The sequence below is a fragment of the Rutidosis leptorrhynchoides genome, chromosome 6 (genome assembly GCF_046630445.1).
Source record: "Rutidosis leptorrhynchoides isolate AG116_Rl617_1_P2 chromosome 6, CSIRO_AGI_Rlap_v1, whole genome shotgun sequence".
Lineage (NCBI taxonomy): Eukaryota > Viridiplantae > Streptophyta > Magnoliopsida > Asterales > Asteraceae > Rutidosis > Rutidosis leptorrhynchoides.
The window spans coordinates 155,346,546-155,418,634 of NC_092338.1; the positions used below are offsets into that span (position 1 = coordinate 155,346,546).

The following is a 72,089-nucleotide window of genomic DNA, read 5'->3' on the forward strand; positions in this document are numbered from 1 at the left end:
AGAAGTGATTCTTGTATTTCAAGACTATATTGCTTGAGGACAAGCAACGCTCAAGTGTGGGAATATTTGATAATGCTAAAAACGAACATATATTTCATAGCATTATTCCTCAAGAAAGACAAGCTTTTAGTTGCAACTGTTCTATTTACAAGTGATATTCGTTTAAATAATAAAAGGTGAAGACAAAAGACAGATTCGACGAATTGAAGACGCAAACGACCAAAAAGCTCAAAAGTAAAAAATACAATCAATGAGGTTCCAATTATTGATAAGAAACGTCTCAAAATTACAAGAGTACAAGATTCAAAACGCAAAGTACAAGATATTAAATTGTACGCAAGGACGTTCGAAAATCCGGAACCGGGACCAGAGTCAACTCTCAACGCTCGACGCAACGGACTAAAAATTACAAGTCAAATATGCACATAAATATAATATAATATATAATTAATTCTTAAAATTAATATATATATTATATTATATTATAAAACCGTCGGTAGAAGAAAACAACCAAATGTGAGCCTCCCCAGCTGGCCATGCGGTCGCATGGCCTTGAAGAGCAAAGCTCATGTGATCGCATGAGCTCCTTTTTTAGTTCACAGGCCTATAAATTCGCAGTTTGGTGAACGTAAAATAAAATATATATCAATCTCTCTATCAATATGTAAACGTATATATTTATATTTATATTTTAATTTTAATTTTAATTTTAAATCCTAATAATAAGGGTATGTTAGCGAATGTTGTAAGGGTGTAAGTCGAAATTCTGTCCGTGTAACGCTACGCTATTTTTAATCATTGTAAGTTATGTTCAACCTTTTTAATTTAATGTCTCGTAGCTAAGTTATTATTATGCTTATTTAATCCGAAGTAATCATGATGTTGGGCTAAAAATATTAAAATTGGGTAATTGGGCTTTGTACCATAATTGGGGTTTGGACAAAAGAACGACACTTGTGGAAATTAGACTATGGGCTATTAATGGACTTTATATTTGTTTAATTAAATGATAGTTTGTTAATTTTAATATAAATATTTACAATTGGACGTACCTATAAATAACCATATACACTCGATCGGACACGATGGGCGGGGTATTTATATGTACGAATAATCGTTCATTTAACCGGACACGGGAATGGATTAATAGCCACTAGAATTATTAAAACAGGGGTGAAATTATGTACAAGGACACTTGGCATAATTGATAACAAAGTATTAAAACCTTGGGTTACACTCAGTCGACATCCTGGTGTAATTATTAAACAAAGTATTAAAATCTTGTTACAATTTAAGTCCCCAATTAGTTGGAATATTTAAACTTCGGGTATAAGGATAATTTGACGAGGACACTCGCACTTTATATTTATGACTGATGGACTGTTATGGACAAAAACCAGACGGACATATTAAATAATCCAGGACAAAGGACAATTAACCCATGGGCATAAAACTAAAATCAACACGTCAAACATCATGATTACGGAAGTTTAAATAAGCATAATTCTTTTATTTCATATTTAATTTCCTTTATTTTATATTTAATTGCACTTCTAATTATCGCATTTTTATTTATTGTTATTGTATTTAATTGCACTTTTAATTATCGTACTTTTTAATTATCGCAAGTTTATTTTATCGCACTTTTATTATTCGCAATTTCATTATCGTTATTTACTTTACGCTTTAAATTAAGTCTTTTATTTATTTAATATTTTACATTTTGTTTTAACTGCAACTAAAGTTTTTAAAATCGACAAACCGGTCATTAAACGGTAAAAACCCCCTTTATAATAATAATATTATATATATTTGTATTTTTATAAATTTAAACTAATATAGCGTTAAGCTTTGTGAAAAAGATTCCCCGTGGAATGAACCGGACTTACTAAAAACTACACTACTGTACGATTAGGTACACTGCCTATAAGTGTTGTAGCAAGGTTTAAGTATATCCATTCAATAAATAAATAAATATCTTGTGTAAAATTGTATCGTATTTAATAGTATTTCCTTGTAAAATTTAATAGTATTTTATACCCCTTAGCTTTAACATCAGCTACCTCTTGCGTATTGCTAGTGTTTGACAAGTATTCCTCTTGGGAATACTCTGCAATAGCTTCGGTATACCTCTTGGGCTACCTCTTGCACATTGCTAGAGCTTGAGAAGTATTCCTCTTGGGAATACTCTGCAATAGCTTCGGTATACCTCTTGCATATTGCTATAGTTTGACAAGTATTCCTCTTGGGAATACTCTGCAATAGCTTCGGTATACCTCTTGGGTTACATTTTGCATTTTGCTTTAAGTTTGACAAGTATTCCTCTTGGGAATACTCTGCAATAGCTTCGGTATACCTCTTGGGCTACTTCTTGCATATTGCTAGAGTTTGACAAGTATTCCTCTTGGGAATACTCTGCAATAGCTTCGGTATACCTCTTGGGCTACCTCTTGCATATTGCTTAAGTATGGCAAGTATTACAATATTAAGCTTGGTGTTTTCAAAAGATAGTAGGATTGCATTCAAATTTCTTGTGGTAGGAAGCGTGTAAGTTTCAACTACCCATTACAAATTTTCCTACTTTCATACTGCTAAAAGTCTAGAAATAAAACTTTCAAAGGTTTACTCTATTCCAGGTTCTGGGGATCTGTTTTCCCTCTGTGGTTTCAAGTTTGTATGAACCATTCCCAAAAGCTTCGGAGATTATGTATGGGCCTTCCCAAGTTGGACCTATCTTTCCTTCGTATTCTACTTTGACAGTACTGTTGAGCCTTAGGACATAGTCCCCGACCTTGTATACCAATGGTTTAACTCGCTTATTGTAATACTTCTCAATCGTTTTCTTGTATGCTACTTCCCGAATCAGCGCAGCTTCCCTTTTATCCTTGGGTAAAATTCCGAGTTCCAAGTACTCCTTTATTGGCTTCATCCATGTGTTTTCTTCTTCAGTGATTAAGTCATGGACTTCTTGGAGCTTCGATGGACCTTTTTTCTAACACTTCGACTAATACTTCTTTTGCCAGGTGCGCGAAAGTGATAGAAGCTAATTTGCTCAGGGCATCTACTTTCTTTTTTTGACTCCTTCTCACATGTTCGATTGTGAAGCTTCTGAAGCTTTCCACTATTTCCCTGACCTTTGACAGGTAGAGTTTTATGGTAGGTTGTCTTGCTTCAAAGATACCTAAAACCTGGTTAGCAACAAGTTGGGAATCTACAAAGGCTTGCAAATGCTCAATTTTCATTTCTTTCGCTATTCTGAGCCTGGCGAGAAGAGCTTCATATTCTGCTTCGTTGTTGGTTATGTTGAATTCGAAGCGTAGCGCATAAGCAAACTCTTGCCCCTCCGGGTTAATTAACATAAGCCCTGCCCCTGAGCCATCAGATCTAGAAGCTCCGCCGGTGAACAATTTCCATTCCTTCATTTCAACAGGCGGAGTGATAATTTGTGTGAAGGTAGAGTCACTCCTTTCATCTGTCTCTGTTGTTTCTGCCATGAAGTCTGCTAACACTTGGGCTTTAATTGAATGACGAGCTTGAAATTCGATGTCATGTTCCCCGATCTCTATGGCCCATTTGGCCATTCTACCCGACTTTTCTGGCTTCATGAGCACCTGTTTAATTTGCTTGTTAGTTAACACAATGATAGGGTGAGCTTGAAAGTACCTTCGCAGTTTCCTTGCTGAATGAACTAGGGCGAGTGTGAGCTTTTCGAGTTCTGGATAGTTGACTTCCGCACCTTGTAGAACCCGGCTTACGAAGTATATCTGGACCTGTATCCTTTCTCGCTCTGCTATTAACACCGTACTAATGCATTCCTTGGACGTTACTAGGTAGAGATAGAGTGTTTCCCCTAACTTTGGCGATGTCATTGTTGGCAGGTTAGCTATGTGTACCTTCATATCGACGAAGGCTTGTTCTGCTTCTTCGGTCCAAGATATCTTTTTCGCTCCCAAACATCCTTTTAAAACTTTGAGGAAAGGTAACTGCTTTTCAGCCCCCCTGGACAGAAAACGGCTTAATGACGCAAGCTTCCCGTTTAAACTCTGCATTTCTTTGACTGTGGTTGGGGTTTTGAGTTGTTGCAGCTTGTCTACTTTCTCCGGGTTTGCTAAGATTCCTTTCTTAGTGATATAATATCCTAGGAACCTTCCTTCTTCTACCCCGAACAAACATTTCTCGGGGTTTAGCTTCATGTTGACCGTCCGAATAGTGTCGAAGGTTTCCTGAATGTCTTTCAACAAAGTGTTCTCTTCGAAGCTTTTGATCACCATATCGTCAACATAAGCCTCCAAGTTTCTCCCCAACTGCTTACGAAAAACTTTGTCTACCAGCCTTTGGTATGTAGCTTCGGCGGTTTTTAGTCCGAAGGGCATCTTCTTATAACAGTAGATCCCCTTACTTGTGAAGAATGATGTATTTTCTTCGTCTTCTTCGGCCATTTGAATCTGATGATAACCCTTGTAGGAATCAAGAAAACAATTATATTTGTACCCGGTTAGGGACTCTACCTTCCAATCAATCTCCGGCAAAGGATAGCAATCCTTTGGGCAAGCTCTATTGATATTTGTGAAATCGACACACATTCTCCATCCTCCATCAGATTTTTTCACCAAGACGGGGTTTGCAACCCAAGTGGGGTATTTTCCTTCTCGGATTATGCCAGCTCAGAGTAGTACTTCAACCTCTCTGCAAGCAGCCTCATCTCTCTCGCTGGCGAGGTTTCTTTTCTTCTGATGTATCGGATCTAGGTGCTTGTATTCGTTGAGCTTATGCTCTGTGGAGAAGGTCGTTCCATCGATACTGAGCGTTCGAGGGATACCGGTCATATCTCCGTACTCCCAAGCGAAGATATCGAAATTGGCCTGTAGTAACTTGCGGAGTTTTTTCTTCATTTTCGTAGGTAGTGAAACTCCGATAGTTACTTCTTGCTCAGGGAACAGAGGGTTGATGGAGATTTTCTCTTCACTCAGACCTTCTGATAATGCTAAAAACGAACATATATTTCATAGCATTATTCCTCAAGAAAGACAAGCTTTTAGTTGCAATTGTTCTCTTTACAAGTGATTTTCGTTTAAATAATAAAAGGAGAAGACAAAAGACAGATTCGACGAATTGAAGACGCAAACGACCAAAAAGCTCAAAAGTATAAAATACAATCAAAGAGGTTCCAATTATTGATAAGAAACGTCTCAAAATTACAAGAGTACAAGATTCAAAACGCAAAGTACGAGATATTAAATTGTACGCAAGGACGTTCGAAAATCCGGAACCGGGACCAGAGTCAACTCTCAACGCTCGACGCAACGGACTAAAAATTACAAGTCAACTATGCACATAAATATAATATAATATTTAAATAATTCTTAAAAATTATTTATATATTATATTTATATTTAAATCCGTCGGCAAACAAAGAGCCAAGGCTGAGTGAGCTGTAAAAACGAACTCCGCGACTTGCGGAGTTTGAAGACTAAAAGAACCGCGACTCGCGGAGCTCACCTGGACGAAAATTCCGATAAAAGCCAGCGAATTCTGATCGTAAAAATATCCATAAAATCTCTCTTTCTCTATATGTAAACGTAATATATATATATATATATATATATATATATATATATATATATATATATATATATATATATATATATATATATATATATATATATATATTTTAATTTTAATTTTAATTTTAATTATAATTCTAATAATAAGGGTATGTTAGCGAATGTTGTAAGGGTGTAAGTCGAAATTCTGTCCGTGTAACGCTACGCTATTTTTAATCATTGTAAGTTATGTTCAACCTTTTTAATTTAATGTCTCGTAGCTAAGTTATTATTATGCTTATTTAATCTGAAGTAATCATGATGTTGGGCTAAAAATATTAAAATTGGGTAATTGGGCTTTGTACCATAATTGGGGTTTGGACAAAAGAACGACACTTGTGGAAATTAGACTATGGGCTATTAATGGGCTTTATATTTGTTTAACTAAATGATAGTTTGTTAATTTTAATATAAAGATTTACAATTAGAAGTACCTATAAATAACCATATACACTCGATCGGACACGATGGGCGGGGTATTTATATGTACGAATAATCGTTCATTTAACCGGACACGGGAATGGATTAATAGCCACTAGAATTATTAAAACAGGGGTGAAATTATGTACAAGGACACTTGGCATAATTGATAACAAAGTATTAAAACCTTGGGTTACACGCAGTCGACATCCTGGTGTAATTATTAAACAAAGTATTAAAACCTTGTTACAGTTTAAGTCCCCAATTAGTTGGAATATTTAACTTCAGGTATAAGGATAATTTGACGATGACACTCGCACTTTATATTTATGACTGATGGACTGTTATGGACAAAAACCAGACGGACATATTAAATAATCCAGGACAAAGGCCAATTAACCCATGGGCATAAAACTAAAATCAACACGTCAAACATCATGATTACGGAAGTTTAAATAAGCATAATTCTTTTATTTCATATTTAATTTCCTTTATTTTATATTTAATTGCACTTATAATTATCGCACTTTTATTTATTGTTATTATATTTAATTGCACTTTTAATTATCGTACTTTTTAATTATTGCAAGTTTATTTTATCGCACTTTTATTTATCGCAATTTCATTATCGTTATTTACTTTACGCTTTAAATTAAGTCTTTTATTTATTTAATATTTTTACATTTTGTTTTAACTGCAACTAAAGTTTTAAAATCGACAAACCGGTCATTAAACGGTAAAACCCCCCCTTTATAATAATAATATTACTTATATATATATTTGTATTTTTATAAAATAAAACTAATATAGCGTTAAGCTTTGTTAAAAGATTCCCTGTGGAACGAACCGGACTTACTAAAAACAACACTACTGTACGATTAGGTACACTGCCTATAAGTGTTGTAGCAAGGTTTAAGTATATCCATTCTATAAATAAATAAATATCTTGTGTAAAATTGTATCATATTTAATAGTATTTCCATGTAAAATTTAATAGTATTTTATACCCCTTAGCTTTAACATCAAGTATTTTTGGCGCCGCTGCCGGGGATCGCCGAAGCGAAACGCCACGCATAATAAAAAAAATACGTTTTTGTAAAAATACGTTTTAAATATTCGAAAACATAAAAAGAAAAAGAAAAATATAAATATTTTTAAGAGTTTGTTAAATATTTAAGTTTTATAAAGTTTCTTTATTTTTATTTTATAAAAATATAAGTTTTATTTATTTTATTTTTATTTTAAACATAAAATCAAAAAAACCGAAAAAAAAACATTTATAAATCTAGTTTTAAGAGTTTTATTTATAAAATTATAAAATATTTCTATTTTTATTTTAGGTTTTAAAATATAAGTTTTATTAAATTTATATAAATATATTTTATTTAAAACAGAAAAATAAATAAATAAAATATAAATAAAACTGACCTGTTGAATTTTGACCTGCATCTCGTCTGAGCCTGAACCCTCCGCGACTCGCGGAGTTATTGAACCGGACCAACCGCGACTCGCGGAGCCGTCTATCACGGGCCACACAGAACCCTAATATCGCATTAATTACGGAGTATATTTTAATTTTTATTGTTAACACCCTAATTAGGGTTTGTTTAGTTAATTAATATTAATTAATTTAGTTTTATTTATTTAATTTGTAATATTAAGTTTATTTAGTTTTATTAATATATAAAAATAATATTTTTATAAAAATTGTAATTTTTACAACTTTTAGTATATTTTTATATTTTGTCCCTTTTTAATTGTTTTAGCGTAATATTTGTGTTTTTCGCTAGTATTTAGTTTTAAGATATAGTTTTTGCCATAGTTATTTTTACTTCTAGATTTTTAGGCTTTGCCGTAAAATCCCTTAAGTGCCTTTTCTTTAGACTAAGATTTAGGTGCTTTAGAATTTTGCGACGCCTTTTTAAGTTTTAATACCTTTTTAAGATATTGTCATTTGGGATATAGTTTTACTTGTAAGCTTTAATATATTTAGACGCCTTTTACTATGTATCAATTATCATTCCAATTAGTAATCTCAATTTGCGATTATAATTTTAAGTTAGTAATAGTAATAAGGTTGGGTTAGTCAAGTGTTTTTAAGTTTTATAGTCACTCTTTTTCAATCTTTTTCTTTTTCGACCTTTTTCGACGCGCTCTTTTTCTTTCTTATTTCTCGCTATTCTAGTTTTAGGACATAGATTTTTATTCTACTTCTTATCTAAATTTCTTAAAATTACGAAAATTTATTTTAAGTGATTAAATTGATAGACATCAAAATTTTCTAGTTCGTAGTAATAGTTGGATTTGTACGTGGACCGGGTTATTGGAGCCAAACAGTCCTTAATTATATTGAGACCAAACGAATCCTGCCCCTCTGCTGCATCTTTTGGCTATTCGAAACGTGGGCAAAATCAGAAAAGTCTATTGATTGGATAACTTATATAATTTTTCTTTCCTTTTTAAAAACTAATAGGATATTCAGTGAATGCATCGAGCAAGACGTTCACCACCTTTTGTACGTTCACCACCTGTAACTAGATCAAGGCATCTAGCTAATATTGTCGCCGTTGATAATCCATTTTTTGAACCCGACCTCACAATTGAGAATTCGGAGAATATTCAGGGACGATTCATAGATCCTGAACCACTAAACTTTCCTCCGGAAACACCAATCATTCAAACAGAGATTGTTGAGGAACGAACCATTAAATCATAATCCTCTAGTGATTCCGATTCAACAAATTCAATTATGGAGAATCTGGAACCTTTAAGTATGGAAGACCGAATGAGAGCTAAACGCACTGGCCAAGGTCACGCAATTACTCATCCTGACATTAATGCGCCAGATTATGAAATCAAAGGACAAATTCTACACATGGTAACTAATCAATGCCAATTTAGTGGTGCGCCGAAGGAAGATCCAAATGAACATCTTCGTACCTTTAATAGGATCTGCACACTATTTAAAATAAGAGAAGTTGAGGATGAACAGATATATCTCATGTTATTTTCCTGGACTTTAAAGGGAGAAGCCAAAGATTGGTTGGAATCGTTACCTGAAGGGGCGATTGATACATGGGACGTTTTAGTTAAAAAATTTCTTAAACAATTCTTTCCGGCATCTAAAGCCGTAAGACTTCAAGGAGAAATTGTTACGTTCACACAGAAATCGAATGAAACTCTATATGAGGCGTGGACAAGATTTGGAAAATTATTAAGAGGATGTCCGCAACATGGTTTAGACACTTGTCAAATAGTACAAATATTCTACCAAGGATGCGACATCACTACAAGAAAAGACATAGATATAGCAGCTGGTGGTTCTATTATGAAGAAAACCGAAACTGATGCTTACAAAATTATCGATAACACTGCTTCCCACTCACATGAGTGGCACCAAGAAAAAGATATCGTTAGATCATCTAAAGCAGCTAGAGCCGATTCTAGCCATGGCTTAGATTCCATTTCTGCAAAGATAGATGCTGTCGAGAGACGAATGGAAAAGATGACTAAGGATATACACTCAATACGAATTAGTTGTGAGCAGTGTGGAGGACCACATTTGACAAAAGATTGTCTCAGTATTGAATTAACAATGGAACAAAGAGAGAATGTTTCATATCTAAACCAAAGGCCTGGAAATAATTATCAGAATAATTATCAACCGCCAAGACCGATTTGCAATCAAAACCAGAATTATAACCGAAATATTCCATACAACAACCAACAAGGTCCTGGTAATCAACAAGTATCAAATAATACTTACAATCAGCAAAGACCTAATTTTCAAAACAAACCACCACAAACCGATGATAAAAAGCCAAATTTAGAAGATATGATGACAAAGCTAGTTGAAACTCAAACGCAGTTTTTCACATCTCAAAAACAAACTAATGAACAAAATGCTCAAGCATTTAGAAATCAACAAGCTTCTATTCAAAACTTGGAACAAGAAGTAAGTAACCTAGCAAGGTTAATAGGTGAAAGAAAACCGGAAAGTTATCTAGTGATACAAATGCTAACCCCGGAATGAAACAGCTAAAGCCATTACCACAAGAAGTGGTACAACACTTAAACCAGCTGAAAAACCTGAAACTTCTGATGAAACTATTCCTACTCCACAAGAACCACAACCTGAACAAGATAAGGAAAAAGAACCGGTAGTTGAAAAGGTTAATGAAGATAACACAGTTAAGGATAAACCTTATGTTAAACCATACCAACCACCACTTCCTTACCCAAGTAAAATGAAAAAAGAAAAACTTGAAGCAGAGCAATCCAAATTCTTGGATATGTTTAAACAGATAAATGTAAATCTTCCTTTCATTGATGTGATTTCAAGAATGCCTAGATATGCTAAATTCTTGAAAGATCTAATCACGAATAGAAAGAAAATGGAAGAACTCTCGGCAGTTACTATGAATGCTAATTGTTCAGCAGTGCTGTTGAATAAGATACCAGAAAAACTATCTGATTCAGGAAGTTTCACAATTCCATGTTTTCTTGGTAGTCTTAGTTCAATAGAAGCATTGGCAGACTTAGGTGCTAGTATAAATTTAATGCCATATTCATTATACGCTAAACTAGACCTTGGAGAATTGAAACCAACAAGAATAAGCATACAACTAGCCGATCGATCAATAAAATATCCTAGAGGGATAATGGAGAACATGCTAGTTAAAGTTGGTACTTTAGTATTTCCAGTAGATTTTGTTGTTCTGGACATGGAAGAAGATTCTCAAGTTCCTCTCATATTAGGAAGACCATTCTTAAACACGGCTAAAGCAATGATAGACGTGTTTGGTAAGAAACTGACCCTAAGTATAGAGGACGAGAGTGTTACCTTTTCAGTTGATAGAGCATTGCAACAACCGCAATCTGCAGATGATACATGTTATTATATTCAAACTATAGAATCACATGCAGAATTGTTAGAAGAATTTCCAGAATTACAAGGAACAGGAGAATGTTATTTAAGAGAAGGAACTGAACCAATTAATGAAGCTGAAATGTTAGCTACACTAATGGCTAATGGATATGAACCAACAACAGAAGAAATTCAAATGCTAAAAGAAGAAGACAGATATCGATACAAATCATCGATAGAAGAACCTCCGACATTAGAGTTAAAGCCACTTCCAAACCATTTGGAATATGCTTATTTACATGGTGAATCTGAATTACCTGTAATAATATCGTCTTCTCTTACTGAAAATGAGAAATCACAACTCATTTCTGTGTTGAAAGCTCATAAACCAGCCATTGTATGGAAGATTCATGATATTAAAGGAATAAGTCCTTCGTATTGCACACATAAAATCCTTATGGAAGAAGGTCATAAAACGTATGTGCAACGCCAACGAAGACTAAATCCTAATACGCAAGATGTAGTTAAGAAAGAAATTATTAAACTGCTTGATGCAGGTTTAATTTATCCAATTTCTGATAGTCCATGGGTAAGCCCAGTTCAATGCGTGCCTAAGAAGGGTGGCATGACTGTCATTACAAATGAGAAAAATGAGCTTATTCCTACTAGGACTGTAACAGGATGGCGTGTTTGTATTGATTATAGAAAATTAAATGACGCCACCAAAAAAGATCACTTTCCCTTACCTTTCATTGATCAAATGTTGGAAAGATTAGCCGGAAAGAGTTACTATTGCTTTCTTGATGGATTTTTCGGATATTTTCAAATTCCAATAGCACCCGAAGATCAAGAGAAAACCACATTCACGTGCCCTTATGGTACTTTTGCTTACAAACGCATGCCATTTGGACTTTGCAACGCCCCTGCAACCTTTCAAAGGTGCATGATGGCGATTTTTCACGACATGATAGAAGAATGCATGGAAGTTTTCATGGATGACTTTTCAGTCTTCGGTGATACATTTGAATCATGTCTAGCTAATCTTGAACGAATGCTTATTAGATGCGAACAATCAAATCTAGTTCTTAATTGGGAGAAATGCCATTTCATGGTTAAAGAAGGCATCGTTCTTGGACATAAAATCTCAAAGGAAGGAATTGAAGTGGATAGAGCTAAAGTAGATGTAATTGCTAAACTTCCACATCCCACCAATGTTAGAGGAGTTAGGATTTTTCTAGGGCATGCCGGTTTTTACCGATGTTTTATAAAAGATTTTTCTAAAATTGCCACTCCTATGAATAAACTCCTAGAAAAAGATGCTCCATTCATCTTTTCAGATGAATGCATCAAATCTTTTAATATTCTTAAAGAGAAACTCACTAATGCGCCGATCATGATAACACCAAATTGGAATCTATCGTTTGAATTAATGTGCGATGCAAGTGATTTTGCAATGGGAGCCGTTTTAGGACAAAGGATTGAATAACGATTTCAACCTATATATTATGATAGTAAGACATTACAAGGATCACAAAAAAATTACACAACTACTGAAAAAGAACTCCTTGCTATTGTCTTTGCTTTTGATAAATTTTGTTCATATCTCGTTCTAGCAAAAACGGTGGTCTATACCGACCATTCTGCTCTTAGATACCTATTTTCTAAACAAGATGCTAAACCAAGATTAATCCGTTGGATCTTACTCTTACAAGAGTTCGATATTGAAATCCGAGATAAAAAGGAGCAGAAAATCTCGCCGCTGATCATCTTTCTCGACTTGAAAATCCTGAATTAGAAGTTCTAAATGAATCGGCTATACAAGACAACTTTCCTGATGAATATCTATTGAAGATAGATTATAATGAAATTCCATGGTTTGCAGACTATGCAAACTACTTAGTATGTGGATACCTTGAAAAAGGATTGTCGTACCAAAAACGAAAGAAATTCTTCAGTGATATAAAACACTATTTCTGGGAAGATCCACATCTGTTTAAAAGTTATCCCGATGGAATAATACGCCGATGTGTATTCGGAGATGAAGCTAGTAAAATTTTAAACCATTGTCACACAGGACCAACAGGAGGGCATTATGGGCCTCAAGTAACAGCAAGAAAAATTTATGATGCTGGATTCTAATGGCCTACAATTTACAAAGACGCACACCTTCTTTGCAAATCCTGTGATGCTTGTCAAAGGGCCGGAAAAATAAGTCAACGTGATGAAATGCCACAAAATGTCATTCAAGTATGTGAAGTATTTGACATTTGGGGTATTGACTTTATGGGTCCATTTCCAAAATCTCATAATAATCTATATATTCTCGTAGCCATTGATTATGTATCTAAATGGGCGGAAGCACAAGCTCTCCCAACTAACGATGCACGAGTTGTAGTCAACTTTTTAAAACGTCTTTTTGCAAGGTTTGTGATAATGCTAAAAACGAACATATATTTCATAGCATTATTCCTCAAGAAAGACAAGCTTTTAGTTGCAATTGTTCTATTTACAAGAGATATTCGTTTAAATAATAAAAGGTGAAGACAAAAGACAGATTCGACGAATTGAAGACGCAAACGACCAAAAAGCTCAAAAGTACAAAAGACAATCAAAAAGGTTCCAATTATTGATAAGAAACGTCTCGAAATTACAAGAGTACAAGATTCAAAACGCAAAGTACAAAATATAAAATTGTACGCAAGGACGTTCGAAAATCCGGAACCGGGACTAAAGTCAACTCTTAACGCTCGACGCAACGGACTAAAAATTACAAGTTAACTATGTATATAAATATAATATAATATATAATTAATTATATTAATTATATATATATATTAAAAACCGTCGGCAGAGAAAACTCCAAGGACTGAGCTGTAATTTCTATCTCCGCGACTCGCGGAGTTTGAAGGGGATTTTGCCGCGAGTCGCGGAGCCCCAAAAATCAACTCTAGCTATAAAGCCAACCGAATTCTGATCAAAAATCATCATCTTTTTTTCTTCCTCATTCATACGTAAAACTTATATATATATATAATTTATATTTTAATTTTAATTTTAATTATAATAATAAGGGTATGTTAGCGAATGTTGTAAGGGTGTAAGTCGAAATTCTGTCCGTGTAACGCTACGCTATTTTTAATCATTGTAAGTTATGTTCAACCTTTTTATATTAATGTCTCGTAGCTAAGTTATTATTATGCTTATTTAAAACGAAGTAATCATGATGTTGGGCTAATTACTAAAATTGGGTAATTGGGCTTTGTACCATAATTGGGGTTTGGACAAAAGAACGACACTTGTGGAAACTAGACTATGGGCTATTAATGGGCTTTATATTTGTTTAACTAAATGAAAGTTTGTTAATGTTAATATAAAGATTTACAATTGGGCGTCCCTATAAATTACCATATACACTCGATCGGACACGATGGGCGGGGTATTTATATGTACGAATAATCGTTCATTTAACCGGACACGGGAATGGATTAATAGCCACTAGAATAATTAAAACAGGGGTGAAATTACATTCAAGGGTAATTGGTGTAATTGTTAACAAAGTAGTAAAACCTTGGTTTACACGCAGTCGATAACCTGGTGTATTCATTAAACAAAGTATTAAAACCTTGTTACAATTCGAATCCCCAATTAGTTGGAATATTTAACTTCGGGTATAATAATAATTTGACGAGGACACTCGCACTTTATATTTATGACTGATGGACTATTATGGACAAAAACCAGACGGACATATTAAATAATCCAGGACAAAGGACAATTAACCCATGGGCATAAAACTAAAATCAACACGTCAAACATCATGATTACGGAAGTTTAAATAAGCATAATTCTTTTATTTCATATTTAATTTCCTTTATTTTATATTTAATCGCACTTTTAATTATCGTACTTTTTAATTATCGCAATTTTATTTTATCGCATTTTTATTACTCGCAATTTCATTATCGTTATTTACTTTACGCTTTAAATTAAGTTTTTTATTTATTTAATATTTTACATTAGGTTTTAACTGCGACTAAAGTCTTAAAATCGACAAACCGGTCATTAAACGGTAAAAAACCCCCCTTTATAATAATAATATTACTTATATATATATTTGTATTTTTAATAAAAGTAAACTAATATAGCGTTGAGCTTTGTTTAAAGATTTCCCTGTGGAACGAACCGGACTTACTAAAAACTACACTACTGTACGATTAGGTACACTGCCTATAAGTGTTGTAGCAAGGTTTAAGTATATCCATTCTATAAATAAATAAATATCTTGTGTAAAATTGTATCGTATTTAATAGTATTTTCCTAGTAAAATATAAACTATTTTATATACACCTCGTACGACATCAAGTATTTTTTTGGCGCCGCTGCCGGGGAACTATCTTAAACGCCGGAAGCGCAACGCTAATATAAAAAAAAAAAAAAAGATTTTTTGTTTACTTTTATTAAAAGTCGTTTTTGTAAAAATACGTTTTAAAAATTCGAAAATATAAAAAGAAAAACAAAAATATATGTATTTTTAAGATTTTGTTAAATATTTAAGTTTTATAAGTTTCTTTATTTTTATTTTAGTATATAAAAATATAAGTTTTATTTTAAAATCTTTTATTTATTTAAAAAACAGAAAATAAAAAAAAAATAAATAAATAAAGAAAAACGCGTAAAAAGATAAATCTGTCAGCTGAAACTCTGAACCCCGCGACTCGCGGGGTTTTCTTTATAAAATACCGCAACTCGCGGAGACCATCTGACACACGGACAAAAATCCTAAATCTGCATTAATTACGGGTTATTTTTAATTATTATTATTATTTAAACCTAATTATTATTATTATTATTATTATTAGTTTTAGTTTTATTTTTACTTTTTATTTAATTTATGTATTTAGTATTAATTAGTTTTATTAAATTGTAAAATTAGTAGTTTTATTAAATAAATAATATAAAAATAATATTTTTATAAAAATTGTACTTTTTACAACTTTTTGTATATTTTTTGTCCCTTTTTAATCGTTGTAGCGTAATATTTGTATTTTTTTAGCTCATATTTAATTTTAAACTTAGTTTTTGCTATAGTGATTTTTACTCCTAGATTTTTAGGCTTTGCCGTAGAATTCCTTAAGTGTTTTTTCTTTAGACTAAGATTTAGGTGCTTTAGAAATTTGCGACGCCTTTTTAAGTTTTAGTTTCTTTTTAAGTTATTTCTATTTGGGATTTAGTTTTTCCTGTAAGCTTTAATATTTTTAGACACCTTTTATTATGTACCAATTATCATTCCAATTAATAATTTCAATTTGCGATTATAATTTTAAGTTAGTTGTAGTAATAAGGTTAGGTTAGTTAAATATTTTTAAGTTTTTATAAGTTTCTTTTAATTTTCCGTCACCTTTTATTTTTCAACCATTATTTTTCCTTTTTCGATTTTTTTTTCGACGAACTCTTTTTCTCTCTTATTTCTCGCTATTCTAGTTTTAGGACATAGATTTTTATTCTACTTCTTATCTAAATTTCTTAAAATTACGAAAATTTATTTTAAGTGGTTAAATTAATAGACATCAAAATTTTCTGGTTCGTAGTAATAGTTGGATTTGTACGTGGACCGGGTTATTGGAGCCAAACAGTCCTCAATTATATTGAGACCAAACGAATCCTGCCCCTCTGCTGCATCTTTTGGCTATTCGAAACGTGGGCAAAATCAGAAAAGTCTATTGATTGGATAACTTATTATAATTTTTCTTTCCTTTTTAAAACTAATAGGATATTCAGTGAATGCTCCGAGCAAGACGTTCATCACCTTTTGTACGTTCACCACCTGTAACTCGATCAAGACATCGTTTAACAAATATAACCGCCGTTGATTTTTCTTTAGAATCGTCATCCAGTAGACCAAGTACTTCAGTTCAAATTTCCGATAATCCATTTTTTGAACCCAACCTCACAATTGAGAATCCAGAGAATATTCAGGAACGGTTCGTAGATCCTGAATCATTAAACTTTCCTCCGGAACCACCAATCATTCAAACAGAGATTGTTGAGGAACGAACCATTAAATCAGAATCATCTAGTGATACCGATTCAACAAATTCAATTATGGAGAATCTGGAACCTTTAAGTATGGAAGACCGAATGAGAGCTAAACGCACTGGCCAAGGTCACGCAATTACTCATCCAGACATTAATGCACCAGATTATGAAATCAAAGGACAAATTCTACACATGGTGACTAATCAATGCCAATTTAGTGGTGCGCCGAAGGAAGATCCAAATGAACATCTACGTACCTTTAATAGGATCTGCACACTATTTAAAATACGAGAAGTGGAGGATGAACAGATATATCTCATGTTATTTCCCTGGACTTTAAAGGGAGAAGCCAAAGATTGGTTGGAATCGTTACCTGAAGGGGCGATTGATACATGGGATGTTTTAATTGACAAATTTCTTAAACAATTCTTTCCTGCATCTAAAGCCGTAAGACTTCAAGCAGAAATTGTTACGTTCACACAGAAGCCAAATGAAACTCTATATGAGGCGTGGACAAGATATGGAAAGTTATTAAGAGGATGTCCGCAACATGGTTTAGACACCTATCAAATAGTACAAATATTCTACCGAGGATGCGACATCACTACAAGAAAAGACATAAATATAGCAGCTGGTGGTTCTATTATGAAGAAAACCGAAACTGATGCTTACAAAATTATTGATAATACTGCTTCCCACTCACATGAGTGGCACCAAGAAAAAGATATCATTAGATCATCTAAAGCAGCTAGAGCCGACTCTAGCCATGACTTAGATTCCATTTCCGCAAAGATAGATGCTTTCGAGAGACGAATGGAAAAGATGACTAAAGATATTCACTCAATACGAATTAGTTGTGAGCAGTGTGGAGGACCACATTTGACAAAAGATTGTCTCAGTATTGAATTAACAATGGAACAAAGAGAGAATATTTCATACATAAACCAAAAGCCTGGAAATAATTATCAGAATAATTATCAACCGCCAAGACCGATTTACAATCAAAACCAAAATTATAACCGAAATATTCCATACAACAACCAACAAGGTCCTAGCAATCAACAAGTATCCAATAATACTTACAATCAGCAAAGACCTAATTTTCAAAACAAACCACCACAACAAACCGATGATAAAAAGCCGAATTTAGAAGATATGATGACGAAGCTAGTTGAAACTCAAACACAGTTTTTCACATCTCAAAAACAAACCAATGAACAAAATGCTCAAGCATTTAGAAATCAACAAGCTTCTATTCAAAATCTGGAACAAGAAGTAAGTAACCTAGCAAGGTTAATAGGTGAAAGAAAACCGGGAAGTCTACCAAGCGATACAAATGCTAACCCCCGGAATGAAACAGCTAAAGCTATTACCACAAGAAGTGGTACAACACTTAAATCACCTGAAATACCTGTAACTTCTGATGAAACCATTCCTACTCCACAAGAACCACAACCTGATCAAGATAAGGAAAAAGAACCGGTAGTTGAAAAGGTTAATGAAGATAACACAGTTAAGGATAAACCTTATGTTAAACCATACCAACCACCACTTCCTTACCCGAGTAAAATGAAGAAAGAGAAACTTGAAGCCGTGCAATCCAAATTCTTGGATATGTTTAAACAGATAAATGTAAATCTTCCTTTCATTGATGTGATTTCAGGAATGCCAAGATATGCTAAATTCTTGAACGATCTAATCTCAAATAGAAAGAAAATGGAAGAACTCTCGGCTGTTACTATGAATGCTAATTGTTCAGCAGTGCTGTTGAATAAGATACCAGAAAAACTATCTGATCCAGGAAGTTTCACAATTCCATGTTTTCTGGGTAGTCTTAGTTCAATAGAAGCATTGGCAGACTTAGGTGCTAGTATAAATCTAATGTCGTATTCACTATACGCTAAACTAGACCTTGGAGAATTAAAACCAACCAGAATAAGCATACAACTAGCCGATAGATCAATAAAATATCCTAGAGGGATAATGGAGAACATGCTAGTTAAAGTTGGTACTTTAGTATTTCCAGTAGATTTTGTTGTTTTGGACATGGAAGAAGATTCTCAAGTTCCTCTCATATTAGGAAGACCATTCTTAAACACGGCTAAAGCAATGATAGACGTGTTCGGTAAGAAACTGACCCTAAGTATAGAGGATGAGAGTGTTACCTTTTCAGTTGATAGAGCAATGCAACAGCCACAATCTGCAGATGATACATGTTATTATATTCAAACTATAGATGCACATGCAGAATTATTAGAAGAATTTCCAGAATTACAAGGAACAGGAGAATGTTCTTTAGGAGAAAGTAATGAACCAATTGATGAAGCTGAAATGTTAGCTACACTTATAGCTAATGGATATGAACCAACAACAGAAGAAATTCAAATGCTAAAAGAAGAAGATAGATATCGATATAAATCATCGATAGAAGAACCTCCGAAATTAGAGTTAAAGCCACTTCCAAACCATTTGGAATACGCTTATTTACATGGTGAATCTGAATTACCTGTAATAATATCGTCTTCTCTTACTGAAAATGAGAAATCACAACTCATTTCTGTGTTGAAAGCTCATAAACCAGCCATTGCATGGAAGATTCATGATATTAAAGGAATAAGTCCTTCGTATTGCACACATAAAATCCTTATGGAAGAAGGTCATAAAACGTATGTGCAACGCCAACGAAGACTAAATCCTAATATGCAAGATGTAGTTAAGAAAGAGATTATTAAACTGCTAGATGCAGGTTTGATATATCCAATCTCTGATAGTCCATGGGTAAGCCCAGTTCAATGCGTGCCTAAGAAGGGTGGCATGACTGTCATTACAAATGAGAAAAATGAGCTTATTCCTACTAGGACTGTAACAGGATGGCGTGTATGTATTGATTATAGAAAATTAAATGACCCCACCAGAAAAGATCACTTTCCCTTACCTTTCATAGATCAAATGTTGGAAAGATTAGCCGGAAATAGTTACTATTGTTTTCTAGATGGATTTTCCGGATATTTTCAAATTCCAATAGCACCCGAAGATCAAGAGAAAACCACATTCACGTGCCCTTATGGTACTTTTGCTTACAAACGCATGCCATTTGGACTTTGCAACGCCCCTGCAACCTTTCAAAGGTGTATGATGGCGATTTTTCATGACATGATAGAAGAATGCATGGAAGTATTCATGGATGACTTTTCAGTCTTCGGTGATACATTTAAATCATGTCTAGTTAATCTGGAACGAATGCTAATTAGATGCGAAAAATCAAATCTAGTACTTAATTGGGAGAAATGCCATTTCATGGTTAAAGAAGGCATCGTTCTTGGACATAAAATTTCAAAAGAAGGAATTGAAGTGGATAGAGCTAAAGTAGATGTAATTGCTAAACTTCCACATCCCACCAATGTTAGAGGAGTTAGGAGTTTTCTAGGGCATGCCGGTTTTTACCGACGTTTCATAAAAGATTTTTCTAAAATTGCCACTCCTATGAATAAACTCCTAGAAAAGGATGCGCCATTCATCTTTTCAGATGAATGTATCAAATCTTTTAATATTCTTAAAGAGAAACTCACTAATGCACCAATCATGATAACACCAAATTGGAATCTACCATTTGAACTAATGTGCGATGCAAGTGATTTTGCAATGGGAGCCGTTTTAGGACAAAGGATTGAAAAACGATTTCAACCTATATATTATGCTAGTAAGACATTACAAGGAGCACAAACGAACTATACAACTACTGAAAAAGAACTCCTTGCTATTGTCTTTGCTTTTGACAAATTTCGATCATATCTCGTTCTAGCAAAAACGGTGGTCTATACCGACCATTCTGCTCTTAGATACCTATTTTCAAAACAAGATGCTAAACCAAGATTAATCCGTTGGATCTTACTCTTACAAGAGTTTGATATTGAAATCCGAGATAAAAGAGGAGCAGAAAATCTCGCCGCTGATCATCTTTCTCGTCTTGAAAATCCCGAATTAGAAGTTCTAAATGAATCGGCCATACAAGACAACTTTCCTGATGAATATCTATTGAAGATAGATTATAAAGAAATCCCATGGTTTGCAGACTATGCAAACTACTTAGTTTGTGGATTCCTTGAAAAAGGATTATCGTACCAAAGACGAAAGAAATTCTTCAGTGATATAAAACACTATTTCTGGGAAGATCCACATCTGTTTAAAAGTTGTCCCGATGGAATAATACGCCGATGTGTATTTGGAGATGAAGCTAGTAAAATTTTAAACCATTGTCACACAGGACCAACAGGAGGGCATTATGGGCCTCAACTAACAGCAAGAAAAGTTTATGAAGCTGGATTCTATTGGCCTACAATTTACAAAGACGCACACCTTCTTTGCAAATCCTGTGATGCATGTCAAAGGGCCGGAAAAATAAGTCAACGTGATGAAATGCCGCAAAATGTCATCCAAGTATGTGAAGTATTTGACATTTGGGGTATTGACTTTATGGGTCCATTTCCAAAATCTCATAATAATCTATATATACTCGTAGCCATTGATTATGTATCTAAATGGGCGGAAGCGCAAGCTTTCCCAACTAACGATGCACGAGTTGTAGTCAACTTTTTAAAACGTCTTTTTGCAAGGTTTGGAACACCGAAAGCTTTAATAAGTGATCGGGGAACTCATTTTTGTAATAATCAACTTGAGAAAGTTCTTAAAAGATATGGAGTAACTCATAAAATCTCCACCGCATATCATCCACAAAAAAGTGGACAAGTTGAAAATACCAACCGAGCTTTAAAACGTATTCTAGAGAAAACCGTAGGATCAAATTCGAAGGAATGGTCCATTAAATTGGAGGATGCACTCTGGGCTTTTAGAACAGCCTACAAAACTCCAATTGGAACCACACCTTTTAGACTTGTTTATGGAAAAGCATGTCATCTTCCAGTAGAAATTGAACACAAAGCATTTTGGGCTTTGAAGACATGTAATCTTGATTTACATGAAGCCGGACGTCTACGATTAAGTCAACTAAACGAATTAGAAGAATTAAGACATGAAGCATACGAAAATTCGTTAATCTATAAAGAAAGAACGAAGAAATGGCATGATAAAAGAATCAGAAGTTCAAAAGAATTTAAAGAAGGAGACAGAGTTCTTCTTTTCAATTCACGATTCAAGCTATTTCCTGGAAAATTGAAATCAAGATGGTCTGGACCATTCATAGTCAAAAGAGTTTTCCCATACGGAACGATAGAATTAATAAATTCAAATGGGATGGAATTTAAAGTTAATGGTCACAGAGTTAAACATTACATACATGGTCCGATGGAAGTCGACAACGAAGTTAATCACAATTTCAATACCACAGCTAACTAAGTGTGGGGAGAATCAAGTCTTTAAAGGATAATATGTATTTCTGTTAGAGTTAGATTGTCTGTTTTCGTGTAGTTCTCGAAAATGGAACACGTATAGTCTTTCCCTAGCAGACCCTAAAGAACTAGTCTTCTCCCCCCATTCTGAATTTTTATTTTTTTTAGGTTTTTACGAAATGAAGACTGCCTGTGAACTAAACCATGGTCTAATGCTACACGCTTTGATCACTAAAAGAAATAATGACATACTACCGAGTGAATTAGTATCAGTAATCAGAGAAAGAATGGACGGAGTTAGAAAAGAATCCAGATGCGAAGATAATAAGTTACAATTTGGTAAAGGAAAATCAAAATCCGCAGCGAAAAGAAGAGCACGACACCTAGAACGATGTCACAAATGCGGAAAATGGTCACATGGAGGTAAATGTTCAAATAATCAAACCTATTCAAATACCGAATTTGTTACTTTATGCAGAGACGGACCGTTCATATGTTTAGAAGAAAAGACACTGAATGCTCGAGGTTACGCCTATGTAGCCATGGAAAATCAATTAAACCGACTATCTTATGAATGGAATAGATCATATAACTAAGAAATCTATTTCACAGGTATGTCTGTACAGTTTTTATTTTTATTTTTATTTTTAACCTTTTGATAATAAACGCTAATTTGTTCGCTAAAAAGTATTAAATTGGTATTGAATAAAATTAGGTTTGGCGACCGAAATTATTGATATCATTCAAAAATTTATTACATCACTGCGAAATTTAACGTTTATTCTTAAGGTATAAATATCTTTAATCAATCAACCCAAAATATTTCAAAAATTCGTCATGAGTTAAATTAGGTCTTGAAACCGAAATTACTTTACCGAAAAGAGGGGCGCATATTTTTGATAATATTTGATTGATTAAAGTGGGATAAAAAGACAAAAAGATTTTTAATTTTATTTTTACCATGTTTTTAATCTTAATATTTAAATCTTAAATTAATATTGTAAACTTTGTAAAAACAATATATTTAAAATATTTGAAAAATTAATATAAGTTTGATATGAATTTATAAATTTTTAAATTAAGTTTGGTGTGAATTTTTAATTTTTAAAATATAAATTTTTAATTTTATGCATTTCAAATTTTAAGTTTGGTGTGAATTTTTAATATTAATTTTGAATTTCATATCTAAGTTGTGTGAATTTAAAAACAAAAATTTACTTTATCTCATTAAGTTAAGAATATGATTTTTAAAAATTCGTCGTAAGTTGAAGACTAGGTCTTTGAACTGAAATTGCTTTACCCGAGGGAGGGACGAGAACTTTTATTATCATTATTTTTAATCTTATTGATTTAAAGTATGCCAAAAACATTGAAAAAACCCAAAAATCTTAGCTTTTAAAACAATCGCTACAAAAAGACAAATTTTAAAATTTTGTCGAAGGACGGACTAGGACATCGATCCGAAACGACCTCGTCCTAAATAACAAGGGAAACAAAATTTTAAAATTAATTACTAAATTGTTTTAATAAGTTAATGACTAAAAAAAAAAAAAAAAAAAGAGCAACTCCGCGACTCGCGGAGTTTGAAGTACAAAACCTCCGCGAGTCGCGGAGGGACTAAAAACCGGAAAAAAAATATAACTGCAGAACAGATCAGTCCCAACCCCAAAACAATAAAAATACAGCTCGAAACACTCCGCAAAAACACGAAAAAAAACCCCCCAAAATCCCAATTTTTAACCGTTAATCACCAAATTTTTTGCTAAAATCATGTTGAGAAGGATGCTATATAAGAATTACTCAATAAAAACGGTAAATTTCTACACCTAAACACCATTTAATTCGAAATTTGGTGTTCTTGAGCTATTTTTTCCCCAATTTGATTTTGATGCTTTTTAGTGTAATTAAGCTTAAATTGTTTATGTATTATGCTTGTATAACCTAGATTGATGCTGTTTAACATGATTAGAAGCCTTAAACTTCAAATTTTGAGTAATCTAGGGTTTGTGTTCTTGAGCAAATTTGGGGCTTTTTGATATAAACAGGTTATGGCCGATTTTTGTCATGAATTGTTGCTAAATTGAGTAGTGTAACATGTATAGGTAGTTAAATGATCCAAACTTTGAGCCTAAACATGATTTTGAGAATTAAAGTGGACTTTTTCAAGTCCAAAATTCATGAACTTGATTTTTGAAAGATAATGCCATTTGAGACTAGTTTAATTGCTAGTAATGATTATTTTGACATGTTATTTGAGTTGAATGCTTATGAACTTGGCGAAAATTTTCGTATATGCTTATTTGAAAAAGTGTAGATTTGATAAAAATGTGAAAATGAGCTTAAGTTTGATATAAATTGATAATGTCATTGTAATTATTTTGATTGATGATTTTGCTGACACTAATGCATATTTGGATGCACAAAAATTGTGTTTGATGTGTTTTGCAGAATGAAAGGGGTGAATCTTCATCCCAAGCCCGCAATGCTCCTGGTGAGAATTTGGAACAACAGGAGGTAGATAACTACTACAAGCAGGATGTACCTCATCCAGTCATGACCTTTTCAGATATGCACTTGGAAGAGTTGCACCCGAACCTGAGATTTGACAGACTTTGGATAGATTATCCAAAATATCAACGGGGTTTACATACTCTTCATTCCAAGGTTGTTGAGGTACCAAGGGTCATAGAATGGGGACCCTTAGAAGCTGTAGAATTGGCCGAGCCAATTAGGGAATTACTTGTACAGAGGTATGGTAATTCTTCTTTTAATGACTGGATATGTTTATTCACCATACGCAGACCTGTATATAAAGTATGGTGTGAAGAATTGTTATGTAGTATAGAGTTGAATGATCGGGTAGCTAGTTTAACCGATCGTTCTTTTATTAGATTTTTGTTAGGCGGTTCGATGCGACACATGTCTTTACTGGACATGGCTCAGGCATTACGTATATATACGCCTGAGGAGTTAGCGTCTGCCGATTGTAGAGGATTGATACTAAACGGTAGAAAGATAGATGAGAATTTTGATACACACGGTGTGTGGAGTCAAATGACAAGCCATCACCGTTTCAAAGGGGGAAATTACTCTTATTTGGATATAGATAGAGCCGAATTAAGAGTGATACATAGGTTTTTAGCTAATTCGATTACACAAAGGGGTAAAAACAAAGAAAAGGTAAATGAACAAGATTTGTTTTACCATATGTGTATTCGAGACCCACAAAGCGATGTAAGTATACCATATTGTGTGGGTTATTATTTATCAGCTATGGTTCGGGGGATGCGACCACATAGCATAATAGGAGGTGGTATTTTTATTACTTTGATTGGTGAATATCTCGGTGTGGATATAAGTCGGGGGGATTATTACTAGAAGAGCCGGAACCCCGCGATACTATAGGTTTAAATGTATACCATGGTACGAAAGTTTTGAAGAGGCGAAATAACGCCGCTGTACGATACCATGGTAGACATCCACAGGTGGAGAGAAACCAGGAGCAAGGTAATGTAGGAGGGGGGAATGAGATGCAAGAAATGCATAGGTTTATAGCTTCTCAGGAATACGAAAATGCTAGACAGAGAGCATTTGAAGATTGGAAAGTTCATCAGAACCAGATCATAGCTCATTGCCAACATATAGGTAGAAACTATATTCCTACACCGAAACCCGTCTTCCCTCCTTGGTCGATAGAGATGCAGCCACCATATCCTACGTATGACCCTGCCGAATCATTCTATAGCACTTATGGTTATGCCTGGAACCCCTATTGGTACCAATATCATCCTTAGTTTACTTATTATTTTTTTTATTTTGTAATTTGTAATTATTGATATGTTTAATATTATTGTTAATATTGTAATCATTTTTATAATTATCTAACTTTTATTCTTAGATTTTAATAATTTTTGAATGTGGGGTAATATACCAAACTTCAAAAATATGTATATATGTTTGCAGTTTATCTTATGTACACAACAGGGTAAAACAACGCATTTTCAAAGACTGGCATTAAGTTCAGCAAAAGCAACTAATTTTGACGACAAGATGCAAAATATATGTGAAATAACAACAAGACGGAATGAACAAATGATGTGCACCATTTATCATTCAGCAAACAAACGCCAATATATTTGGAAACTTTGGTAAAAATTTAATCATTTTCACACTAATAACCCTCAATAATTTAAATTGTTACTAATTTCTTGCAAATGAGGGCATTGCAAGATCTTAAGTGTGGGAAGGGGTTAAATTCTTTCAGATTTTAAAATTTTTATATTAAACACTTGGTTACCATTAAAAATACTAGTAAAGCAGTAGTTGTATTAGAACCTAGTCTTATATACTGACTACCCAATTCTAGTAAAATTTTTCAAAATTTTCAATTAAATGAATTCAAATCATGTTTATACATATTTATGAACGATAAAACTAGGTTTTAACACCGAAATTATTGTTACCTCGGAAAGGACATAAATTGAGAAACAAACTAAAATGTTAAAATTCATTTAAAATGGAATAGAGGACGATAAAAAGGAAAATAAAAGCCAAGTGTGGGAAAATTTACCAAGTTATTTTAAACATATGTCACATATATCTGTAACAAATAACTGAAAATACTTTTGCTTTGAACTAAACTAAACTGTTTTACCCGATGAAAGAAAAGAAGAGATGGATCTACATGATGAATCAATTCCATCATTAAAAGGAAGTAAAGTCTTCCTAAAAAGAAACGCGCTTCTTGATTTAGGTCATGAAGTTGTCGTCCAGACCAGCTGTAGGTTGACGAAAAATCTAGAAAAGTCATCTCTAAAATCAGCAGGAAATCCACGGACCTCAGCATTAAACAGGGTCGCCAAGTGGTCAGATTTATCCTAACCATGAGAAGGATTTATCTCGTACAATGGGGGGGCACCATGCAAATTAGCTGGATAAGACTAATGAATCAGATCCCCAGAAAGGATAATCTCCTTAAAAGATTAAAAATCAGCTTTTAAGACTGATATTACTCAATCCTAGAGATTGACCTTAAAGATTGAGAATTACAAACTCATGGAATTCAATGATATCTAAACTCGAGCTTAAACGAGAAAATATTTTGATCAAAATTACAAACCGATTTGTTTTCTGAAAACCCTATTTTCAATGCGTTCATTACCATTGAACGTAAAATCCTAGGAATTCACCTGGAATTCATTAGGTCACCTGAACTAAATCGGGTGTCAACCGTAAGAACGGTGGTTGCATAGCATGGTCAAAGACAGGACCTTGTGCCAGACCAAAAAAAATTATAAGGGAGAGCTTTACTATTGCTCCTACCAAGGATAGTAATTACGTCCGACACGTTATAGACCATAATCAAAAGCATGTCACGGGACATTGCCTTAACAGTTGCTTGTTCAACGCTTTCCTTTACAACCGGACGGTAGTTTACCGAAAGGTAATATACGGGACAAGTAAACTAGACGTGTTGCTTTCCAAATACAAGGTTAGCAAGTGGGTGACACAAAACCGCAAGTTTTGAGCTAAAATTTTCAAATCTGAAACCCACCAAACCCACAAAAATATTTTGCAAACACCGGTAAAGGGTTATTCCGGAAAACTTAGCTAGGGTAAAAAACTAGATTTAATTTTCAAAAGATCAAATGTTTTCATAAAGATCCAATTTCCTTAATGGATCTAAATTTTTATAGTCATGTGGGACTGTAAACCATATCGTTACTACCATTGTTTATACCGCCGTATAGAAATCACTGATGTACAAAGTGTGAAGAATAAAGAAGTGATTCTAGTATTTCAAGACAATATTGCTTGAGGACAAGCAACGCTCAAGTGTGGGAATATTTGATAATGCTAAAAACGAACATATATTTCATAGCATTATTCCTCAAGAAAGACAAGCTTTTAGTTGCAATTGTTCTATTTACAAGAGATATTCGTTTAAATAATAAAAGGTGAAGACAAAAGACAGATTCGACGAATTGAAGACGCAAACGACCAAAAAGCTCAAAAGTACAAAAGACAATCAAAAAGGTTCCAATTATTGATAAGAAACGTCTCGAAATTACAAGAGTACAAGATTCAAAACGCAAAGTACAAAATATAAAATTGTACGCAAGGACGTTCGAAAATCCGGAACCGGGACTAAAGTCAACTCTTAAAGCTCGACGCAACGGACTAAAAATTACAAGTTAACTATGTATATAAATATAATATAATATATAATTAATTATATTAATTATATATATATTATATATATATATTAAAAACCGTCGGCGGAGAAAACTCCAAGGACTGAGCTGTAATTTCTATCTCCGCGACTCGCGGAGTTTGAAGGGGATTTTGCCGCGAGTCGCGGAGCCCCAAAAATCAACTCTGGCTATAAAGCCAACCGAATTCTGATCAAAAATCATCATCTTTTTTTCTTCCTCATTCATACGTAAAACTTATATATATATATAATTTATATTTTAATTTTAATTTTAATTATAATAATAAGGGTATGTTAGCGAATGTTGTAAGGGTGTAAGTCGAAATTCTGTCCGTGTAACGCTACGCTATTTTTAATCATTGTAAGTTATGTTCAACCTTTTTATATTAATGTCTCGTAGCTAAGTTATTATTATGCTTATTTAAAACGAAGTAATCATGATGTTGGGCTAATTACTAAAATTGGGTAATTGGGCTTTGTACCATAATTGGGGTTTGGACAAAAGAACGACACTTGTGGAAACTAGACTATGGGCTATTAATGGGCTTTATATTTGTTTAACTAAATGAAAGTTTGTTAATGTTAATATAAAGATTTACAATTGGGCGTCCCTATAAATTACCATATACACTCGATCGGACACGATGGGCGGGGTATTTATATGTACGAATAATCGTTCATTTAACCGGACACGGGAATGGATTAATAGCCACTAGAATAATTAAAACAGGGGTGAAATTACATTCAAGGGTAATTGGTGTAATTGTTAACAAAGTAGTAAAACCTTGGTTTACACGCAGTCGATAACCTGGTGTATTCATTAAACAAAGTATTAAAACCTTGTTACAATTCGAATCCCCAATTAGTTGGAATATTTAACTTCGGGTATAATAATAATTTGACGAGGACACTCGCACTTTATATTTATGACTGATGGACTATTATGGACAAAAACCAGACGGACATATTAAATAATCCAGGACAAAGGACAATTAACCCATGGGCATAAAACTAAAATCAACACGTCAAACATCATGATTACGGAAGTTTAAATAAGCATAATTCTTTTATTTCATATTTAATTTCCTTTATTTTATATTTAATCGCACTTTTAATTATCGTACTTTTTAATTATCGCAACTTTATTTTATCGCATTTTTATTACTCGCAATTTCATTATCGTTATTTACTTTACGCTTTAAATTAAGTCTTTTATTTATTTAATATTTTACATTAGGTTTTAACTGCGACTAAAGTCTTAAAATCGACAAACCGGTCATTAAACGGTAAAAACCCCCCCTTTATAATAATAATATTACTTATATATATATTTGTATTTTTAATAAAAGTAAACTAATATAGCGTTGAACTTTGTTTAAAGATTTCCCTGTGGAACGAACCGGACTTACTAAAAACTACACTACTGTACGATTAGGTACACTGCCTATAAGTGTTGTAGCAAGGTTTAAGTATATCCATTCTATAAATAAATAAATATCTTGTGTAAAATTGTATCGTATTTAATAGTATTTTCCTAGTAAAATATAAACTATTTTATATACACCTCGCTGCACATCAGTTTGGAACACCGAAAGCTTTAATAAGTGATCGGGGAACTCATTTATGTAATAATCAACTTGAGAAAGTTCTCAAAAGATATGGAGTAACTCATAAAATCTCCACCGCATATCATCCACAAACAAGTGGACAAGTTGAAAATACCAACCGAGCTTTAAAACGTATTCTAGAAAAAACTGTATGATCAAATCCGAAGGAATGGTCCATTAAATTGGAGGATGCACTCTGGGCTTTTAGAACAGCCTACAAACTCCAATTGAAACCACACCTTTTAGACTCGTTTATGGAAAAGCTTGTCATCTTCCAGTAGAAATTGAACACAAAGCATTTTGGGCTTTGAAGACATGTAATCTTGATTTACATGAAGCTGGACGTCTACGGTTAAGTCAACTAAACGAATTAGAAGAATTAAGACATAAAGCATACGAAAATTCGTTAATCTATAAGGAAAGAATGAAGAAATGGTATGATAAAAGAATCAGAAGTTCAAAAGAATTTAAAGAAGGAGACAGAGTTCTTCTTTTCAATTCACGATTCAAGCTATTTCCTGGAAAATTGAAATCAAGATGGTCTGGACCATTCATAGTCAAAAGAGTTTTCCCATACGGAATGATAGAATTAATAAATTCAAATGGGATTGAATTTAAAGTTAATGGTCACAGAGTTAAACACTACATAGATAGTCCGATGGAAGTCGACAACGAAGTTAATCACAATTTCGATACCACAGCTAACTAAGTGTGGGGAGAATCAAGTCTTTAAAGGATAATATGTATTTCTGTTAGAGTTAGATTGTCTGTTTTCGTGTAGTTCTCGAAAATGGAACCCGAATGGTCTTTCCCTAGCAGACCCTAAAGAACTAGTCTTCTCCCCCCATTCTGAATTTTTTTTTTTTAGGTTTTTATGAAATGAAGACTGCCTGTGAACTAAACCATGGTCTAATGCTACACACTTTGATCACTAAACGTAATAATGACACACTTCCGAGTGAACTAGTATCAGTAATCAGAGAAAGATTGGACGGAGTAAGAAAAGAATCCAGATGCGAAGATAATAAGTTACAATTTGGTAAAGGAAAATCAAAATCCGAAGCGAAAAGAAGAGCACGACACCTAGAAAGATGTCACAAATGCGGAAAATGGTCACATGGAGGTAAATGTTCAAATAATCAAACCTATTCAAACACCGAATTTGTTACTTTATGTAGAGATGGACCGTTCATATGTTTAGAAGAAAAAACACTGAATGCTCGAGGTTACGCCTATGTAGCCATGGAAAATCAATTAAACCGACTATCTTATGAATGGGATAGATCATATCACTAAGAATACTATCTCACAGTCAAGTCTGTACAGTTTTTATTTTTATTTTTAACCTTTTGATAATAAACGCTAATTTGTTCGCTATAAAGTATTAAATTGGTATTGAATAAAATTAGGTTTGGCGACCGAAATTACTGATATCATACAAAAATTTATTACATCACTGCGAAATTTAACGTTTATTCTTAAGGTATAAATATCTTTAATCAATCAACCCAAAATATTTTAAAAATTCTTCATGAGTTAAATTAAGTCATGGAACCGAAATTACTTTACCGAAAAGAGGGGCGCATATTTTTGATAATATTTGATTGATTAAAGTGGGATAAAAGCCAAAAAGATTTTTAATTTTATTTTTACCATGTTTTTAAAATTAATATATAAATCTTAAATTAATATTGTGAACTTTGTAAGATCAATATATTTAAGTTTGTCAATATTTGAAAAATTTTAATATTTTTAATATAAGTTTGTATGTATAACAACAAAATTAAATATAAGTTTGGTGTGAATTTATAATATGAATTTTTAATTAAGTTTGGTGTGAATTTTTAATTTTATGCATTTTAAATTTAAGTTTGTTGTGAATTTAAAAACAAAAATTTACTTTATTTCGCTAAGTTAAAAATATGATTTTTAAAATTCGTCGTAAGTTGAAGACTAGGTCTTTGAACCGAAATTGCTTTACCCGAGGGAGGGACGAGAACTTTTATTATCATTATTTTTAAACTTATTGAATTAAAGTATGCCAAAAACATTAAAAAAACCCAAAAATCTTAGCTTTTAAAACAATCGCTACAAAAAGACAAATTTTAAAATTTTGTCGAAGGACGGACTAGGACATCGATCCGAAACGACCTCGTCCTAAAACAAAGGAAAACAAAATTTTAAATTTATTTTATATTTGTTTTATAAGTTAAGATTTAAAAAAAAAGCACCGCGACTCGCGGAGTTTGATGGGCAAAATCACCGCGACTCGCGGAGTTCAGAAATTACAGAAAAAAATAAAAACGCTGGAATCAGCTCAGTCCACACACAACACCCACATAAACTGCAAAAAATACCGAAAAATTACTCCCAAAATCGAATTTTTTCACCGAAAATCATCAAATCTTTTACTAAAATCATGTTAAGAAGGATGCTATCAAGGAATTACTCAAGAAAAACGGTAAATTTCTACACCTAAACACCATTTAATTCGAAAATTAGTGTTCTTGAGCAATTTTTCCCCAATTCGATTTTAATGCTTTTTAGTGTAATTATGCTTAAATTGCTTGTGTATTATGCTTGTATAACCTAGATTGATGCTATTTAACATGATTAGAAGCCTTAAACTTCAAATTTTGAGTAATCTAGGGTTTGTGTTCTTGAGCAAATTTGGGGCTTTTTGATATAAACAGGTTATGGTCGATTTTTGTCATGAATTATTGCTAAATTAAGTAGTGTAACATGTTTAGGTAGTTAAATGATCCAAACTTTGAGCCTAAACATGATTTTGAGAAGTAAAGTGGACTTTTTCAAGTCTAAAATTCATGAACTTGATTTTTGAGAGATAATGCAATTTGAAACTTGTTTAATTGCTAGTAATGATTATTTTGACATGTTATTTGAGTTGAATGCTTATGAACTTGGTGATCATTTTCGTATATGCTTATTTGAAAAAGTGTAGATTTGATAAAAATATGAAAATGATCATAAGTTTGATATAAATTGGACATGTCATTGTAATTATTTTGATTGATGATTTTGCTGACACTAATGCATATTTGGATGCACAAAAATTGTGTTTGATGTGTTTTGCAGACTGAAAGGGGTGAATCTTCATCCCAAGCTCGCAATGCTCCTCCTGAGAATGCGGAACAACAGGATGTTGATAGCTATTATAAACAAGATATACCTCATCCAGTTATGACATTTTCAAATATGCACTTGGAAGATTAGCACCCGAACCTGAGATTTGACAGACTTTGGATAGATTATCCAAAATACTCAAGGGGCTTGCATACTCTTCATTCTAAATCTGTTGAAGTACCTAGGGTAATAGAATGGGAACTGTTAGAAGCTGTAGAATTGGCCGGGCCAATTAGAGAATTACTTACACAGAGGTATGGTAATTCTACTTTTAACGATTGGGTACGATTATTCAACATGTGTAGACCTGTATATAAAGTATGGTGTGAAGAATTGTTGTGTAGTATAGAAATAAATGATCGGGTAGCTAGTTTAACTGATCGATCTTTTATTAGATTTTTGTTAGGAGGTTCGATGCGCCACATGTCTCTACTAGACATGGCTCAGGCCTTACGTATATATACGCCTGAGGAGTTAGCATCTGCCGATTATAGAGGGTTGATATTGAACGGTAGGAAAATTGATGAAAATTTTGATACGCATGGTGTATGGAGTCAAATGACTAGCCATCACCGATTTAAAGGGGGAAATTACTCTTATTTGGATATAGATAGAGCTGAATTAAGAGTAATTCATAGGTTTTTAGCCAATTTAATTACACAACGAGGTAAGAATAAGGAAAAGGTAAATGAACAGGATTTGTTTTATCACATGTGTATTCGAGACCCACAAAGCGCTGTAAGTATACCGTATTGTGTGGGTTATTATTTATTAGCTATGGTTAGGGGGATGAGACCACACAGTATAATAGGAGATGGTATATTTATTACATTAATTGCTGAGTATCTCAATGTGGATATAAGTCGGGGGGGATTATTAGTCGAAGAACCAGAACCCCGCGATACAATAGGTTTAAATGTATACCATGGTGCGAAGGTTTTGAAGAGGTGAAATAACGCCGCAGTACAATACCATGGTAGATATTCACAGGTTGAGAGAAACCAACAGCCAGGTAATGTGGGAGGGGGAAATGAAATGACAGAAATGCAAAGGTTTATAGCTTCACAAGAGTATGAAAATGCTAGACATTGAGCATTTGAAGATTGGCAAGCTCATCAAAACCAAATCATAGCTCATTGCCAACATGTAGGTAGAAACTATATTCCTACTCCATCGCCCGTATTTCCTCCCTGGTCTATAGAGATCCAACCACCGTATCCTACGTATAACCCAGCCAAAGCATTCTATAACACATACGGTTATGCATGGATGTACAAAGTGTGAAGAATAAAGAAGTGATTCTAGTATTTCAAGACTATATTGCTTGAGGACAAGCAACGCCCAAGTGTGGGAATATTTGATAATGCAAAAAATGAACATATATTTCATAGCATTATTCATCAAGAAAGACAAGCTTTTAGTTGCAATTGTTCTATTTACAAGTGATTTTCATTTAAATAATAAAAGGTGAAGACAAAAGACAGATTCGACGAATTGAAGACGCAAACGACCAAAAAGCTCAAAAGTACAAAATACAATCAAAGAGGTTCCAATTATTGATAAGAAACGTCTCAAAATTACAAGAGTACAAGATTCAAAACGCAAAGTACGAGATATTAAATTGTACGCAAGGACGTTCGAAAATCCGGAACCGGGACCAGAGTCAACTCTCAACGCTCGACGCAACGGACTAAAAATTACAAGTCAACTATGCACATAAATATAATATAATATTTAAATAATTCTTAAAAATTATTTATATATTATATTTATATTTAAATCCGTCGGCAAACAAAGAGCCAAGGCTGAGTGAGCTGTAAAAACGAACTCCGCGACTTGCGGAGTTCGAAGACTAAAAGAACCGCGACTCGCGGAGCTCACCTGGACGAAAATTCCTATAAAAGCCAGCGAATTCTGATCGTAAAAATATCCACAAAATCTCTCTTTCTCTATATGTAAACGTAATATATATATATATATATATATATATATATATATATATATATATATATATATATATATATATATATATATATATATATATATATATATTTTAATTTTAATTTTAATTTTAATTATAATTCTAATAATAAGGGTATGTTAGCGAATGTTGTAAGGGTGTAAGTCGAAATTATGTCCGTGTAACGCTACGCTATTTTTAATCATTGTAAGTTATGTTCAACCTTTTTAATTTAATGTCTCGTAGCTAAGTTATTATTATGCTTATTTAAAACGAAGTAATCATGATGTTGGGCTAATTACTAAAATTGGGTAATGGAGCTTTGTATCATAATTGGGGTTTGGACAAAAGAACGACACTTGTGGAAATTAGACTATGAGCTATTAATGGGCTTTATATTTGTTTAACTAAATGATAATTTTTTAATTTTAATATAAAGATTTACAATTGGACGTCCCTATAAATAACCATATACACTCGATCGGACACGATGGGAGGGGTATTTATATGTACGAATAATCGTTTATTTAATCGGACACGGGAATGGATTAATAGCCACTAGAATTATTAAAACAAGGGTGAAATTATGTACAAGGACACTTGGCATAATTGATAACAAAGTATTAAAACCTTGGGTTACACGCAGTCGACATCCTGGTGTAATTATTAAACAAAGTATTAAAACCTTGTTACAGTTTAAGTCCCCAATTAGTTGGAATATTTAACTTCGGGTATAAGGATAATTTGACGAGGACACTCACACTTTATATTTATGACTGATGGACTGTTATGGACAAAAACTAGACGGACATATTAAATAATTCAGGACAAAGGACAATTAACCCATATGCATAAAACTAAAATCAACACGTCAAACATCATGATTACGGAAGTTTAAATAAGCATAATTCTTTTATTTCATATTTAATTTCCTTTATTTTATATTTAATTGCACTTCTAATTATCGCACTTTTATTTATTGTTATTATATTTAATTGCACTTTTAATTATCGTACTTTTTAATTATTGCAAGTTTATTTTATTGCACTTTTATTTATCGCAATTTCATTATCGTTATTTACTTTACGCTTTAAATTAAGTCTTTTATTTATTTAATATTTTTACATTTTGTTTTAACTGCAACTAAAGTTTTAAAATCGACAAACCGGTCATTAAACGGTAAAAACCCCCCTTTATAATAATAATATTACTTATATATATATTTGTATTTTTATAAAATAAAACTAATATAGCGTTAAGCTTTGTTAAAAGATTCCCTGTGGAACGAACCGGACTTACTAAAAACAACACTATTGTACGATTAAGTACACTGCCTATAAGTGTTGTAGCAAGGTTTAAGTATATCCATTCTATAAATAAATAAATATCTTGTGTAAAATTGTATCATATTTAATAGTATTTCCTTGTAAAATTTAATAGTATTTTATACCCCTTAGCTTTAACATCACCTTCTTCTCTAGTTTCAAGGATACATTCCCCTGGTCTTTCCCTTGTTTCCCTGATAGCCATGATTACCTTTTCTCGATCATAGGTTGAAACTAGGGTACCAATACCTTCGGGCGTATGGAACTTTACTAATTGGTGTAAAGTAGATGCAATTATTCCCATCTTCATCATGGCTACTCTCCCTAGCAGAATGTTATGCTGTGAGGTAGACCAGACTACTACAAAGTCTAGTGTTTCGGTTCTGGACAACGGTGGTTCTCTAATGGTGAAATCGAGGTCTATCTCTCCGATAGGCCAGCATCTTTCCCCGGAGAATCTGACTAGAGGTATTCTTGGTGGACTTAGGCGGGCTTTAATGGCAGGGCTAAGCTGATCGAAGTAATGCTCATACATGATGTCGCATGCACTGCCGCCATCCAAGTAAACTCGATGTACTTCTCTCTCGGAGATTCATTCGTTGATTGTAACAGGTTTATCAGAGGGAGTAATGGTATCGAGTGCTGGGAAGGAGATCTCTTACCAGTCTATCACTCCTCTTTTTCTCCCCCTCTTGTAGGTCCTTAGTTTCTCGACGGCGAAGCATTCTGCGACAGTCAGTATGGCGTTGTCTGCATTTGGTTTCTTTTATTTGGGTTTAGGCTCTTGCTTCGGTACCTTCGGGTTTCGTATGCCCTTTACTAGATGCGTTAATTTTCCAGATCTGACTGCTTCCTCTATGGCCTGCCTCAACTGTATGCAGTAGTCTGTTTCGTGCCCGAAGTCGTTATGAAAGTCACTAAATTTTCTTGTATCTCTCATCCTTCCTTTGCTATTCAGCTTTGGTGGAGCTTTAAAGGCTTGGGCAGCCCTTTCGGTAGCCAAGATTTCTTTAGGTTACTTTATCAACGTTCCGAGGATCCCGGGGATGTTTTCCTTTCTGTAAGGGGAGAACATGTTCCGCTCGTTTCTTCTTCCGGACTTTTCTTCGCGGTGACCTGCCTTTTATTTCCGCTTAAAACCCTAGGATTCTTCGTATACGAAGCTATTGGCGGTGTCTTTAGTATCTAACCAAACGTACGCTTTGTCTAGCAAAGCTTCGTAAGTGTCGGGGAGATCTCGGCTAATGTGTTCCACCAACGCTCGGGTCCTACAGCCGTATAAGAGTCCTGAGATTCTTTGTGACTCGGGGAGTCCGGGGATCTGTTGGGTTTCATCCATATACCGGATGAGGAAAGCTCTCGAAGCTTCACTTTCCTCCTGCTTGATACTGTGGGCAGCAACATGATTCTTCTTGTGTTTATTTTGCTGGCTGAACTTCGACCTGAAGAGTCGTTTAAGGTCCTCGAAACTCGAGACAGAATCCTTTGCCAAAGAATTTAACCTGATTCTTGCATCGCTTTTGAGCACGTACGAGAACGCTTGGCAAGCTACGGCTGTGTCCCACCTCGACATTCGAGCCGCACCTTCGAAGATATTTATAAAATCATCAGGGTCATCTTTTCCCTCGTAATATCCCAGGTGGGAAGGTATCGTCATCCCGAAAGGTAGCGGGTGATTTTGTATCGAAGATATAAAAGGAGTTTTCTGACTCTTCCAGAATTGGTCCAATCATCCGCCAATGTTTCCATTAGCTTCGTGGAGGAGGTTGTTTGCAACGGGGGCACCACCGACATACACATTTTGGTAGTGTAAACTAACCCATGGATTACCTCCGTTCCATATTTGTGACCCCATAGGCAACGAATCGTTTTGATGAGTCATCATGGGAATAACTCCTGTGGCTGGTAGGACCGTGCTGGTGTTAGGCATGTTTTGCGGAACAACAGGAAACAGACTCCCGAAGGTATATTGCTGCGTAACTGGTTCTCCAGAGTTGCCCAACGGGACACTGGTGGTGATCATTGAATGAGCCGGTTGCGAAGGCACCGGCTGAAGAGTGATGTTCGGAGGGATCGCCAGTTGTAAGATCTGGGGCTGGCTGGCAAGAGGGAGACTTCTTGCTGGTCTTGCCTCTATTTCTATTTCTTCGTCAACGTCCTCACTATCATACATGAGGGTTCACCGACTGTGTAATTGCCCCTTGATGCGGTAGCGGAGTGGTATAAAATACTATTAAATTTTTGCAGGAAATACTATTAAATACGATACAATTTTACACAAGATATTTATTTATTTATAGAATGGATATACTTAAACCTTGCTACAACACTTATAGGCAGTGTACCTAATCGTACAGTAGTGTAGTTTTTAGTAAGTCCGGTTCGTTCCACGGGGAAAATCTTTAAACAAAGCTTAACGCTATATTAGTTTACTTTTATAAAAATACAAATATATATATATATAAGTAATATTATTATTATAAAGGGGGGTTTTTACCGTTTAATGACCGGTTTGTCGATTTTAAAACTTTAGTCGCAGTTAAAACCAAATGTAAAATATTAAAAATGAATACAAGACTTAAATTAAAGCATAAAGTAAATAACGATAATGAAATTGCGAATAATAAAAGTGCGATAAAATAAACTTGCGATAATTAAAAAGTACGATAATTAAAAGTGCAATTAAATACAATAATAATAAAAATGCGATATTTAGAAGTGCAATTAAATATAAAATAAAGGAAATTAAATATGAAATAAAAGAATTATGCTTATTTAAACTTCCGTAATCATGATGTTTGACGTGTTGATTTTAGTTTTATGCTCATGGGTTAATTGTCCTTTGTCCTGGATTATTTAATATGTCCGTCTGGTTTTTGTCCATAACAGTCCATCAGTCATAAATATAAAGTGCGAGTGTCCTCGTCAAATTATCCTTATACCCGAAGTTAAATATTCCAACTAATTGGGGATTTAAACTGTAACAAGATTTTAATACTTTGTTTAATAATTACACCAGGATGTCGACTGAGTGTAACCCAAGGTTTTAATATTTTGTTATCAATTATACCAAATGTCCTTGTACATAATTTCACCCCTGTTTTAATTATTCTAGTGGCTATTAATCCATTCCCGTGTCCGGTTAAATGAACGATTATTCGTACATCTAAATACCCCGCCCATCGTGTCCGATTGAGTGTATATGGTAATTTATAGGGACGCCCAATTGTAAATCTTTATATTAACATTAACAAACTATCATTTAGTTAAACAAATATAAAGCCCATTAATAGCCCATAGTCTAATTTCCACAAGTGTCGTTCTTTTGTCCAAACTCCAATTATGGTACAAAGCCCAATTACCCAATTTTAGTAATTAGCCCAACATCATGATTACTTCGTTTTAAATAAGCATAATAATAACTTAGCTACGAGACATTAATGTAAAAAGGTTGAACATAACTTACAATGATTAAAAATAGCGTAGCGTTACACGGACAGAATTTCGACTTACACCCTTACAATATTCGCTAACATACCCTTATTATTAGAATTATAATTAAAATTAAAATTAAATTATAAATATAAATATATCGTATGAATGAGGAGAAAAAAGATGATGAAAATGATCAGAATTCGGTTTGCTTTATAGGGAGTTTCAAAACTGGGGGCTCCGCGACTCGCGGCCTTTTTGGCCTTCAAACTCCGCGAGTCGCGGAGTTTGCTTTTACAGCTCAGAGGAGTTTGGCTCTTTGTTTACCGACGGTTTATAATATATATATAATATATATATAATTAATATAATTAATTATATATTATATTATATTTATATACATAGTTAACTTGTAATTTTTAGTCCGTTGCGTCGAGCGTTGAGAGTTGACTCTGGTCCCGGTTCCGGATTTTCGAACGTCCTTGCGTACAATTTTATATTTTGTACTTTGCGTTTTGAATCTTGTACTCTTGTAATTTCGAGACGTTTCTTATCAATAATTGGAACCTCTTTGATTGTCTTTTGTACTTTTGAGCTTTTTGGTCGTTTGCGTCTTCAATTCGTCGAATCTGTCTTTTGTCTTCACCTTTTATTATTTAAACGAATATCACTTGTAAATAGAACAATTTCAACTAAAAGCTTGTCTTTCTTGAGGAATAATGCTATGAAATATATGTTCGTTTTTAGCATTATCACCCCTCTTCTCGTAACTTTTTGAGAACGGCGCATATGTTATCATAGTTATTGAGTATGAAAGTATTGTCGATTAACGGCGGTGGCCCAGAATCACTCCGATCCGTGGTTATTGGCATAGCAGGAGTGATAGGCGTCCGTGTCCCGGTTTCATGCTGGTCTACCTCAGATGGTAAAGAGAAACCGGGTGGTGGGTGATCATATTCTGCCATGATCTTGTGTTTTTTTCAAACAAAGTGAATATTGAAGTGGGGTCCCACGGATGGCGCCAATTGTTTGTACAATTCTTGGCAACCCTTGTTGGAGAAACAAGGATATTGAGGTTTGATCACTGGATGGGTAATATAGCAGGATATGATGATGTATGTATGCTTGTTGGCGATTCCCCGAAGGTAGCACAAAGGTATCGTGCTTTACGTCACCAAGATACGAAGGTAACTCATTGAGATTATTGTATGTGAGTAATTGTGACTTAGAGTGAATGCCCCCTCCAGAGATCATGTTCTCCTTTTTATAGGGTTAGGCAATAGCTTTATCATCAGCTTTCTAGGAGGATTCAGTCTTCGAGGCGATCTCTGATAAGACAAAGGGAACTTTCCCTTCGGCCGACTGCAACTCCTGCTGGCTTAAGAAAGCTACCCTGCAACATTCCTCTTTTGTCATTTGGATGTTAGTGGAAGCGAGTTTGGTCAACCGCTTACTTCTCTCATTCAGTCTAGGTGATCTTGTGACTTTAGGAGAAGTCCTTGTCCATTGGTAACCGTGATCTCTTCGTCACCACGTTCCTTCGTTACTATTGCTTCGTATAACGGAAGTGGTTTTGTACGAACTCTGAATATTGGGATTCTACTTTGGTAGCATTCTTCTTTTATCTTTTGGGCGCCTTTATTTGTGTTTGAGGATATCCCGCCCTCAATTTGTATTTGACATATGTGTTCTTGTGATCCATTCTTATGTCACATATCCTCGTTAGGCGTGATATCTCCGTTAGCTTAGCTTCGTTTATCTTGACGGGGGGATACACTATCACTTTGGATTGGGTCTATAGTTCAACTTCATTTAAACAAGTATTACCCATCATAAATGTAAGTTCTCTAAATTTGTTAACTTCTCGACAATAATTCATTTGATTGATTCATTCATTGCAAGATAAAAAGAGGCTTATTTCATTCTCATAAAATCTTTGCTTTTATCCTGAAAAAATTGTCATGGTAAAGTAAATAAGCTAAATACATTGGAAAAAAATATCATATCATTGTTAATATTTCAATTTTAATATTTTAAGGATGCAATTTCTTTTTCACATAAATAAAAAGACTATTGTCACTGAAATAAGATATTGGATTAGTGTTAAGTAGGTGATTTAGTCCTCTATCGAGAGGAAAGAGTGAAGCAAGGCGACAGGGAGGCATATGGTCGCCAAATCAAAATCAAGAAACTTATGGCAGCATAAAAAAAACTACATGAAGAAAATGCATGAAAGAAATGAGGAGAAAGTAAACTGGAAAATGGAGGAAAAAGATGGATGAAAAGCCAAGAAAAATTAACATAGACCTCCGACAAGGTCTCGAAGACCGAAAGGTAGACGACAAAAGGAGGGCTACGGTGGGAGATTCAAGTGAAAGGTTTTTCTTGCAACATAAATGAAAGCAATTATGGATGATATTATGCTCCCTACATCGTAATTTAGTCAACTGCAGATAAAAAAAAAATATAATTTAACAAATATCAATATTGTGCTTTTTTTTTACTTACATATTTTACTCTTATTTTTTACATGTATAAAGCAAAGGTATATAGGGACTTAATCTACTTATTATTTACAATAAGTATATCAGCCACCACGAGTGAACAGTAACAGTATGACATCACCGCTGACGTCATGCTGATGTCGGCAATTTTGACTTCTTTTTTTTGGCCTTTCCATCTCAAATATTTGGCCCAAATGAGCCTATGACCTCTTCCTAATTATTATTATTATTATTATTATTTTATTATTATTACAATTGGGTACATCTTCTTTACTACTCAAATTTTTTATTCAAAAAGCGTATTTTTGTAATTTTCATTCACCCTAATTATTTGCATCCCATCTCCTCCTCACCTGAAGCTTCTGGTCCTGCTCTTCTAACCCTAACTTCCAAATCAGTGTGTCTCTATCTGGCGTTTTTTACTCTGTTGTCACCTTAGTATCTAGAAGTCTCTCGCCCCTTTCATTTGTTACTTTCAGTTCCTAAAGTCTTCTCCCTCCTGCAACTCAGAGCAACTCCAGTAGATTGTACAACCGCTGCTTTTACTAATCCCTCCTTCACCACCAACAGCGACCACCACCGTCGCCGCTACCACCAACATCACCGCCACCGCCACCGCCACCGCCACCGCCGTCAACACCACCGCCACGACTACTCAACATCACAAACCAACGACGGCGGCAATCAATTGCGTACTCCATAAGGAGATCCAGGTACGTTTTTCCTTATTCTTTTTTCGTTTTTGGGTGGAATTGGAGTTCGATTTTACGGTTTTCGTTTTGAATTCGACTAGGGTCATAAGCTGTTTTATCTTTTGTTAAATACATATATACGGACTCTTCCCTATTTTGACATACCTAAAAGTGTATAATCTTCTAACAAATAAAGGCGTAAGCTTTTTGATCGATAAATCGAAGTTGGAACAATTTGGTTCGGTTGAGTGTTTGAAAGTATTAGCGGTGAATTTTGAGGTATGTTTTCGATTTGTAAACCCTAATTTTATCCACTAATCTCGGTTAGAACAACTACCACTCTTTACCAAAATTTTGATTAATATTTTGTTAATCGACCCTTTAGATGATAATTTGTAAAAATCATGACTTTTAGATGATAGTCGATAAAAATAGACCTTTTATCGCACAGAGTTTGTAAATCGAGTTAGTACTGTACTACTTTTTACTCAAATTTTGATAATTATCACATTAAGTATGTAGTTGGTTTCGGGTAGTTTTGAGGAACTATATTATGTCTTTTTCGGTTACAATATGGGAAATGAAATGTTGTGACTTTGGACTTGCTGTTCCTATAGCTTGAGGAAATACTTGAAGAACTTGGTTACAAACCTGCTCGAATTCCAGCGGAGAAGGTGATTAGGCTCCCTCATTCGTTAGCCCGGATCAAGTCAGTAGAGTTTGTTAAGTGTTATCATAACTTCAATAGATAAACATTAGCTTCATTCCTCTCTGATTATCCTACTTAAACACATAATGATCACGCTGACATTGTTGTACGTATATATCAAGTTATCAACAAAGAGTTAAACAATTTAATGTAGTTCAGAGGGATGAGAAGCCTTTTGGTGACGTCAGGGCAGGTATCAAATCAATCTTTTCTGCGTATATATAATATACACATTTCTATATAATATACATATTTTGTTTATTATTATAGTCAGTAGCTATGTATATATATACTTGATGTTGATGCATTGTATTTATTTTTATTTCTGATGTTGTTAAAAGTGCATATATATTTGTGTTGTGATTAAAATCGATTCATTTTATAGATAATGATAATATGTTCTTTAAATTTGTGGATGTGTTTTGTGATTTTTATTTTTTTTTTTATTTTTTTTGATGGTTTCAACAAAAGTGTTATTTCTTTATGTTGGCAAGTCTTATTTAGAAAGGTATCATGGTGACTGTTATGAAATGGTATTGGTCTCATTTGCTTTGTTATACATTAATCCATGAAATTAGTCTATTTAGAATTAGAAAGGAATTAGTGTTAAGTTTTAGTTAATTAACTAAAACTAACATTACACTATACATTATCAGATGAGGACATCCTTGCAATCGCTAACCGTTTTGCCTCTATTTTTGTTTACAAAATTATCGTCGTTTCATTGTTGTACTAACTGCACTGATGGTGTGACGCTGCCCAAAGGTTCGGTTGGGTGATGGTATGATTGGTACATTTTCCTTCGAATTTTCTCATTATATGTTAATTTCTATTTCTATTATTGATTGCTAACCAAGTTTAGTAACAATTACGCGATCAAGATGATATAGGTTCTTATAATAACATATGCACGTTATAATAACATCCTTGCGTTTTTTCTGATCAATTTTATCATTTATTCAAATTCTTGCAGTTTGTGTTTTCAGCTTCTAAAGGCCAGTCATAGATTGAGGATTGTTGTAGGAGTTTAGTTGTGGGTTGAAGGTTTCTTCTCTTTTACGGAAATATGGAGGTTTATTATCTATTGTCACTGATTGTTGCCTTTGGTTTGTTTAGTGCATTCGTAGAGTATAGTTAAAAAAGGTTTCTGTATTTTTGAAACTTCGTATTTAGTGCATTTAAGATTAATTTGATAAAGTGATTAATCTTATACCATCCGATTTAATTCGAGGTTAATCCAAACTCAATATTGACAATCAATGGGCGAGGTATCTCACTACTTTAGTGGAAAGACCGAAGCTTGGTTTGCTGAACAATATGCTTTTTTCAAGTTAGGTTTTAGTTGTTTAGTTTTTATAAGGAAATGTTTATGAGTTGCAATTGAATTACGTTAGCCTACTTTTTGCTCCTATTATAAATTAAATGATTTTTTTCTATTTGTGTTTAGTTATATTTATAGGTTATACATTATTAGGTTATTTTTTCTATGATCTTTTCTATATTATTATACTTTATAACCACCCTCACATTTTCGTTCTGAAATGACTAAAATGCCCTTAGGGTTTCACCAGGAAATTCTGTGTAATCGAATTAGGGTTGTTATCCATTACGACCAATGAACTAAAAATTTATGCTTTCATTAAATGATCGTAATTATTAATAAAACCCTAATATAATTTAAAACCCTAAACCTAACCCTACCTATTAACTACTAAACCCTAATCTCATTTAATATTGAATATTAAACCCTAACTCTAATACTAAATAAATAATATAAATAATATGTTAAAAATTAAAATGTGACAATATTTATAAGATTCAAACAAATAAGAATATATATAAACTAAATGGAATCAAATAAAATTAATAAAAGTTGGGGTTAATAATTAAATAAAAGGTAATTAAATAAATGTAACTCTAATATTGATAATATTAATAATAATAATAAAAAAATATAAAATATATATAAATAAATACATTAAAGCCGTAAAAAAAAAAACATATAAACTTAATGATATAAATCGGCTGAAAAACATGCAGCAAATAATTAACTTAATCACTAAGTTTTCACAATTCTTGTTTAACTATAATTAGAGTCCCTGATCTCCAAGCTTTTTGAGTAGGATTAGGAAACAAATTTTCACCTATAAATACCCTCATGTGTTCCAAGTTTGTCACACCAAATTTAACCTGCTAATTAGCGACATCCTCCTGCTGTTTTCCCTCTCCTGATTGTCGACCAAAAACACCTTCCACAGCCAGCTTGCATTCGCAAATCATCATCACCATCACAGCCTTTTTTTCCCGCCACTCTCCTGTCTCCTGTCCAGCTTCTGTTTTCGCCACACAAACCCTCACAAACCCTGCTGTAATCGACCACCAAACAGCCATCAAACCTGCTGTTCTTGCTGCTGTTATACCTCCTTTGTTGCCGCAAAACACCACGAAGAAACCCACCTCTGCTGCTTCTTTGTTACGTGACCATGAATCACCCAAACAACCCGTTTTGGCACCCTTGTTTGCGTGACCTGCTGCTGCTACCTGCTGGTTTCTGTTCGTGAATAAAAGGACCCAATAAAACTTTGTTTTGGGTCGTGAGTTTCTGCTGGAAGGCTGCTGCTATTTAGTTTTCATAATCATCATCAATATTTGATCTTTACCTTCTAAAGGTATACCTAAACCCTAATGTTAATTATACTTTTAATAGATTTAGGTTGAGTTGTTAAGTTATGATTTTATGTGTTAAAAATTGATAATGAATATGAATTATGAATGTGTATGAATAATGATAATGAATATGATTATAAGAATATGAATATGAATTGGTTATGAATAAGTATATGGTTAAAAGATATTGAATAATAATTGATTATGATGATTAGTGTTAAAAGATTTGAATAACAATTATGGCTGTTAATAAGTTAAAAGTATGATTATGAGAAGATAATTAAGATATAGAGTATGATCTTGAATATGAAGTAATAGTTTGATAATGATTAAGAATAAGGATTATGAATGGTGTTAAAAGTTATGAATAAGGTTAAAGGATGTAATGAAAGATTATGATTAATGTTAATAAGTTAGTTAAATAAATATAAGATTAAAGTTGTTAAGTTATGATGCTCATAAAACTAGTTTGATAAGTTAAAGATTATGATTTAATGTGTTAATGATTGATGAGATAATAACGATTAAGAGTTAAGATTATGAATGTTAATAAGTCCATAGGTCATGATTATGATTAATGGGATTAGTTGTAAAATTTGAAAGAGTATTAGTAAATAATAATGAAAATAATATACACATGCATGCATGCATGCATACGTATGTATGTACATGGGTACATTGTAGATATATGAGTATGTGTATATGTAAGTATATACATACTTGTATATGTATGTGTACATATGTATGTATATGTACGTGTGTGTGTATGTATGCTATTTTAGTAAGACATAGAAAGTGAAGTAGTTATATGTATATGTACCACTTTTTACATTAATGAATATATAATACTTACATATATTATACATATATATCACAAGGTTATAAACATATATATGTACGAAAATAAATAAAGAATATATGTATGTATCATATAGGTATATTTATATATGTAACATATAATAATAAGATTAAATAATAGTGGATTAATTAAAGAATAATATTACTATTATTATTATAACTTATACACGTATCTATATAGTAACACCATAAATTACGCTAAGTATATTATCACCTATATGGCTATATATATGATTAATAAGTACATTAATAAATGGTTATGTGTATACACGATTAACGTGAAGGTTATAATTAAAGATAGCGTACAAAGAGTACAAACATCACCGCTACTTGTGGCCTAGGGTGATCCTTGGTACCATTATGGGACGCTTGTGGATCTCGAATGCCACGACTTAGATTCTGGTCAAGAGATCCTGGGCCGCTCGGTAACAATAGATCATTCGAGTGACTTGCATACTAGCAACGAAGTTTGGGCGAGATTGTACAACATCCTTGTTAAAGATTATAACCCGAACTTCTTAAATTAGAAGCTTACTATAAGTGGAAGCTTTCCATAAATAGTAGGTTTTCAAATATAGAAATTTTTGAGAAATAGTAACTTTTCTCGAAAAATGGTCGCTGTTATTATAGTTTACTATATTAATAAACAAACTTATGTCTATTGTACATTAACTAATCGAACATTATATCTCTAGGTTGAGATCTCCGATTACACACTCCGTTCATACAACTTGCGTGGAATTTCTTACATGCTACTAAGGTGAACTTCATAGCCCATCTTTTTACTATTTATTAACTGTTTTACAACTTTTGGAGTGAGACACATGCTTGCTTTTAAATGATTTACAATTTAGACACAAGAACCTAAACTATTTGATATGCAATTTCGTGAGTCTTTTGTTAAACATGTATTTATTATTACATGCGAATTCCCGCCATAATATCGTTAATTGCTGGAATTGAAATTTGCAAGCTTAATTATTGTGAGTAGGCCTATTGAGAGTGACGTCTCTACCCATTGGCGTGATCGTCAAGAGGGTACATAATAATGATTGCCGACACCCGTACAGTGTCGGGGGTTAATGTTTAGTTCGATATTATAACTCATGGCATATTGATATTTTGATATTTTGAATTAAATCTTGTGGTCTAAAACTTATTATAATTGCTAAACCTATGATGCTCACTCAACCTTTGTGTTGACACTTTTAAGCATGTTTGTCTCAGGTGAAGATTAACTTGTGTGCTGCCCTATGATGCTTACTTAGCTGTTGCATTGGATTCCACATATTAGACTTATCATTTGAATTTCATTATGTAAAACATTATTATGTTTCCGCTGCAAATCAAATTTTGTTTTATTAAAACGTCTCATTTAGAGTCGTTCTCGTTTATACATACTTGTGTTGTGATATTGTGAAGTCATATTTCTCCGGACCTATTTGGGGGTATGACATATACTTTATGTTCTATGTTCTATTAATGCCTCATACGCTTTTATTTTAACAGATGCAACTTGACTGCTACTATGTTTTACAAGCTGTTGGCATGAATTGAAAAAAGAGTGCGCACACATCTTGCAGTACATGGTATTTGGAAACGACACATATGCAGGACAACGTCTGGATGCAAATGGAATCATCACGAGTTCACGACTTAGACAAATTATGGAAATGTTAATACTTCAGGCAAAACGCATATGTTTGTTATTGGCATCTACATGTGTCAAATTCGCCCATTTCAATTGAAACACTTTTTCATTAGCATACACAATAAAGTATTGGTATTTCAAATAGTTATAAATCTTTTATGGTGTTGATAGTAGATGAACTTTCGCGCAGCGAAGCGCGCTGACCTATTTGCTTGTTTTTATCTACATATGAAAGTGGACAATTAAATTGGTACAATGCAAAAAAAAAATAAATAATGAACAACAAATATGGGACGGATTGAGTAAGTAAATTGTTGACTTTAAGAGTAAAGAAAACCAAATTCAATTTTAAAAGCGAAAAACTTATTGAGGTTAAAAATGGGTAAGTGTGTGATCGAGTTTTTAAAAGAATGATATAAACTAAATTAATTGTAATACTCTCTACGTTCCAAAATAGTCGTGACTTCAATCCAATCTTCAATTTTGATGACAAACCCTCGAAAAGCACTCTCCAAACCCTTGAAAATTCGTACCTTTGCTGCAGAATTCGTCCCCCTTTAACTGGACAAAATTCCCCTCTATTTATAGATTTTTCATAATTTGCAGCCAAAGAAACAGGGAGATGTGCCACATCTCCAAGGATGTGCCACATCCTTAGTGCGTGTAGGAGGGATGCGCCACATTTCCAACTGATGCACCGCATCTTGATTCTTTTGTCCAAATTAGGATCTCAGATCGTAGTGTGATGCGCCACATCTCTTAGGGATGCGCCACATCCTGAGCTGGTGTTAATTTTTTTCTAACGTTTTAACACTTTAGAGCTAACATGTTCAATATTATTCACCTTAATGCTCTGTTGAAACATTCTTTGCTTGTAAACGATTTCTTGCACAAATACTCATCATGTCTCCAAAACCTTGTCAATTACTCCAAAGTAGGAACCGATAGCGTGGATGAAATGTATTTAAAATGCGTGTTATCACTATCGATTACATCCGTAAAGTAATACTTAATTTTTATTCACATTAGAAAGAAATAGCAAATACAAATTATGAATCAAACCCAAAATTTAATATATAGATTAATCTGATCTTTAAGTATGTTTCTTAATTGCTCTTTATACCACATATTAATTAAATAAACATCATGATACATGATTAATCACATGTAATCACAATTCATAACAAGAACATAAAGGAGAAAACTTACTTGGTTGTAGAATCGACTTGCAATTGGGGTTTGATGATGAAAATCCTTATGGTTAATCATCCATGTACGAATGTCAACCATTCAATGGAGGGATTTTCTCTTAAATCATTGATAATATATAAGAAAATATCACAACTCAAAGTTTTATAGATTAGTTATTACCGTTATTTCCATTAAATAATTATCAATTTAGTTAGGAGTATATTATGTCATTTAGGCAAACATGAGGGGACAAATTAATTATGGTAATAAAGGCCACTTGAAATATGAGGGGTCTAACATTTAAATCATGGATATGCTTCAAGAAGAATTTAGAAGGATTAAGAATGGTAAGTTACCATGAGGAAGACGTGTTTGTAACCGATCATGAAGAAAAGGCGGGATTGGGTGGTTATGGTATTCCTAATATTTAACATTAATAATTAATCATAAGTATTATATTCAAAGTACCTTTACATGTATCTCTCTATATATATTTACCTACATGTAACCAACATATTACAATTACCTCTAGTCTAAAGTAAATCGTATAATAAACACATTTTGTTATTAAGATGGAGAAATTTTTCTCAAGAATGGCTTTTCTCGTCGTTCTTTTGCTTTTCATTTTCAGTTAATCGCCATTTCTTATTATAAAAATCGTTTGTGATATTTATTTATAATTAATTATTTGTTATATATATATATATATATATATATATATATATATATATATTTTTTTTTTTTTTTGAAAGTCATATATATATATATATATGTGTGTGTTATAAAACTAATAGATTACTATTATCTCTTATTTAAAGTAATTATACACGCTTCAGCATATTTGCACAAGTAAATATATACATACATACACTCACACAATATTTTTCTTGTGATATTTATTTATTAATAATAATTAATATATTCTTTTTTATAGGTACGATGAATTACACTCAAGCTGACCACGTTAAATGTAGCAACGATGGGGATTGCAAAAATTACAAGTGTTTTATTAAAGCAGGATGTTTTAAAGGACTCTGTTACTGTGTTGCTAAATTACACAAATGAGGATTGCAAAAATTACAAGTATTTATTTATTAATAAATAATATGTTCGAGGGTTTGTTGGTTTTAATGGTTATTGCATTGTGTTGAATGTTTAGTGTATGACTATTATTGGTATAATAGTTGGTTTAGATTTTAGTTTCAATGTATGATTCTTGTAGATCGTCCGACCTACTTATTAAAGTATGTCACTTGCATCTCGATTTAGATTTTTGAATTATATATATTTTATAAGAATGAGGTTCACACGCTCCACCGCGTACGAGATTTTTTTTACATAAATTTCTTTTTTTTTTCTTTTTTTTTTTTGGCAAAAAAAAAACCGAAACTTTTATAATACACGAGACCTTCATCAAAAAAATGAAGACTCGGAACAAGGATACAAACATAGGCACCGAGGCCAAACAACACAAACACCTCTACAAACACGAACACAAAAAACAAAAACAACAAAAGCTCAAAGAAACTAACAAATTATCGAACGAAAAAAACTTAACCATCAAACTTAGACCTTCGAACAACCACTCCTTTACCTTTCTTTAGTCGAGCCCTCGATCTCTCTTTAAGCTTCGGAAGCGTGTTCGACCCAATCAACTTACCTTCCACCCTAACTAAGCCTTCAATACCTTTTAACGCCTCCTCAAAAAAACTATACGTTCCACCTGACCCACCACCCTCACCCGACCCGACACCCGACTCAGGACCTAAACCGGGCTCAGAACCAGGCCCAACATCAGGCCTATTAACCATCTCAGGCCCACCAGAATCCTTACCAAACAAATGATCCACACGACCCGTTTCCAACCCGTCCATCTTGCTGCTCGACTGTCCAACTTCAAAACCTACACGTACCGGAGCAAGACCCGAACCGCTCTTCTCATTCACCTTTTTAAGAGACCCTAAACCCCCACCCCTATCACTATCACTTGGACTTGGACCTGAACAACGAGCCCGTTTACGTTTTCGAAAACCATGAGAATCTAACGCCGCTTGAACCTGATCTAAAGAGAACGTAACCGAAGAAGGTGTAACAATACCAGAACCCGACTTAACAATGTTAGAAGTATCAAAACCTACCTTATTACCCGTAACAACCGGAGAGGTAAATCCAACATCGTCCTCATTACCAACAAAACCTCCTTCCCCAATACCTTCACCCAAAACCTCCCCACTGTTAACAGGAACACCTTTAGCCGGAGTCACTACAACATCAGACTCAATCGGTTCCAACCCACCAATATTAACCTCAACATTAACTAACCCACTCAAAATCGATTCATTAGAAGAAAAAATAAAATCCGATGCAAACTCATCCGCCTTCAATCTCTCGCCGACCACCGCATCCGCAACCTCATTAACCCAAATGTGTCTTTTTACAATGGAAACCGAGATCAAATTCGCCGGAACAAGCTCGTGCAAATGCTTAACACATTTAGTTTCGATGAACGCAAAAGAGGAACCCGAACCTAAGAGGTTGGCCGATGAAGACGCCACCTTCAACACCACGCCAACCCGACTAGCAACCTTCTTTGATACAATCGACCGAAACAAATTTGGCCGGAATGCCACGTATCTCGACCCACCCAAATCTCATAAACTCCTCGGCCTTAGATGCAAAGGGCGCCACCAAAACGAAACGGGGATCCGAAGCATGGGTAAGAACATTTGAATAAGTAGCCGAATCGTTGCAAACCACCACACACCCATAAGTACCCAATTTGCTATATCTTGCAATCACAGCTTTACACTTCGAGAGAAAGCTCTTCACTTTCTCTTCCAATAAAAAGACAGAATCAACCAGTAGGATACTCCGATCCAGTGACTCAACAACATCTCGATTCGGTACAAGTGAAACGGAGGAACGAGACCGGACATAATCATTTCCAAAAACACCAGGACCTTCACTCCGCCTAATCGGCCATCCAACAAAAATAGGACGCCCAAAAACAGTCGAGCCATTCATCGATTGAACCGCTGCAGCCGCGTGTGATGAATCAACGAAGGAGATGAAGGCGAACCGCCGGAAGGACCAAGATTTGATTTCCTTAATTTGTCCGATCTTTCCAAATGCATCATCAAGCATGTTATGTGAATATATGTTTATAATACAAATATTTTAACGTGTATGAGTCTAACATAACCCGAAAGATAATAACTCATTTCAACACACCAAACACCTTTTACAATTGAAGAAGATGTACAACAATTTTCATAATTTTCTTTTGATTATATACTAACTGAGTATATATATGTATAAGATAACGTGTGTAAAAAAATAAAAAAACTTGTAAAAAAATATTGTTCAAAAGTTTGAAGGAAGAATTATAAAATAAAAAAAATGAATGGTGATAACACCAAAATTACACATATTTTTATACCCCTTTTATAGTGTTATCTTTCTCGTGTTCGCACAATTATGACCTATTCATTTGCTTACTGGGGGAAAATGAACAAATGCTACTAACAATGTGGAAAGTTTGTTTGTGATCTATGCAGGTACATTAATATAGAAAACAAGCCAAAATACAGGAGAAACACAGAGCCAAAAGATAGAGAAACATGCTCAGGCCGTCGGTCTAATACCCTAGGTCAGCGGCCCTGTGGAAGTTAAAGGACGATTCAAAATGAAGTCAATGCTGAGGAAAAGTTCCCTCACAAAGCATAATATGGCGGCCGAAAGTCCCAAGACGGCGGCCCATCTAAATAAGGAAATAATTCAGTTTTAAAGAGACAACCTCATAGACAGCTCAGGGTGGTGGCCCAAAGGCAAACGCCGCCGACCCTTGTTAAGGAAATGATTTACGTGTTTTAGCCAAAAAAGTAAATAAATCCCAGAATACTCTCAGGCTGGTGACCTAAAAGCAACGCTGCCGGCTGAGCGTGCCTGATGCGATACATAAGATCCTTTCCATAACTCAAGACGGCAGCCAAAAGTGTCAAGATTGCGGTTTCTACTCCACTGACCTACTCAGACTGGCGGCCAACATTTGCCTATATAAAGAAGACTCCGGTTTATGAATTATATGTGTTAGTTTTGATAGTATAGTTTAGGTTTTCATTATGTTATTCCGTCTACAGTTTTTACACTCAATTTACATTTTCAATTCAATTGCAAGTATTGTTATTTCAATTATCAAGTTATTTTCCAAGTCAGGAACAATTGTACTACCTTTCATTTAAGTTAGCGAAGCTTTCTACATTTTACATTCCCGTTATTCAGATTTATCTTTTAGTTAAGTAGGGCCAGCGGCCTGAGTGGTGAGGCCGATGGTCCGAGACCTTCAAAACCAGAAAACGATTTCGAACACTGTATATGATAATCAGAAGTAATTTTTTGTCTCTTAACGTTCCAAGCCGCTGGCTATCAATGACTAGCCGGCGGCGGAACCAACGAACATTAGGTCTCTATGACAATCTGGTAAAAGCTTGGTTAAGCCGGTGACTGTCTATGGTCAGCCGACGGCCTTGATTGTTCAACATACTAGTCAGAGTCTGGATAACAACAATCGGCGGCTTGGTCTGTACCGACGGCTATTACTTGGTTTTTGAATGCGATCTGTTGAGAATTTTTACGAGCTTAACTAGTTAGACTCACTGTGGTAAGTTTGGTTCTATTCCATGTATGGTAAATTATATTGCAAAAGGTGTGATTTGAGTTTACATGACAGACTCATTGTGGTAAGTTTGGTTCTACATGACATTTGGTTTTATTTCAAGTATGGTAAGTTGAAATGTTCCGTTCATATTGATTTATAAACGTTCCATATTAATTGATTTCGTTGCGAGGTTTTGCCCTCTATATGAGACGTTTTTCAAAGACTGCATTCGATTTTAAAACAAACCATAACCTTTATTTTATCGATAAAGGTTTAAAAATAATACGACGATTATCAAATAATGATAATCTAAAATATAGCGTTTTCACACGATTATTACATAATGGTTTACAATAATATTACACATCAATTTAAGTCTTCGAATGCAGTTTTTAAACAATATTATACAAGCATGCTGACTCCAACTCTTGTCCATAAATTAGCATGCAACAGCGGAAGCTCTTAATAATCACCTGAGAATAAACATGCTTTAAACGTCAACAAAAATGTTGATGAGTTGTAGGTTTAACCTATATATTTATCAAATCGTAATAATAGACCACAAGATTTCATATTTTCATTTCTCATAAACAACATGCAATCTGCATAAAAATCATTCATATGATGAACACCCGGTAACCGACCTTAACAGGATGCATATAGAATATCTCCATCATTCTGGGACTCTCATCGGACATGATAAATCGAAGTACTAAAGCATCCGTAATTCGGATGAGGCTTGTTGGGCCAAATAGATCTATCTTTAGGATTCGCGTCAATTGGTGGCAATTATAATAAACACCAATTCTTAGGCTACCAAGCTAAAAAGGGGCATATTCGGTTCGATAATTCAACATAGAATATAATTTTGATCACTTGTGTCTATTTTGTAAAACATTTATAAAACTGCATGTATTCTCATCCCAAAAATAATAGATTTTAAAAGTGGGACTATAACTCACTTTCACAGATTTTTACTTCATCGGGAGGTAAGACTTGGCCACTGGTCGATTCACGAACCTATAACAAATATGTACATATATATCAAAGTATGTTCAAAATATATTTACAACATTTTTAATACGTTTTAATGTTTTAAGTTTATTAAGCCAGTTGTCCTCGTTAGTAACCTACAACTAGTTGTCCACAGTTAGATGTACAGAAAAATAAATTGATATATATTATCTTGAATCAATCCACGACCCAGTGTATACACGTCTCAGGCTAGATCACAACTCAAAGTATATATATTTTTGGAATCAACCTCAACCCTGTATAGCTAACTCAATCATTACTGCATATAGAGTGTCTATGGTTGTTCCAAATAATATATATATACATGGGTCGATATGATATGTCAAAACATTTGCATACGTGTCTATGGTATCCCAAGATTACATAATATATTAGAATACATGTATGATACAATATAAGTTAGCTAGGATATGATTAATATAGATTTGTTACCAATTTTCACGTAGCTAAAACTAGTAAAAATATCCAATTTTGTTTTACCCATAACTTCTTCGTTTTAAATCCGGTTTGAGTGATTCAAGTTGCTATGGTTTCATATTGAACTTAATTTTATGAATCTAAACATAAAAAGTATAAGTTTATAGTCGGAAATATAGGTTACAAGTCGTTTTTGTAAAGGTAGTCATTTCAGTCGAAAGAACGACGTCTAGATGACAATTTTGGAAAACATACTTTCACTTTGAGTTTAACCATGAATTTTGGATATAGTTTCATGTTCATAAGAAAAATTATTTTCCCAGAAGAACAACTCTTAAATCAAAGTTTATCATAGTTTTTAATTAACTAACCCAAAACAGCCCGCGGTGTTACTACGACGGCGTATATCCAGTTTTACGGTGTTTTTCGTGTTTTCAGGTTTTAAATCATTAAGTTAGCATATCATATAGATATAGAACATGTATTTAGTTGATTTTAAAAGTCAAGTTACAAGGATTAACTTTTGTTTGCGAACAAGTTTAGAATTAACTAAACTATGTTCTAGTGATTACATGTTCAAATCTTCGAATAAGATAGTTATACATATATGAATTGAATGATGTTATGAACATCATTGCTACCTCAAGTTTAGTAGGTAAACCTACTGGAAATGATGAAAAAATAACTTGAGCTTCAAAGGATCTTTGATGGCTTGGAAGTTCTTGAAACAGAATCATGACACAAAAACAAGTTCAAGTAAGTTTATTACTCGAATTAAGATAGTTATAGTTATAGAAATTGAATCAAAGCTTGAATATGAATATTACCTTGATTTAGAAAGATAACCTACTGTAAATAATAAAGGTTTCTTGATCTTAGATGATTGCTTGGAATGGATTAGGAAACTTGGAAGTAAACTTGTAAACTTGGAAGTGTTCTTGACGTGTTCTTGAGTAATTGTTTTTATGATGATTATAGGTAATAACCAAAGCTTGTATTTGATGATTTTTGCTGGAAAAATAGTAACTTAGACGTTCATGGAAGAGTGTGTGTGCTTTGAGAGAGAATTGGGAAGAAAATTGGAAGTGAAATGGAGTAGGTGGTGAGTGGTGAAAGTGAGTGGGGTTAAAAGGAGTTCTTGTTTTTGTTTCCTTGCTCATAAGTCATGCTAGATGTTAAATTATGGTTCTCACATGGTTAGGTGACTCACATGGGCTGCTAAGAGCTGATCATTGGAGTGTATATACCAATAGTAAATACATTTAGAAGCTGTGTATTGTACAAGTACAAATACGAGTGCATACGAATAGAATTGTTGATGAAAATGAATGAGAATGTAATCGTAAGCATTTTTGTTAAGTAGAAGTACTTGGATAAGTGTCTTAAATTCTTTCAAAAGTGTATGAATACATATTAAAACACTACATGTATATACATTTTAACTGAGTCGTTAAGTCATCGTTAGTCGTTACATGTAAATGTTGTTTTGAAACCTTTAAGTTAACGATCTTGTTAAATGTTGTTAACACATTGTTTATTATATCTAATGAGATGTTAAATTATTACATTATCATGATATAATGATGTATTAATATATCTTAATATGATATATATACAGTTAAATGTCGTTACAATGATAATCGTTACATATATGTCTCGTTTCGAAATCCTTAAGTTAGTAGTCTTGTTATTACATAAGTAGTTCATTGTTATTATACTTAATGATATGTTTACTTATCATTTAACATGTTTATCTATAGTGTATCAATATCTTAAAATGATTCATATGTAATTAGTAAGACGTTGTTATAACGATAATCGTTATATATACCGTTTTCAAGTTTCTTAATTCAATAGTCTCATTTTTATGTATATAACTCATTGTTAAAATACTTAATGAGGTACATACTTATCATAATATCATGATAACTATATATATATATATATCCATATGTATGTCATCATATAGTTTTTACAAGTTTTAACATTCGTGAATCGCCGGTCAACTTGGTTGGTCAATTGTCTATATAAAACCTATTTCAATTAATCAAGTCTTAACAAGTTTGATTTCTTAACATGTTGGAAACACTTAATCATGTAAATCTAAATTTCATTTAATATATATAAACATGGAAAAGTTCGGGTCACTACATAAGTTTGGTTCTATTTCAGTTTGTGACTATTTCAATATGTACGGGTAGTACCGCCAGATTAAGTCTCATAGTATAATCGCACGTTAAACCTTAGCAACACTTAAGCGACATGGAAAAGTTCAGGTCACTACATAAGTTTGGTCTACACACTCGGTTCATGAGGTCCATGAACACAGCTGGTGCGTTAGTCAACCCAAACGGCATAACCATAAACTCATAATGACCGTAACACGTTCTGAAAGCAGTTTTCGGAATATCATCCTCCTTCACCCGCATTTGATGATATCCGGAACATAAATCAATCTTCGAATAAACTGACGAACCTTGTAATTGATCAAATAAGTCGTCGATTCTCGGTAGTTGGTAACGGTTCTTGATGGTAAGTTTGTTCAACTCTCGGTAGTTGATACACAACCTGAATGTACCATCTTTCTTCTTGACAAACAAAACAGGAGCTCCCCATGGTGATGTACTTGGTCGTATGAAACCACGTTCTAATATTTCTTGTAGTTAGCTTTGGAATTCCTTCATTTCGCTGGGTGCGAGTCTGTATGGAGCACGAGCTATTGGTGCAGCTCCTGGTACAAGATCTATTTGAAATTCAACAGATCGGTGTGGAGGTAGTCCCGGTAATTCTTTCGGAAATACATCGGGAAATTCTTTTGCAACGGGAACATAATTGATGTTCTTTTCTTCGGTTTGTACTTTCTCGACATGTGCTAGCACAACATAGCGACCTTTTCTTATTAGCTTTTGCGCCTTCAAGTTACTAATAAGGTTTAGCTTCGCGTTGCTCTTTTCTTCGTACACCATTAAGGGTTTTCCTTCTTCTCGTATAATGCGAATTGCATTTTTGTAACATACAATCTCTGCTCTCTCCTTTTTCAACCAGTCCATGCCAATTATCACATCAAAACTCCCTAAATCTACTGGTATCAAATCAATCTTAAACGTTTCGCTAACCAGTTTAATTTCTCGATTCCGACATATTTTATCTGCCGAAATTAATTTACCGTTTGCTAATTCGAGTAAAAATTTATTATTCATAGACGTCAATGGACCACTTAATTTAGCACAAAAATCTCTACTCATATAGCTTCTATCTGCACCCGAATCAAATAAAACATAAGCAGGTTTTTCATCGATAAGAAACGTACCCGTAACAAGCTCCGGGTCTTCCTGCGCTTCTTCCGCATTAATGTTAAAAAATCTCACACGGCTTTGCCCATTATTATTTCCCTGGTTTGGGCACGTAGTTTTGTAGTGGCCCTTCTTTCCGCATCCGAAACAAATAATGTGGGCAGTATTTGTTCTTTTAGTCACTGGTCCGAATGCTTCACATTTCACTGCAGCATGACCCTTCCTATTACATTTGGTACATACTACTTCACAAAATTTACCCGGATGATATCCTTCACACCAATAGCATGGAATTTTCTGATTGTTGTTATTGAGATTGCTATTGGGATTGATGTGGTTGTTATTGTTATTGGGACGTTTGGTGAAGTTATTGTTGTTGGGATGCTTGTTGTAGTTGTTGTTGGGATTGCGATTGTTGTTGTTGCAATTGATGTTGCGGTTGTTGGGATAGTTGTTGCGATTGTGGTTGTGATTGTTGTTGTTGTTGTATTGGTAACTCTTGTCACTGTTTTCCTCCCACTTTCTCTTGACTTGTTTCGTGTTGGCCTCTTCGGCCGCCTGTTCTTTAATCCTTCCCTTAATCTGATTTATGAGTTTGTGAGCCATTCGACTTGCCTTTTGTATGGAGGCGGGCTCGTGTGAACTCATATCTTCTTGAATCCTTTATGGTCACCCTTTTACAAATGCGTCAATCTTCTCCTCTTCATCTTCGAACGCTCTTGGACACAATAGGCTCAACTCTGTGAATCGTCGTTCGTACGTGGTGATGTTGAAACCTTACGTTCGTAATCCTCTAAGCTCTACCTTAAGCTTATTAACCTCGTTTCTGGGACGATACTGCTCGTTCATCAAGTGCTTGAATGCTGACCACGGTAGTGCGTAAGCAACATCTTGTCCCACATGCTCGAGATAGGTGTTCCACCATGTTAACGCAATACATTTGAAGGTATGCGTAGCGTACTTTACTTTGTCTTCTTCAGTACATTTACTTATGGCAAAAACCGATTCAACCTTTTCGGTCCACCGTTTCAATCCGATTGGACCCTCGGTTCCATCGAATTCCAAAGGTTTGCAAGCAGTGAATTCTTTATAGGAGCATCCTACACGAGTTCTTGTGGAATTTGTTCCACTGCTAGAACCAGAGTTATTGTTATTATTTTGCATTGCAGCTTGCACCGCAGCTATGTTCGCAGCAAGGAAAACACGAAAGTCTTCCTCGCTCATGTTCAAGTTCTGACGAGTAGTCGGTGCCATTTCCTTCAAAAATAGCCAAAAGAATTAAGTTAATCATATAGAATATTAAGAGTAGTCAATAGTATTTCGTAGCATAATATGAACTTATTTATAAAAGCTTTTTCTTCATATTAGCGTTTTATAGTTTTAATTCGGGTAGTAACTACCCGTTAAGTTCATACTTAGTAGCTAATATACAATTCAACTACTACAATTCTATATGAAAAACTGATTACAATAATATTCCACATTCAAACTTATATACAATATTTTGCAAACTTACAATACCGCTATTTTACATATAGCATGAAATATAGCACATAAAAACTTTGATACAAAGCAGTTGTGACAACAATCCTAGTTAATACGCAAGTCGTTCAGCAAAGGCAATAAAAACACGTAATTCATACATCCAGAAACAAGTCATGCATTCTGGTTTTACTAAGACTACTTTCCATCCTTGGTCTTGTGGAACATAACCGTTGTGGCCGTTGACAAGACAACATGTTGTAACATCGTCGAAGGGACGAGGGTTTCGTAATGTCCAACAACCCCGTAATAATCTAAAAACCTTGTTTCTCACCCCAACTACTGAATCCGTCACTTGTGGGAAGGTTTTATTTAAAAGTTAAAATCCGATGTTCTTTTTCTCACTTTGGTGAGAAGTAACCCGTAAGCATAACATGCTTCTTTATGTTGCATGTTAGCAGCACTTTCTAAAGTTCGAAGTCCTATGTTGGGATATGTTGAGTCAAAATAGGTTTTTAACCCGTAGCGTAAAATTGCATTTGAGTTTCCCGCATTTAACGCTTTAAAGAAAACACGGTGTAACTTACGGTCTCCCCAATGTGATATACCCCATCTATCAAAGGAAAGCCTTTTATAAACTAAGGCATTTCTGGAAAGTCTTTCAAATGTTTGACAAGTTAATTTCGCTATAACTAAATGTGCTGATGAATTCTGACCAACTCTAGATAAAATTTCATCAATCATATCCTCTGGTAGGTCTTCTAAAATATTCGGTTGTCTACCCTTAACGTCCATTTTGTTTTTATACTGTAAAATAGACAAGAATTAGATTCGTAAAAGATAATTAACAAACAATACAAGCAATTTTTACATATAACATAAAAGTACAAGCACACTACAATACATATAATACACAACATGATTACAACCCTCTAATCTGAATCACTGGTTTCTTCTTCTTCGGACTTGGTTCGTATTCCTAATTTTCTAGGGATATATGGTGTTCCTCTAATACGATCCGTCATTTTCCACAATGGTTTAGAAAAACTGGTGGTTTAGAGGTTCCCAGGTTATTGTTACATTTTAGGAAATACGGATGTTGCCGATACATATAAAGTTCATCAGGGTTGGAATCAGGTTTATCTATTTTTATACCTTTTCCCCTATTATTTTCTTTTGCTTTATTAAATTGGGTCGAGGTAATTTCTATAACATCATCGGAATCTTCATCGGGATCCGATTCATCGGAAAATTGGTAATCTTCCCAATATTTTGCTTCCTTGGCGGAAACACCATTGACCATTTTTAACTTTGGTCCGTTGGTTGAGGAATTTCTTTTATTTAATCGATTTACTGTAGGTATCAATATTTCTTCCTCCGGAACCTCTTCTTCTTCCGGTTCCTCCTCTTCCGGTTTTTCTTCGAGAATTTGTGAATCTTCCCAAAATATATTCGACTCTTCATTATTATTAAGTGAGTCGATGGGATTTGTACTAGAGGTAGACATCTATCACACAACATCAAACATGTTAAGATATTAATTTATCACATAATATTTACATGTTAATAATATATAGTTTCCAACAAAAAATGTTAAGCAATCGTTTTTGAAGAAAAACACGGTCGAAGTCCATACTCACTAATGCATCCTAACAAACTCGGTAAGACACACTAATGCAAAAATTATGGTTCTCTAAGACCAACGCTCGGATACCAACTAAAATGTACCGTTCATATCGATTTATAAACGTTCCATATTAATTGATTTCGTTGCGAGGTTTTGACCTCTATATGAGACATTTTTCAAAGACTGCATTCGATTTTAAAACAAACCATAACCTTTATTTTATCGATAAAGGTTTAAAAATAATACGATGATTATCAAATAATGATAATCTAAAATATAGCGTTTTCACACGATTATTACATAGTGGTTTACAATAATATTACACATCAATTTAAGTCTTCGAATGCAGTTTTTAAACAATATTATACAAGCATGCTGACTCCAACTCTTGTCCATAAATTAGCATGCAACAGCGGAAGCTCTTAATAATCACCTGAGAATAAACATGCTTTAAACGTCAACAAAAATGTTGGTGAGTTATATGTTTAACCTATATATTTATCAAATCGTAATAATAGACCACAAGATTTCATATTTCCATTTTTCATAAACAACATGCAATCTGCATAAAAATCATTCATATGATGAACACCTGGTAACCGACCTTAACAGGATGCATATAGAATATCCCCATCATTCCGGGACTCTCATCGGACATGATAAATCGAAGTACTAAAGCATCCGTAACTCGGATGAGGCTTGTTGGGCCAAATAGATCTATCTTTAGGATTCACGTCAATTGGTGGCAATTATAATAAACACCAATTCTTAGGCTACCAAGCTAAAAAGGGGCATATTCGGTTCGATAATTCAACATAGAATGTAATTTTGATCATTTGTGTCTATTTTGTAAAACATTTATAAAACTGCATGTATTCTCATCCCAAAAATAATAGATTTTAAAAGTGGGACTATAACTCACTTTCACAGATTTTTACTTCGTTGGGAAGTAAGACTTGGCCACTGGTCGATTCACGAACCTATGACAAATATGTACATATATATCAAAGTATGTTCAAAATATATTTACAACATTTTTAATACGTTTTAATGTTTTAAGTTTATTAAGTCAGCTGTCCTCGTTAGTAACTTACAACTAGTTATCCACAGTTAGAAGTACAGAAAAATAAATTGATATATATTATCTTGAATCAATCCATGACCCAGTGTATACATGTCTCAGGTTAGATCACAACTCAAAGTATATATATTTTTGGAATCAATCTCAACCCTGTATAGCTAACTCAATCATTACTGCATATAGAGTGTCTATGGTTGTTACAAATAATATATATACATGGGTCGATATGATATGTCAAAACATTTGCATACGTGTCTATGGTATCCCAAGATTACATAATATATTAGAATACATGTATGATACAATATAAGTTAGCTAGGATATGATTAATATAGATTTGTTACCAATTTTCACGTAGCTAAAACTAGTAAAATTATCCAATTTTATTTTACCCGTAACTTCTTCGTTTTAAATCCGTTTTGAGTAATTCAAGTTGCTATGATTTCATATTGAACTTAAATTTATGAATCTAAACAGAAAAAGTATAATTTTATAGTCGGAAATACAGGTTACAAGTCGTTTTTGTAAAGGTAGTCATTTCAGTCGAAAGAACGACGTCTAGATGACCATTTTGGAAAACATACTTCCACTTTGAGTTTAACCATGATTTTTGGATATAGTTTCATGTTCATAAGAAAAATAATTTTCCCAGAAGAACAACTCTTAAATCAAAATTTATCATAGTTTTTAATTAACTAACCCAAAACAGCCCGCGGTGTTACTACGACGGCGTATATCCAGTTTTACGGTGTTTTTCGTGTTTTCAGGTTTTAAATCATTAAGTTAGCATATCATATAGATATAGAACATGTGTTTAGTTGATTTTAAAAGTCAAGTTAGAAGGATTAACTTTTGTTTGCGAACAAGTTTAGAATTAACTAAACTATGTTCTAGTGATTACATGTTCAAATATTCGAATAAGATAGTTATACATATATGAATCGAATGATGTTATGAACATCATTACTACCTCAAGTTTAGTAGGTAAACCTACTGGAAATGATGAAAAAATAACTTGAGCTTCAAAGGATCTTTGATGGCTTGGAAGTTCTTGAAATAGAATCATGACACAAAAACAAGTTCAAGTAAGTTTATTACTCGAATTAAGATAGTTATAGTTATAGAAATTGAATCAAAGCTTGAATATGAATATTACCTTGATTTAGAAAGATAACCTACTATAAATAACAAAGGTTTCTTGATCTTAGATGATTGCTTGGAATGGATTAGGAAACTTGGAAATAAACTTGTAAACTTGGAAGTGTTCTTGATGTGTTCTTGAGTAATTGTTTTTATGATGATTATAGGTAATAACTAAAGCTTGTATTTGATGATTTTTGCTGGAAAAATAGTAACTTAGACGTTCATGGAAGAGTATGTGTGCTTTGAGAGAGAATTGGGAAGAAAATTGGAAGTGAAATGGAGTAGGTGGTGAGTGGTGAAGGTGAGTGGGGTTAAAAGGAGTTCTTGTTTTTGTTTCCTTGCTCATAAGTCATGCTAGATGTTAAATGATGGTTCCCACATGGTTAGGTGACTCACATGGGCTGCTAAGAGCTGATCATTGGAGTGTATATACCAATAGTAAATACATTTAGAAGCTGTGTATTGTACAAGTACAAATACGAGTGCATACGAGTAGAATTGTTGATGAAAATGAATGAGGATGTAATCGTAAGCATTTTTGTTAAGTAGAAGTACTTGGATAAGTGTCTTGAAGTCTTTCAAAAGTGTATGAATACATATTAAAACACTACATGTATATACATTTTAACTGAGTCGTTAAGTCATCGTTAGTCGTTACATGTAAATGTTGTTTTGAAACCTTTAAGTTAACGATCTTGTTAAATGTTGTTAACACATTGTTTATTATATCTAATGAGATGTTAAATTATTACATTATCATGATATAATGATGTATTAATATATCTTAATATGATTATATATACAGTTAAATGTCGTTACAATGATAATCGTTACATATATGTCTCGTTTCGAAATCCTTAAGTTAGTAGTCTTGTTTTTACATAAGTAGTTCATTGTTATTATACTTAATGATATGTTTACTTATCATTTAACATGTTTATATATAGTGTATCAATATCTTAAAATGATTCATATGTAATTAGTAAGACGTTGTTATAACGATAATCGTTATATATACCGTTTTCAAGTTTCTTAATTCAATAGTCTCATTTTTATGTATATAACTCATTGTTAAAATACTTAATGAGGTACATACTTATCATAATATATATATATATATATATATATATATATATATATATATATATATATATATATATATATATATATATATATATATATATATATATGTCATCATATAGTTTTTACAAGTTTTAACATTCATGAATCGCCGATCAACTTGGGTGGTCAATTGTCTATATAAAACCTATTTCAATTAATCAAGTCTTAACAAGTTTGATTGCTTAATATGTTGGAAACACTTAATCATGTAAATATCCATTTCATTTAATATATATAAACATGGAAAAGTTCGGGTCACTACATAAGTTTGGTTCTATTTTAGTTTGTGACTATTTCAATATGTGCGGGTAGTACCGCCAGATTAAGTCTCATAGTATAATCGCACGTTAAACCTTAGCAACACTTAAGAGACAATTAACTATGCTTTGAGAGTAGTAGGGGTAATATCCTACTATTCGCGTCCAACACTTAAAGTCATTCGAGAATACGTACTTAATTTATAATCCGACTACACATAAAATCCTCAACTGAACCAGCATCCTTCCTGACGTGCGTGCAGTCGTGTGCATGTGCGAAATCAACCATTTAAATTTATATTACGACAACTTTAGCATTAACGGGTAGAGTCTCGATCATTGTAGAGCAGTGGGTATAAGTACATGATCGTCAAGAGAGGTAGGCAATAATTGTATTCAGTGAATTTATATTATCTATTGTACCTCGTTTTATTATATATATATATATATATATATATATATATATATATATATATATATATATATATATATATATTAGTTGGGGGGTTTTGTATTACAGGAGCAATGGATAATATGGATTTCATTTAAATAAAGGAAAGGAAGGATGCTTGTTCGGTTAAGGATTTTATATATAAACTGGTCTTATTTTAAGAGTGTTTTTCTCGAATGACTTTGAGTGCTTGAACATAAACATCGGGGTGATTAATCCCTCTAATCACGATTTGTACCTAACTGTCACTTAAGTGCCACTAAGGTTAAACGTATGATTACACTACGGGACTTAGTCTGGTAGTTCCACCCGCACATATCGAATACATTAAGAGGTCTAAATCATTAATGTACCAATATCACGATTCTAAGCCATCAACTTGACCATCAAGGCTGCCTTCATGAGTTATGGAAAGTGTCTTATGTATCTTAACTGGAACGCTCAACCGGCGTCTTGACCATTAAGGCCGCCATCCTGAGAGATCCTTTCCTTTTTTACTACTGAGACACGTTAATCTTTTCTTTAAATAACCCCGACAGCTCTGACTTCTTAGCAGCCGTCTTGAGTTGCTTCTGGAACTTTCTTCATTAACGCCGAATATTTTCCTTATTTAATTTGACCGTCATACTGGTGATCGAGGCCGCCATATTGAGCTTCGGGAACTATTCTTCTATGTTTTGACTTTAATTTGAATTTCATTTGACACTAGTGAGGCCGCCGGCCTGGGAGATAAGGCCGCCGTCCTGGGCAGTTTCTCAGGTTTTCTTTGGCTTCTTCATTTTATTGTATTTTAGGCGTGTTTTCTCCATAATTGTATCTGTAAAAATCACAAACAACTTATCACACGGTTAGTAGCATTTGCTCATTTTTTTCACAATAAGCAAAGGAATAAGTCATATTTGTGCGAATTGAGGAAGATAGTACCGTAAAGGGGTAAAAAGAAGAGGAAATAAAAAAGCCGTCGAAGCGCGTTGAATGTGTGTGTTTGCCTTTGAAAAAAATAAAAACAAAATAAAAATAGTTATAAATTTGATGGAGAAATGGGATAAAAGTTGAGGGTGGATTATATCGCCTAATTTATACATGTTTGAAATATCAATTTAAGAAGATATTATTTCTATTTTAAACTTAATGGTGTCTATTTTGAGAACATATTGATGTTGTATGTGTTTGAAATAGTTTGAGTGATTTTGTAGGATAAGTGATGAAAAACGATGTTAAAAGAGGCTAAAAGTGGTGAAAATACGAAAGCTTGATGAAGTATGGATGGGGAATGAAGTGAAGTCGAAAGAAAGTCAAAAACAGCCCCATCTGTATTACAGCTGCCAGCTATCACAATGAAGATCATAACTGAATTTCCAGAAAAGTCAAAATTGTCGACGAAAATAAAAGAGCCACCGGCCTTCAAATAAAAGAGCCCCCGGCTATTAAAGGGCCGACGGCTATCATCTGGATTTTATGAAGATCGAAAAGTCTGACAAAAATAATTCGATCCGCCGTCTAAGCAAAGAGCCGCTAGCTTTTGGAGAAGATTCTAGAAACACCAAAAGGGCAGTCGGCTAACACCAATAGCCACCGGCTAAATCTGCAAACAACCCTTTATTGTTGAAACTACCACCAGCTCGATTTAATTCGAACTTTTTAGAGGTCTTGCACTATAAATAGAGGCTTAGGCTAGAGGTTGAGATATACTTTTTGAATTCAATTTTTACGAATTTTAGTTAGTTTTCTCTCAAGAATAGTTTAGGTTTTATATTCAAGAATTCTAATATTCTAACAAATTTGTTCTACGATTACTTTTGTAATATTTATTATTTATTATTCATGTTCATCTTAATTTCAATGTTTACTTTAATCATTGTCTTGTTTATTTTTTTAATCTTTATTGTTACTTACATGGTTAACTAAATTTGTTACTATTCACTTGGTAATAATATGATTTCTAGTTACGGTTAATGATTATTTTAATACTTGTATGAATTAGAATTTGTATGTTCAAGTAATAACCACGGATTATCTAGACATTAAGATGGAATTGTATGCGTAGCAAAGGATAAGATTGATGAACCTAGTTAATCCCAATACTTGCCTCTTACTAGTTTATCATGCATGTCAACCTTTATAGTTATATTTATTATTACATGCGAACCGGTTGAAGATAACAAAGTGACTAGTATACACCTAAGTCTTGAGATCTAACGAGCTTCACAACATAATGTATGTCTACCCGATATATGAGAGTTGGAGATTTAATGAACCTAGTTAAGTCAAACACTTGAATCATACTTATCTACCTAATTCACCGTGAGAATAACTTATTATTGGTTGGTCTGACTTACTAGTAGGTAATTGAACTAAAGTACAAGTTCATTAAACCACACTATCATTAAAAGCTTAACCCGAGCTAGGAGGATTGTGAAAACCCAAGTGAATACCTATTATCTTTTATTGTTATTTGCTATTTAAATATTGTTTAATTGATGAACAAAATCTCCCCTAATTAAAATTGTGACCATTTTTTTACAAAACATAATTGTCTTGCTCTTTGTGGGACGAATTTGACTTACCTATTACCTATTATTACATTGATCGGGCATGTTTCCTGTAATATGTGCTAGTAGTTAATTAGTTCGTTTTATTTAAGGGTGATCTACGTACATCGTTGAAAAATCAAAATAAAGAATGAAAGGGTAGAAAATGAAAGTAAAAAAGGAAGAAAAAAAAGAATGAGAAGAGAAATTAAAAAATAAAGAATTAAAGAAGTTAAAAAGGGACAGAGGAAGATGAGGTGAGAATTAGACCCTCGAATCTTCCGAGGACAAAGACTTAGGGCCTGTTTACCTTTTTTTCTATTAAGTCAAGTTATCCATATAGATGAGTATATGGATATAGATGTCAATATGAGATAATCTAATAAATATAAGATGATGTTTACTTTTATTACTCAATAAAATATCTTAATGATGAGAATGACAACTTTAGCCTTTTCTCATCAATTTTTCAATTGAAGATCTGTATAAACAACCTCTTCGACAAAACAGTGATAATGATCTCCAAAGTTATATACTAATATTACATCTACTTCTAATACTAAAGAATCAAATGAACAAAATAAATATAAATATAAGAAAAATAAACCACGTACAACAAAGAAAATGAAATTAAAAATCAACGACTTTCCAAACAAATAGATCTGTGTTTTCGGAAGTCCATACGCAAATAATACAAATAAATAAAATCATCATTATCATATTCATCAATCTCTCAATCGGAGATCTGCGTTTGTCGACGATTGATTTTGAACGTTATCGGAGCAGCAAGAGGTAGTAGTGACGGTGTTAATACCAAGCCGATGCATTTTCCTAGATTTGCGTTATTGTTGGTGTAAATTTTTCACCTCGTTAATAAAACTGGACATATAGATGAGTATATGGATTAAAATGAAAAAGGTGCAGCAAAATATTGGATCGAAAAGTTGTAAGATGAAAGAAGGTGAGGGTATTGGATTTAAGATGAAAAAGAAAGAAAAGGAAAGATGAGGGTAAAGATGGAAATGAGATGCTATATCCAGAGGACATGGGTTTTTCACATGAGCCATACAACCCACCAAACAGTTTGAATTAATCAAAAGGTTCCAAGTAAACACCCACTTTTTCTGTCCGAATAATTTCTTCAAAGAATTAATCCAATTAAGTCCTAAGTAAACAGGCCCTTAGACCAACTAACTAGGCTGCAAATGCAATATTTAACAATTTGTAACACATTTTATATAACTCTAAAGTATTCTATTTTCAAAATAAATAAAAAAATTCGTGAGAAGCTCGAACTTCAAAGCACACATCAACTCGTGATCAGAGCTAAAGAGACCAACATTTTAAATACATATGAAAAATACATAACTATAAGTTAACTATGAATATGATTTTAAATACCAAAGCATTTGAAATACTACGAGTAAATGATTTGAAATCCTAGGATTTATAATCTTATATCTTTTTGCTTCAAATTTTTATATAAAAATTTCAAAGTACTAACCCCGGATCTTTTTTTGATTTCAAATTCAATAAACTACTGCTAATGTCAAAACAAAGACCAAAATAATGTGTATCAAAAATCACAACATAGAAATACGTACATTTACAATAGTCAAAATATTCTAGTATAAAACTTACGATATTGAATAGCGAAATTGATAAGCTTGCTCTACATAATAAAGGAACTTAAAATACATACATTTATAATAAATTTCGAGTAGAGATCTTAGGCAAGGAATTGAAATTAAAAACCTTAGAACTCTAGTACAAAATTTATGTAAGGAATTAAATAAGTAAAAGGTTAGATCGAAACGAACACAAAAATAAAGCACGTGAATTTGTTTTTTTTTATTTTAAAAATAATGCACTTGAATTTGTTTTTTTCTTTTGTATATAGAAAAGAAAAGAGAATTGTTTGCCGGAGAATTAAGGAAGTGTAGGAGAAAACACAAAAATAGGCCATTTATAAATGAAAGATTTTAAAATCCATGCCATATTCAAAAATTTAGAAATCTAGTTTATGAATTTTCAAAAGGGAAAATGGCCCGAAAATGTAACATATTTTATCAAATTTGCCAATAAAGGTAATATGACTTTTCTAGATGCCCGAAAAGGATAACGTGTTTCAATTTTTGCCCGAAAAGGATTATGTTCTGAAAAAGTGTGAAATTGAAGGTAATATTGTCAAATTCATTAACAATCGTTAGTGATATTTCGTTAAGTGCAATCTCTTTTAAAAATAACAAAATTAAGCAATCTCTTTTACAAATTTTCTCAACTTTGTTCCTTAAAACATATATCATATTACATATTCAGTTCCAGGATTCACAAAACTTAAAATGATATTCAAAGCTTGAAGCTACTGTTTGTGATCATCATCATCCTCACAATTTCACACTTAATTCGAAAACCTGCAAATGCAAATAAAAACTTAATACAAAATAAATCAAGATTAAAAATCTAACTAAATTCAAATCAACAATTTTTTAACAAATTAAAGTACACCATCGAGTAGATCAAGAGCATTGAAACATTGAAACAAAGAAAATGAACCCCAAATAAATTAATGCTAGTAAAACAATACATAATCAAAATCAAAATTAAACACAATAATAGTAAAACACTAAATAAAAAATCCTTATCATTATAAGCCTGAAACTAAATCGAGATAAATTCAAAATTATGTTCAAAATGCGATTTCATCAAAATCACGTCACTTTCATAGCAATTAAACTTTCTAATAACTCAAAAACAAAATATCTGTA

At 33.4% G+C, this 72,089-nt stretch overlaps 1 protein-coding gene and 1 long non-coding RNA gene across 2 annotated transcripts; one reads left to right on the plus strand and one right to left on the minus strand.

The window, feature by feature from the left end:
• Nucleotides 1–4,664: 4,664 nt before the first annotated feature.
• Nucleotides 4,665–37,056, minus strand: LOC139854189 (uncharacterized). The gene is made up of 2 exons (XM_071843509.1): nucleotides 36,666–37,056; nucleotides 4,665–4,984 (listed from the first exon to the last, which is right to left on the minus strand). The coding sequence occupies exons 1-2, from the start codon at nucleotides 37,054–37,056 to the stop codon at nucleotides 4,665–4,667; spliced, it is 711 nt and encodes a 236-aa protein (XP_071699610.1).
• Nucleotides 37,057–43,065: 6,009 nt separating this feature from the next.
• LOC139853081 (uncharacterized) lies at nucleotides 43,066–49,233 on the plus strand. Its single transcript, XR_011761275.1, has 4 exons — nucleotides 43,066–43,170; nucleotides 43,767–44,051; nucleotides 44,832–44,930; nucleotides 48,893–49,233. It is a non-coding gene; the product is annotated as an uncharacterized lncRNA (long non-coding RNA).
• Nucleotides 49,234–72,089: the final 22,856 nt, after the last annotated feature.

What these genes read in the sequence shown, in the direction of transcription:
- LOC139854189 (XM_071843509.1), bottom strand. Translation starts at nt 37,056, where the DNA reads ATGTATGAGCATTACTTCGATCAGCTTAGCCCTGCCATTAAAGCCCGC. An exon ending in CCTTGAAACTAGAGAAGAAG is followed by an intron (nt 4,985 to 36,665) that starts GTGATGTTAAAG and finishes GTTCGTTTTTAG; the next exon opens with CATTATCAGAAGGTCTGAGT.